Source organism: Loxodonta africana, chromosome 8 (genome assembly GCF_030014295.1).
Source record: "Loxodonta africana isolate mLoxAfr1 chromosome 8, mLoxAfr1.hap2, whole genome shotgun sequence".
NCBI lineage: Eukaryota > Metazoa > Chordata > Mammalia > Proboscidea > Elephantidae > Loxodonta > Loxodonta africana.
Window position 1 is genome coordinate 5,484,410 of NC_087349.1, and position 72,089 is coordinate 5,556,498.

The 72,089-nt window shown below is 40.7% G+C and overlaps 2 protein-coding genes and 1 pseudogene across 2 annotated transcripts; 1 reads left to right on the top strand and 2 right to left on the bottom strand.

Moving 5' to 3' along the window:
* Positions 1–7,473: 7,473 nt before the first annotated feature.
* LOC100661204 (olfactory receptor-like protein OLF3) lies at positions 7,474–9,173 on the bottom strand. Its single transcript, XM_010600137.3, has one exon. It carries the CDS (start codon positions 8,586–8,588, stop codon positions 7,647–7,649), a length of 942 nt encoding a protein of 313 aa, XP_010598439.3. The 5' UTR covers positions 8,589–9,173; the 3' UTR covers positions 7,474–7,646.
* A 19,936-nt stretch (positions 9,174–29,109) lies between these two features.
* On the bottom strand, positions 29,110–30,197 carry LOC100661487 (olfactory receptor-like protein OLF3). The gene has a single exon (XM_010600122.3). The coding sequence runs from the start codon at positions 30,146–30,148 to the stop codon at positions 29,168–29,170; it is 981 nt and encodes a 326-aa protein (XP_010598424.2). The 5' UTR covers positions 30,149–30,197; the 3' UTR covers positions 29,110–29,167.
* Positions 30,198–48,741: 18,544 nt separating this feature from the next.
* On the top strand, positions 48,742–50,596 carry LOC100661772 (olfactory receptor 2F1-like; annotated as a pseudogene).
* The last annotated feature ends 21,493 nt before the right edge of the window (positions 50,597–72,089 follow it).

Genomic DNA, 72,089 nt, shown 5'->3' on the forward strand with positions numbered 1-72,089 from the left:
AGCAACTGGGTGCTTAATCACTGTGCCACCAGGGCTCCTCGGTAAAATCTAATAAGTTTTGGTTTCTATATGTTTGCTTATTTTATGTACGTGAGATCATACAATATTTGTCCTGTGAATAATTTATTTCACTCAGCATAATATTTTCTTTTATGATTATGTTTCTTATGAATAGCAGTGGAACATTGTCTGATATAGTAATGGATGGAAGATGATCCCCCCAGGTTGGAAGGCACTCACAAGACCACTAGAGAAGAGCTGCCTCCTTGAAATAGAGTTGACCTTAATGACATGGATGGAGTCAAGCTTTCAGGACCTTCATTGGCTGATGTGGCATGACTCAAAATGAGAAGAAACAGCTGCAAACAGTCATTAATAATTGGAATGTGGAATGTATGAAATATGAATCTAGGAAAATTAAAAGTTGTCAAAAATGAAATGCATAAAGATCTATATCTTAGGCATTATGAGCAGAAATGGGCTGGTATGGGCCATTTTCAATTAGACAATCACATAGTCTACTATGCTGGGAATGACAAATTGAAGGGTAATGGTGTCAAGTTAATTGTCCAGAAGAACATTTCAATATCCATCCTGAAGTACAACACTGTCAGTGATAGGATTTTTACAAGGAAAACTAGTTAATATGACTTCTATTCAAATTTACATTCCAACCGCTAAGGCTAAATATTAAGAAATTGAAGATTTTTCCCAACTTCTGCAGTATAAAATTGATCAAACATGCAATCAAGATGCATTGTAATTACTGGTGATTGAATTGTGAAAGTTGGAAACAAAGAAGAAGGATCGGTAGTTGGAAAACATAACCTTGGTGACAGAAAAAACTCTGGAGATCTCATGACAGAAATTTTGCAAGACCAACAAATTCTTCATTGCAAATACTCTTTTTTTCAACAACATAAATGGCAACTATACACAAGGGCCTTGCCAGATGGAGTACATGAGAATCAAATCCACTACATCTGTGGAAAGAGATGATGGAAAAGCTCAATATCATCAGTCAGAACAAGGACAGGAGCCAGCTGGGGAACAGACCCATCAATTGCTCATGTGTAAGTTCAAGTCGAAGTTGAAGAAAATTAGAACTCGTCCATGAGAGCCAAAGTACAACCTTGGGTATATCCCACCTAAAATTAGAACCATCTTTAGAATAGACTTGATGCATTGAACACTAATGACCGAAGACCAGATGAGTTGTGGAATGATGTCAAGGACATCATACATGAAGAAGCAAGAGATCATTAAAAAGACAGGAAGAAAGAAAAGACCAAAATGGATGTCAGAAGAGACTCTGAAATTTGCTTTTGAACATCGAGTAGCTAAAGCAAATGGAACAAATGATGAAGCAAAAGAACTGAACAGAAAATTTCAAATGGTGGCCTAAGAAGACAAAGTAAAGTATTATAATGAAATGTGCAAAGACCTGGATATAGAAAACCAAAAAAGAACACGCTCAGCATTTCTCATTCTGAAAGAACTGAAGAAAAAATTCAAACTTTGAGTTGCAATATTGAACGATTCTACGGGGCCAATAGTAAATGATACAGGAAGCATCAAAAGAAGATGGAAGGAACACAGAGTCAGTGTAACAAAAAGAATTGGTCGATGTTCAACCATTTCATGAGATAGCATATAATCAATAAACCAATGGTACTGAAGGAAGAAATCCAAGTTGCACTGAAGGCACTGGTGAAAAACAAGGTTCCAGGAATTGATGGAATAAGAATTGAGATGTTTCAACAAACAGATGCAGTGCTGGAAGTGTTCACTCATCTACGCCAAGAAATTTTGAAGATAGTTACCCAGCCAACCAACTGGAAGAGATGCATATTTGTACCCGTTCCAAAAAAAGGTGATCCAACAGGATGCAGAAATTATTGAACAGTATCATTAATGTCATAGACAAGTAAAATTTTGCTGAAGAAAATTCAATAGCAGTTACAGCAGTACATCTACAGGGAACTTTCAGAAATTCAAGCCAGATTCAGAAGAGGACATGAATCAAGGGATGTCATTCCTGATGTCAGATGGATCCTGACTGAAAGCAGAGAATACCAGAAAGATGTTTACCTGTATTTTATTGACTATACCAAGACATTTGACTGTGTGGGTCATAACAAATTATGGACAATATTTGAAAGAACTGGAATTCCAGAATACTTATTTGTGATCATGAGGAAACTGTACATAGACCAAGAGGCAGTCCTTCAAACAGAACAACAGGATACTGCGTGGTTTATAGTCAAGAAAACCATGCATCAAGGTTGTATCCTTTTACCATACTTATTCAATTTGTATGCTGAGCAAATAATCCCAGAAGTTGGACTACATGAAGAAACACGTGGCATTGGGATTGAAGGAAGACTGATTAACAACCTGCAATATGCAGATGACACAACCTTGCTTGCTGAAAGTCAAGTAGACTTCTTCACTTACTGATGAGGATCAAAGACCACATCTTTCAGTATGGATTGTACCTCAACATAAAGAAAACAAAAATCCTCACAACTGGACCAATAAGCAACATCATGATAAATGGGGAAAAGATTGAAGTTGTCAAGGATTTCGTTTTACTTGGATCCACAATCAACAGCCATAGAAGCAGCAGTCAAGAAATGAAATGGCACATTCCACTGGGCAAATCTGATGCAAAAGACTTCTTTGAAGTGTTAAAAAACAAAGATGTCACTTTAAGTACTAAGATGAGCCTGACCCAATCCATGAAGTTTTCACTGGCCTCATACGTATGTGTAAGCTAGACAATGAATAAGAAAGACCAAAGAAGCATTGATGCCTTTGAATTATGGTGTTGATGAAGAATGTTGAATATATTATGGACGGCAAGAAGAACCAACAAATCTGTCTTGGATGAAGTATAACCAGAATGCTCGTTCGAAGCAAAGATGGCGAGACTTCATCTCACATACTTTGGACTTGTTTTCAGGAGGGATTAGTACCTGGAAAAGGACATCACTCTTGGTAGAGGGTCAGCACAAAAGAGGAAGACCCTGTACAAGATGATGGCTGCAACAACGGGCTCAAGTATAACAAAGATTGTGAAGATGTTGGGAACCTGGCAACGTTTCATTCTGTTGTATATAGAGTCACTGTGAGTTGGAACCGACTGGATGGCACCTAACAACAACAGACCTTCTCAGGGAACATTGGGTAGACTAGCTTCAGAGTGTCAGAGAATGTTGGAGGACCTCTTTACTGCTATGGAGTATTCAGTGACACAAAAACATGACTCTCCAGTCTTTGATTTGTCTACACACCATTTCTCTTGGTAAGCAATTTTTGTACAGTGGACTTACTGTATACTAGTCTCATATTCAAACTTTCTAGGCTATGTTTCTTCAGCCTTCTTCACCTTTGAATTGTGGTGTTGGTGAAGAATATTGAATATACCATGGACTGCCAAAAGAACCAACAGATCTGTCTTAGAAGAAGTAAAACCAGAATGCTCCTTAGAAGCAAGGATGGCGGGACTGTCTTACATACTTTGGACACGTTATCAGGAAGGATCAGTCCCTGGAGTAGGACATCATGCTTGGCAGAGTACAGGGTCAGCAGAAAAGAGGAAGGCTCTCAACGAGGTGGATTGACACAGTGGCTGCAACAATGAGCTCAAGCATAACAATGATTGTAGGGATGGCTCAGGACCGGGCAGTGTTTCGTTCTGTTGTGTATAGGGTTGCTATGAGTCGGAACTGACTCGACGGCACCTAACAACAACAACAGGCTATGTTTGACTATTTCCCAGCCTTTCCTTCCCTCTCCTCCCATTTCTCTTTACCCCACCCCCAACAAATCTATAAACAAACAAAAAATTGCTCTTAAATCACTTCCAACGGTTGGTAACTCCATTTGTGACAAAGTATTACTGCTCCAAATGGTTTTCCTGGCTATAACCTTACGGAAGCAGATCACTAATCAAAAACAAAAACAAACCCATTGCCATCAAGGCAATTCTGACTCATAGAGAACTTATAGTGCCACTGGGTGGGTTCAAACCTCCAACCTTTAAGTTAATAGACAAGAGCAAACTGTTGTGCCACCCAGAGAATGTCAACAAACCCACAGAGCTCCAATATAAAAGAGAGCACCAGGTAAAATGGGGATTTCACAAGTCTGCTTTGAAAAATTTGTTCTTGAGAGCTGAAGAAGTTTCGTTATGGAAAGATTAGTCTAAAGGAATTTTACAGGGACATAGGCATTGTTTTTTAAATGTGAGATCATTATTTTTTACTTCATCCCCACTCCATCTTTGCAGGAGTCATAGAGGAACTAGGACTCGTGCAACATCCCTGGGGAGTTTCAAGACTACCTGGGGAGCGCAAGGATAGACTAGACTTCCAGCTAATGATTCGATGGAGCTCAGAGCATGAAGAATTTTGTTATTATCTAAGTCTAACATGTTTATATGCAACAGCAGTCAAAGTCCAGGATATAATAATTAAAAAAGCATTCGACAAAGTCTGTTATAGCCTTTTAGATAAGGTGATTAACATGTTTGAATGATGTGTTTAAAAGTAGATTGAACAACTTATTGACAGCAATCACGATAATCAGCTGTGCAACCCTACCCTTAATCAATGCGATTTTTCCATCACCATTAACCCCCATTTTCTCCCTCCCTCTTGGCCCTGGTAAGCACTAATAAATTTTGGTCTCTGTACGTTTGTCTTTTCCTGCCTTTTTATATAAGCAAGGTCATGTAATATTTTTGTCCTTTTGTGATTGGTTTATTTTGATCAGCATGTCTTCAGGCTTCATGCATATTGCAGTATGTATCAGGACTTCATGTCTCCTACTGGCTGAGTAGTATTCCAGTGTGTGTACGCACCACATTTTGTTTATCCATTCATCTGTTGATGGGCTTTTAGGTTCTTTTCACCTATTGGCTATCGTGAATAGTGCTGCAATGAACATTGGTGTACAAGTCTCTTTTTGTGTCTCTGTTTTCAAGTCTTTTGGGGATATACCTAGGAGTGGAATTGCTGGATCATATGGTAGTTCTATTTTTAGTTTTTCGGGGAATAGCCACATTGTCTTCCACAATGGTTTACCATTTTGCATTCCCACCAGCAATGGATAAGTGTTCCAATTTTCTCACATCCTCATCAACATTTGTTATTTTCTTTTTTTATCTTAGCCGTATTGGTTGGAGTGAAATAGTATCTCATCATGGTTTTGATTTGCATCTCTCTGATGGCTAATGATGCTGAGCATCTTTTCAAGATTATTGTAATTGCTCTCAATAAGTTGTACACCTATAAAAAGTTGAACTGGCAATAGTTGTGTGATAGATAATATTTACAACAACAAAAAGAAATGGTAGCTGCTGAGGCTGTTTATGTACAACCAAACACCTCATGGAATTTGGTTCCTTGGTTTGAAGGTTGAGAGTCATGGTTTCATGGGACATCCAAGTTAATTGGCCTAATAATATGTTTAGTGCTTCTTTTCTATCTCGTAGCTTGTTGTGTGGTGCCTGGGGTCTTAAAAGCTTGCGAGCAGCCATCCAAGGCACAGCAGTTAGTCTCTATTCACCTGGAGCAACAAAGGAAGGAGAGTCAGAAATAGAAGGAGGAAATGGAATGTGTGGCTAATTGCCTCCATGAACTGCCTCCTTTGTCATGAGACAATAGACTAGAAGAATTGGTTAGTGCCTGGCTACCATTTGGACATTTTGATCTTAGATTCCATAGAAGAATGCTTATCAAAAGGGGAAAAATTCAGAACAGAATTTAAAATTCTCATGGACTTTAGACTTTCTGGGGCCACGGAGGGTGGATGAAATCCTGAAACTATCGGCCTGAGAAAATCTTTAAACCTCAAACCAAAAATATCCCCTAAAGTCATCTTAAAACCAAACAATAGTTTATCTAACCTAGTAAAAAATGTATGCCTTGAGCATTATGCTCTTTTAAGAATTATGTATATGGGATCAAAGTGAAATAGCAACTGAAAAGATTAGATAGGAACCTTAAGGGGCAGTGAGTTTATGTTAATGAGGGAGGAACAGCTCAGAAAATGGGGGTGAGAATGATCGCACAACTCAAAGAGTGTAATCAATGTCACTAAATTGCACATGTAGAAACTGTTGAATTGGTGTATATTTTGCTGTGTATATTCTCAACAACAGCAACGAAATAAATAAAACTTAGGAAGAAAAAAGATAGATTGAAAAGAATACACAAAATCTCCTCAATAAAGCTTTATCAGTGTGGAGGTAGATTCACAGTGAAAAATGTAACCATGCTCTATTCAGCATTTAAGTGCTTTCCAAAGTGGGAGCTAAAATTTCTTCTCATTGAAAATGTCATATATGGAAGACCAAAAACATTTATAATTTTAGGTAGGATAAGATTTATACAAAGATCATTCCAGATTTGTTACATTTATAGAGGATTGAACTGTTGAAGGACTGTAACCTTTTAAGAATAAATAAGAACATTTGAAAACTATTCCCTGAAGGGATTTGACATTAGAAGAGGTGTAGTTATGGTAATTAGCTCAGTGGGGTCAGAGTTTCTCCCCTAATTTTTCCTTTCTGGAAGATTTTTTCAAGTCATTTGAAATAATATTATAAATAAGTTAATGGCACAATTATTTTGTTTGTTTCAATCAAACCCCTACTCTGAGAAGCACACACACATGCATCAATTTAATGGAAAATTAAACAGGTGTAAATTCTTTGGACAAGGTAATTTTACCAGAAATTTGCCTAACTACATCACAGTTTTATAACGACTGTCTGAATTGCAAAGTTTGGAGGGTTTAGGTCATTTAAAAAATAAATTTAGGATTATAGTTAAGAAAATAAAACAAACATATCACATATTTTACATAATTCATTCATAATTAGTATAAAAATTTCCCCTGTATCAGAAAGGGCAATAGATCTCTCAGGACAATAGCCCAACCTGGCCCTAATAATTTCTATCTTTAATTTCCGACATAATCTGTAAGTCATTTCCAAGGGTAAGCAAACTTATTCTCTACATATTTTAGGAAGATTAGCACATATTTCAATCAGTTACAAGACGGAGGAGTGGCAAAGAAGTAAAATACCCTTTATATTCACAATGGAAGAGTAAGGGTGGTATAGCTAAAATAATGAATGACTTTGTTAGTGTCTACTACATGGCAGGCACTATATACAAATAGTATTTACACACTCTGAAAGGTTGGTATTATTTCCTTGTTTTACCAAAAATAAAAACTAAAACGATATGATTTTTAAATAATGTGCCAGCTAGCCACAGTTAATGAGAGGCAGAACAAGAATTGGCAATGAGGTCTGCTTGGCGAAGCCAGGGATCATTCCTTTACATATGGTACAGAGACAAAATCAAAAGTGGACAGATAAAGTCCAAAGACCCCCGGATACCTGAGAAACAAACATCTAAGAAGGGGCCATAGCATGGATCATTGATACTTAAATTATTAGACTTTGACCTACGTAAGCAAACCAATTAGCCATGTAGAGGAAGACATTTTATTCACACACAAGGATAGACCATTATAGTCTTCTTTACTGTGAATATGGAAGTCCTGTCTACACTCACTTGGTCTCCTTTGTGGTTTTCAGGGTAGATAACAAGAAATTCTTAGAGTCTTTACCCTTTATCTCTCAATTTCTCTAAAACTTTCCTGAGTGCGGCCATAACTTCCTTATTCCTCAAGCTGTAGATCAAGGGGTTCAACATAGGGGTCACCACTGCATAGAACAGGGCCACCATCTTCTCCCCTTCTACCGAGGAGGCAGACCGCGGCCCCAGGTAAGTGAAGATAGTAGCTCCAAAGCACATGGAGACCACAGTGAGGTGGGAGGTGCAGGTCCCGAAGACTTTGCTCCTTCCCGGTGCTGAGCGAATACGCACGATGGCAGCCACTATGCGAGCATAGGAGAACAGGACCAGGAAGCAGGGAAGCATGATCACCAGGAAGCCAGAGACGGCCACCATGACCTTGTTGAAGGAGATGTCCACACAGGATAGCCGAAGCACTGCCAGGGTCTCACAGGCAAAGTGATTAATAATATTATGACACAGTGGAAGCCGGAATGTGATGATGGCTTCCATCAGCGAGTTCATGAAGCCAGCTGCTAGGCAGCCGGTGGCCAGCCCCAGGCACAGCCATCCATGCATGATGACTGTGTAGTGCAGGGGGTGACACACAGCCATGTAGCGGTCGTAGGCCATGGCTCCCAGCAGGAAGAATTCGGACCCACCAAATGCCAGGGATGTGTAGAGCTGGAACACACAGCGGTGGAACGGGATGGACTTGTGGGCTGAGAGCAAGTGAGCCAGCAGCTGTGGGGCAATGCTGTTTGAGTAACAAAGATCCACAAAGGACAGAACACTGAGAAAGAAGTACATGGGGGTATGAAGCCTGCTGTCAAGTCTGATAAGGAGGAGAATGAGGACATTTCCCAAAATAGTCACCAAGTACATGGCCAGGAACAGGACAAAGAGGGAGACCTGGGTGCCCCAGTCACTGGACAGCCCCAGCAAGAAGAACTCACTCATCCATGTCTGATTTTTATTTTCTCTGCCCATGAGCTTCTGAGGACCAAACTAAAAAAGAAAAAGAAACACCAAAACTATTGCTGTCGAGTTGATTTTGACTCAAGCAACTCTCCAGGACAGAGTGGAACTGCCCCACAGAGTTTTCAAGGAGTGGTTGGTAGATTTGAACTGCCGATCTTTTGGTTAGCAGCTGAGCTCTTAACCACTGAGAGGACCAAACTAAAGATGTGGAAATAACAAATTATAGGAAATCAAGATATAGGCCATATGGAGTACTTTTTTTTTTTTCTTTTTACCCATTAAATACTTAAAATTCCTCTAGAACATCTCAGCCAAATCAGGATCCAAACTCTACTTGAACACATTTGTGGGATGAGGAACACCACGGCACCCAGTACTGCAGCTAGAAATCAGGAGAAAAGAAGTTACGTTCTTGAAATTCAGTTTACTGGAACACAATTTCTTCTCCTAAATATCTGCCCTTAAGTGGGGAAAGGAAACTGAATGAAGTGTAGAAGTTTAAAACTCATCTTGATTTAGTGGTTATTATAGGAGGTAATTCCTATCTTTCTGCTGAGCAAGTTGCTGGTCTTTTCTTAATTAAATAAAATAAAAATATCTGGACGATACCTTCCTGAATGATATTTGGTACCAATAATCTTCTTTTTGTTTACTGGGTGTTCCTCTCTAGATATCTCAGGTACCACCCTGCTACCCACCTCAGTGAAATGCATCCAATGAAACCCTGAGTGTTTTTAAATAGTCTTATACTTTCCATTACTAAATGATTTTTAGTAGTTTATTTGCTTTAACTTGCCCTTCTCCTTTGAGAGCATCAGGTAGGAAGCTTCCTCTCTACCTACCTCACACCAGTGGCCCAGCTGGGCAAGATCAGTCCAAGATGGCCAACCACAAGGATCAGCTGTATTGAGGGAAGATACACATAGCTGTTAAAATTCACCCCTTATTCCTGCCTTCAGGAGAATTTAATGAAGTGTTTAATGTCATCTGGTTGTTACTTAATAATAACAGTTTTCTTAGGGAAGGAGCAGCTCACGCACTTTCCAATATAATATGAAGCATTCCTCACCAGTGAGGATGGAAGGGCCTGGGGTCATACCTTAGTTACAGAACGTGGTGACATCCATAGTCATAGATTTTTGACCCAAGAAAAAAAAATTCTTTTATGTTTGTTCACTTAGGGAAGGGAAGTGACCCGTAATCAAAGGATGTAGATGAGGGTCTGAGATCTTGGAGGGAACACTCTGACAGTGCAGCCTTGACAGCATAATACACGTGTGCAAGTGTGTGTGTGTGATAATGCAAATGTTGCCAGAATCAATAGTTTATTCTGGTTAATGCTTTGTGACAAGACTTACACAACTCTATAAATCACGAATAAAACCTAGAAATATACAAAAGTGATATGAATAACCTTCAATAAGTGTTCTTCTGTAACCTGTCCTTGAAAGAAATCCTCGTGATTGGTCCTACATTGTCTGTAAAATTTATCCGAATAACCTCTCTTCAGTCCTGCCTGTCAAGAGCTTAAACACGACGGTGCTGCGGCACTCTGCCAGGTTTATCAGCAGCTAGGTGTGCACACCCGGGTGTATCAGCAGGTAGGCATGCAGACCCAGGTGGCATTAACACGGAGGTGGCTGCTAGCAGTGAATTCACTTATACCGTTTAGATGTCTAAAACCAGGCTCTAGAGAATAGTCAGTTTAAAAAAATCAAACAAGAAAACAGGGAGGTGCTTTCCTATCTATCCCCAAAAACACATCCAAAAGGAGGGTAGTTTTGCTTAAAACCATGTGGGTTTTGCTCAGAAATGTGGTCAAACAAGCAGATTTCCAAGTGATCCATTACTATGTAAGCAATTTTGTTTTTTTTCAAATAAAATAGATTCAACATATTTTTTAAGTGATACAAGTGTCAAAGTCAAAACAAAATGTAGTTTTTAGTAAAATTGTTCTGAATAACTTACCCAAGTCAATTGGCTAGTTGATAATTGAATGGTCAGATCCATATTTAGGAAAGCTTTTCACCTGTGCCTATCATTGTGGTGACAGAAGGCGGGGAGGAAACCAGCAAGCTCTTGAAGCACTTGTGGCTAGCCAAGGTGCAAAACTCCACCGAGTGGGAAGCATGTTAAGAATTAAAAACCGTAACTGTACCTACTTCCATATTCTGTTGATATAAGTTAATATCTATTAGTCACTGTGTACTTACTCTGTGCCAGGCATTATACTAAATACATATCTAGTATTATAATAGCACATAACACAATATAGCACAATACATTCACAACAACACTCTGAGCTTTGGCTTATTATCTGTATTATTAAGAAAGAAGAAAGAGATGAGGTGGGCAGAAAATGGAGGAGTCACAGGTTAGGTTTTTGGTATGAACAGCATAAGCTCTCTAGGTGGTGCAAAAGGTTTGCACTCCACTGCTGACCTAAAGGTTGGTGGTTCAAATCCAGTCAGTGGTGTCACAGCAGAAAACGCCTGAAGATTTACTTCCATTAAAATTACACCCAAGAAAACTCTATGGAGGACAGAGCTACTCTGTAACACATGGAGTTTCAGGAGTCAGAATTGACTCAACAGCAACCAGCAACGACTAACAAGATGCAGCGTAAGGAAGACAAAACAGCAATGAATATCTAAACTGTCCCATTGCTGAATAATATTCAACATACCATGGACTGCCAGAAGAATGAACAAATCAGTTTTAGAAGAAATACAGCCAGGATGCTCCTTAGAAGCAAGGATAGTGAGACTTGGAATAGCTTACTTTAGACACATCATCAGGAAAGACCAATTACTAGAAAAGAACATCATGTTTGGTAAAGTAGAGGGTCATTAAAAATGAGAGGAACTCTCCATAAGATGGAGTGACACAATAGCCGCACCGATGGGCTCAAATACAGCAGCGGCCGTGAAGATGACGCAGAACCAGGCAGCTTTTCGTTCTGTGATACACGAGGGCACCACAAGTCAGAGCCTACTTCACAGCGACTAACAACAACAGCATACACCGCATGACCCCGTGCACAGCACAATGGTCTTTGTTTAAAGGCTTAGGATCAACCTAACATAAAAATCGGGAGACATACGAGCAGGACTGACATCCTACTTTTGCTTCCATTCACTTGAGAGACTGAAAATTCCAGAGCTGTGGTGGCCTGAAGTCAGTTGGTCCCACTTACCTATGAAGCTGAAGTCTGGCCTTCAAGCTCAAGGGCATCAGACAGAAAAGGAGGAGAAACACCAGCACAGCCTCCATTTGGGGGCTGTCCTCTTGCTGCACATGATTAACCAGCTTCTCGCACAAACTTGAAAGGGCCGTCGCGTTACACGTCGTGCCCGACACAGTACCGACCACAGCTCATCACGAACACACGACAGGAAGACCTCCTTTCCCTCCAAGAGCAACAGAAGAACTGCAGTGATGGGTAGTCATGGAAACAAAGAGGATTCAATACAAAAATGGAGAACCAAAAGCGCTTATTTTTATAAAACAGCTCCGAAAAGAAGATTTGAACTTGAGCATGGTTTGTCTAGCCAAAAGAATACTCCCATCGAGGAACAGATGAAGACGACAAAGGATTCTACCCTGAGGGGAGGGGTCTCATCTGGCTGGGGTTTCCTCCTTTCTAGCTCTCTCTTGCGGAGAACTTGGACTTTGTTCTCTGTCGTAATGAGTGCTTATAAATGGTGCCAAGGCGTACCCCCCAGTTTGTGTAAATAGTGTCACAGTAAAAAAGGGTGAATGGATAAGTCATAAAGACTCCCCACAAGAAGAGGTGAGTTGTGTTGCCAGGGTCCTTAGTAATCACACCGAAAGCAAAGGTAAAATGTTGAGTAGGTTCGTAGTTAAGTCAAAATCTTTACACAAGTGGAGAAGAGAGCCAGGAGTTCTTTGCCTAGTGTCCCTTTTGGACTCCACATACAAACACACTCACAGCACACACAAGCTCTTAGCAAACTTCTTGTATACCTACTTAGCTGTACACTCAAATGTAAAACCTCAAAGACACCCAGATCTTCACGGATTTGTGATATATGTGTATTCATTAAACGTCCCTAAGGAAAAAAAAAAAAGAATCAGAACTAGCCCAAATTTGAATCTACAGGAAGATAAACAGATGGTAGATTCCTGAAAGAGAAAGTTATGCACCATGGGTGAGTGGGGGAAAGGAAGGGTATGTTGAGGTGTAGGTAAAAGTAAGTAAATGAATGAGGAAACATTGATGTTGATGGAAAAAATAAAAAGTTAAAGAAAGATAAGTAGGGTTTGAAAGGAAAAAGGAAACCAGAAAGGAAGTAAAATAAATAAGAGTATAATGAAGCATTCAGGGAAATAAAACTGAATCTAAATGAACAAGAAATGGAAATTATGAAAATGGGAGAAAGGACAATTGAAATAAATAGATGTCATTTCTATTATCATTTAATCAATTTACACATTTATAAAGGTGTCTACTGTTTTATCTACTGTGGCTACCAAAGTTTTAATAGTCTTATTATTCAGTTCCAGAGTGTTGTATTTAACACTTCTTTGCAGTAAATATTTTCTAGAATTTGGTTCTATCATGATGGAAACCCTGCTCAAAATAGTGTTACCAGGGGACCGACAGATTCTCAGAAACTTTGAATAGTGAGATCTTTCAGGACATCTCCATCAAAACAAAACAAAGTCTCCAGGGGAGATTTTTCTTCAGTTACATTATTAAAAACCCAAAACTCCTTCAAAGATCCAAATGCACTTAGCTCAGGTACATACCCTTGGCATCACTGTGTTCTTTCCACAGTAGCATCGTTTCTCTTCTACGGCCACTATTTTACTATCTATCTCATAAAGAGAGCAGGCACCTCTGCAGAAGTGTGCCTGTGTCACCACAGCTGAGGGAAGGTGATCGGAAGCCCACGTCCCTCTACACAGAGCCTCTGGAATGGTGTGGAGGGGAGCCAGAGGAAGAGGGAAGGGAAGACTGAGGGCAGGGAGACAGTAGCAAGAGGGCACCGACTTGAGCTGTGGGTGTAAGAGAATAACCTGGGGTTCCAGGTCCACGTGTAGGCAGGCCTCCTCTACCCTCTGCTCAGCTCCTGTCTACCCTCTGCCATGGTCAGAATGTCATCTCTCCTTTCCGTCTTTTACCTCAGACTACTTAGAGAGTGAGCACCAAGCAGTCCCAGCTTCAGTGGGAAGCCCAGCCCAATGTTTACTGCAAGTAGAAATGCCTGTATTTAACATTACACCACTAGATCCGTGTCTTTGGGCCATTTCCATGCAGCTCAAATATTTTATTTTTCATTTTAAAAGACCCTTTCCTTTAAGTGGACTGCTTTTTTAGAAAGTATTCCACCAAACTCTAGAACATCAGTTTTCACATCTGTAAAATGAAGAAAGTGGCATAAAGTATCCTCTCAGAGATGTAAACACCTCGTTATCCAGCAATAATGAAAATAACAAAGGTGATTTATTAAATTAATATGCAAGTGGAAGTGAAGTTGAAAATTTAAGAATACTGTAAGAACATGTACAAGCTAAGCAACCTCTTCAGCATGCAGGAGCAGACCCTGGACCTGGGCAGGCTACGCCGTATTTCTGACTGGTCCTGGTGGGCAGTTGTGGGAAGCAGGTCAGACGAGGCGTGCTACTTCACAAGGCTTGTCTACCAAACAGCAATGTGGCACAAGGTGAAAGAGCTGGTCTTAGAGGAGTCCTTTTTTGACTGGCGTCACAGAGAAAAGGCCCTTTCGCACTGACCCAGCCCCTGGCCTGATTCCCAGAAGTCAGCGAAGAGCAGGGACCGGGCATAACTCTAGCTCTGATTTTAAGGAAGTGCAGCCCCATCAAAGGTACCAAAACCAGTTGTTAAGTCAATTCCAGCTCATGGTGACCCCACGCGGATCAGAGTAGAACTGCTCCATGGGGTTCTCAATGGATGATTTTTCAGAAGCAGATCACCAGGCCTTTCTTCCAAGGCACCTCTGGGTGGACTCGAACCTCCAATCTTATGGTTAGCAGCCAAGCGTGTTAACTGCATTACGCAAGGACTCCCACCAGAGGTAGGGGTCCCTCAAAACACTTGGAAAATGCTAGCTCCCTGATTTGAATACCCAGAACATATTTTCATAGGGCAGATTTCCACTAGAGGACACTACAACAAGCTGCATACCTAAAGACACAAGGGAGACCCTGGACAGCAGGAGTCTGGTTTCAAAACCCTTGTAGCTACATGAGAGTTGAAAATCGACTGGAAACGCCGGGCTCACCTTTGGCTGGGAGGAGCGGGCCCCCTGTGTTCTGGAGGGATGGCAGGACTGGGAGAGTTGTGGAATTTGAAGCAGAGTATTTGGAACAGGTAACTTTCTCCAGCTTCAAGGATGAAATCTCCAAGGGCCAATTATGCTTTATTTGAGAGTTCTTTTACTTTTCCTCCCCCTCCTTCTGGTCACTTCTGCACCTAACACCCTAAGCTACGTTCCAACTTTGGTCAGGAAAGTTTTGTTTCCGCATCCCAGGAGCACAACAAGGAGCTCACTGAACTTTAATTTCTCAAGGGAGGAAGTCTGAATCTTCAGTGACACCCCCTTTGAGATGGTGGGTACTTTGATCCCTCTCTACGAGCTTGTGGATGTGACAGATACCTAATGCACATCCCAACTTCTTCCTTCCATCACCCATCCCCACATCCCCCTGTGCTGTGGCTCCTGGATCAGGCAACTCGGGGAGCATGGGGGAGCCATGTGGTGCAGCCCTGGGCAGATGTCCCTTTCCACTGGGCCACTTCCCACTTTGGAACCTCTTCCCCCGCATCCTGAAACATTCCCAGAACTTTCGCCTTTCACTTTACTGTAAGGAAGATGGATCTCTCCTGTTTTTTACTTCGAAATTTGCATGCTCAAAATCTTTAATGAAAGTACAACCATCCCATGTAAAAAAAAAAAAAAGGTTGTGAGTGTGTTAGGCGTGTGCAATGAGACCTGCAGAGGCATAATGCATCCACCTCCCCCGAGTGGGAGTACAGATTCCCCTGGCGTACATTGTTAATATGGAGACCTCCAAGTGCTCTGTCCCATGCTCAGCTGTCTGGCGTTGCCCCACGAAAACAGGCTTGTTATGATCTCTTCTCCCTGCTGATTCTGGGAGCTATGGCCATGGCATCGTCTCTTGGTTAATGGTCTGAGGACTGCTCCCTAAGCACAATAACAATCAGCCTGGGGGTGGGAGGGCTACTCTTGTGAGTGTTGGAGTTGGAGGGAGACGTGTGCTTAGAGCCCAAGTTAGCTCTGGACTCTAGAAAGGGAACAGCAGGGAAAGCAAGGGGAGGAGAGGAAGGGAGGGCAGGGGAGGAGGAGAGAAGGAAAAGAAAAAGCTGCTTTCTAGCCCCTCACCTTTAATATTTGGAATTTATTTTTTCGTGTGGCATATAGTAAGGAAAATGATGTTTCTTTTATATGCCAGGAAATGTCTTAAAAAAAAATAACAAAAACAAAACTTAAAAAACACAAATTATAGAATAAAAAAGTAACAAATATGATTAAATAAAAATGAAAGATCTCTGTTCAACAAAGGACACTGTGGACAAAGTTACAGTGAAATGACAAATTTAAGGAACATATTTGCAATGGTTATAACAGAAAGGGACAAATATCTGTAATATACCTACCATCAAGGAAAAGACAGAAAATCCAATGGACAAATGGGCAAAGAAAATGAACAGGCAGCATAACAGAAGTAGAAAGCCAAAGGTTAACTATTGGATTCACTCAGCAATGTTTATTGTGCTCCTGCTCTGAGACGGGCACTATTCTAGACACTTGGTCTACCTTTGTGAACAAGACAGAGCTTTGCCCTTGAGGATTTACATTCCAGAAGGAGAGACAGACAACAAACAATAAATATTTAAAATACAAGTAAGTCGCAAAGTATACTAGGAGGAATACATTCTTTGGAAAAAAATATAGGGGCAGGAGGAATGAGAGTGAGGAACAGTGAGGACATGTTCAGTAATAAATAGGACATGAAAGCCTCATGGACAAGGTGAGAGTTGAATGAAGAACTGAAGGAGATGAGGAAGAAGACAGCTGAGGAAAGAGTGCCTCAGACAGAGGAAACACAGAGAACAAAGGCTCTGTCTGCTGCAACGTCTTTGACTTGTACTGAGTGATAACGGAGAGCCATTCACTGAAGGTTTAAACAGAGAAAGGACATGCGTTGACTTACGTTGTGAAGGGCTCTCTCTGGCTGTTGCATTGACAGTAGACTAGGGAGACAGGGGTGGAAGCTCAGAGGCTTGTTGGAGGCTAGGGCAGTAATCCAGGGGCAGATGATGAGGCTCAAACTGAGTGCTCAGAGTGGAGGGGACAAGGAGTGATCATGCTCTGTAGAGTTTGGAAACTAGGGACAATAGGATTTTCTTGCAGATTTAATTCAGATATAAGAAAAAGGGACTCCCAGGGTGGTGCAAACCGTTAAGCATTCAACTGCTAGCCAACAGGTTGGAGGTTCAAGTCTACACAGAAGTACCTCAGAAGAAAGGCCTGGTGAGCTACTTTCAAAAAACCAGTCACTGAAAACCCTACGGAGCACAGCTGACACATATGGGTTTGCCGTGAGCTGGGAGTCAACTCAGCAGCAGCTGGTTTATGAGGAAAAGGGAGTGGTCAATGGCTAACCCCCAGCAATGATGGTGTTACCATGAGCCAAGCCAGGAAAACCAAACGACCAAACCCAGTGCCGTGGACTCGATTCCAACATAGCGAGCCAGGGAAGGCCTGAATATAAGCCGTCTGAGGTGCGAGCAGGTGGAGCCAGGCGGTCAGCCCACGAAGACTTGCTCATGCTGATTAGTTATCACAGTAATGCAAAATTAAACTTCACTGAGACTTTAGGGAGCCCTGGTGGCACGGTGGTTAAGAGCTCGGCTGGTAACCACGAGATTGGTAGTGTGAATCCACCAGCCGCTCCTTGGAAACCCTGTGGGGCAGTTCTGTGCTGTCCTATATGGTTGCTATGAGTCCCAATCCACTCAACAAGTATGACCTATAGACTGGAAAATTCTAAAGTGGAATTCTGCCAAGTGTTGAGGTCGCGGTATATGGGGACCCTCATGACTGAAGTGGGAGTTTAGGCTTGTGAAGCCATTTCTCAGACCGATATCTACGACCAATTCCTTGGCTCCTTTAATATGCCCCACGGAAATCCACACACAGGCCCTGAAGGGAGCATGTGTTATGACGCTCACCACACAGCTGGGTGTGGTGGTGAGAAGCCGAAGCCACGGGTAAAATGACCCGAAGGCAAGGGATTGCTGCGAAGAGCTGGAATTAAGGGACTAGGAGCATGAATGGATCTTAAAAATACAGTGTTGAATGAAAAAATGTGATACTGAATGAGATTGTTAACAATACACTTCATGTCTTAAAAATACAAGCAGTCCCAGGGTTACCAACACCTGACTAAAAGCAGCACGCATTTAAGAACCAACCCCTGTAAAAAACCAAACCAAACCCAGTGCTGTCGTGTCGATTCCGACTCATAGCGACCCTACAGGACAGAGTAGAACTGCCCCATAGGGTTTCCAAGGAGCGCCTGGCGGATTCGAACTGCTGACCCTTTGGTTAGCAGCTATAGCACTTAACCACTACGCCACCAGGGGGGCTATTATATTAAAAGTTCAGGGTACTTACAAGGGTGAGTAATAACGAACGGGCGCCACTTTGCAATGCACATCAGAACATTGTTATTATTACTGTATTATTATGCTGAAGACAGTGCAATGTATCTGGAAGTGTTTCTTTAATGTTTTTTATGCATAGAAGGGTACACTTTATACTAAGACATTTTTAGTTTTTTATTTTTTTCTTATTTTTATTGTGCTTTAAGTGAAAGTTTACAGTTTGAGTCAGTTGCTTACACAAAACCTTATACACACGTTGTTATGTGACCCTAGCTGTTCTCCCTACAATGAGACAGCACACTCTTCCTCTCCACCCTGTATTTCCTGTGTCCGTTCAGCCAGCTCCTGTCCCCCTCTGCCTGCTCATCTCACCTCCAGACAGGAGCTGCCCACATAGTCCCATGTGTCTACTCGAGCTAAGAAGCATGCTCTTCACAAGTATCATTTTTTGTCTTATACTCCAGTCTAATCCTAGCCTGAAGAGTTGGCTTTGAGAATGGTTTTAGTTTTGGGCTATCAGAAAGTCTGGGGGCCATGACTTCTGGGGTCCCTGCAGTCTCAGTCAGACCATTAAGTCTGGTCTTTTAACACGAATTTGAAGTCTTGCATTCCACTGTTCTCCTGCTCCGTAAGGGATTCTCTGTTGTGTTCCCTGTCAGGGCAGTCATTGGCAGTAGCCAAGCACCATCTAGTTCTTCCGGTCTCAGGCTGATGGAGTCTCTGGTTTTACACGGCCCTTCCTTTCTCTTGGGCTCATATTTTCCTTGTGTCTTTGGCGTTCTTCACTCTCCTTTGCTCCAGGTGGGTTGAGACTAATTGATGCATATTAGGTGGTCACTTGCTAGCTTTGAAGATCCCAGACGCCACTCAACAAAGTGGGATGCAGAAGGTTTTCTTCATATACTTTGTTCTGTCAATTGACCTAGATGTCCCTGAAATCATGGTCCTCAGGCCCCAACCCTGCTACTCTATCTCTCTGTTTGGTTGTATTCAGGAAACTTCTTAGCTTTTGGATTAGTCAAGTTGTGCTGACTTCACCTGTACTGTGTATTGTCCTTCCTTTCAACTAAAATAATTCTTGTCTACCATCTAGTTAGTTAACACTCCTGTCCCTCCCTCCTCACCTCCATAACCACCATAGAATGTTTTCTTCTGTTTTTAAACTATTTCTTGAGTTCTTATAGTAGTGCTCTCGTACAATAGTTGTCCTTTTGTGACTGACTTATCTCACTCAGCATAATGCCTTCCAGATTCATCCATGTTATGAGATGTTTCATGGATTCATCATTGTTCTTTACCGTTGTACAGTATTCCATTGTGTGAATATACCATAATTTGTTTATCCATTCAACCACTGATGGGCACCTAGGTTGTTTCCGTCTTTTTGGTATTATAAACAGTGCTGCAGTGAACACGGGTGTGTATATGTCTATTCATGTGAAGGCTCTTAATTCTCTAGGATTTATTCCAAGGAATGAGATTGCTTATCATCAGTAGTTCTGTTTCTAGCTTTTAAGGAAGTGCCAAATCAATTTCCAAAGTGGTTGTATCATTTTACATTCCCATCAACAGTGTATAAGTGTTCCAGTCTCTCCAGGACCTCTCTAACATTTATTATTTTGTGTTTTTTGGATTAACTCCGGCTCGTTGGAATGAGATGATATCTCACTGTAGTTTTAATTTGCATTTCTCTATTGACTAACGATCATGAGCATTTCCTCCTGTATTTGTTAGCAGCCTGAATGTCTTCTTTAGTGGAGTGTCTGCTCATATCCTTTGCCCATTTTTAAACTGGGTTATTTGTCTTTTTATTGTGGAAGTTTTGCAGTATCTTATAGATTTTAGAGATTAAACTGATCAGATTTGTCATAGCCAAAATTTTTTTCTGTAGGTTGTCTTTTTACTCTTATGGTGAAGTCTTTGGATGACCACAAGTGTTTGATTTTTAGGAGCTCCCAGTTATCTAGTTTCTCTTCTTGTGTTTGTGCATTGTTAGTAATGATTCGTATGCTGTTTATGCCATGTATTAAGGCTCCTACCGTTAACCCTATTTTTTCTTCCATGATCTTTATCCTTTTAGATTTTATATTTAGATCTTTCATCCATTTTGAGTTACTTTTTGCTCATGGTGTGAGGTATGGGTCTTGTTTCATTTTCTCATAGATGGATATCCAGTTATGTCAGCACCATTTGTTAAAGAGGCTGTCTTTTCCCCATTTAAGGGACTTTGAGCATTTGTCAAATACCAGCTTCTCATAAGCCGGTGAATTTATGTCTGGGTTCTCAATTCTGTTCCGTTGGTCTATGTATCTGTTGTTGTACCAGTACCAGGATGTTTTGACTACTGTGAGGGTATAATAGGCTCTAAAATCAGGTAGTGCGAGGCTTCCCACTTTGTTTTTCTTTTTCAGTAATGCTTTACTTATCCGGAGTCTCTTTCCTTTCCATATGAAGTCGGTGATTTGTTTCTCCATCTCGTTAAAAAATGCCATTGGAATTTGGATTGGGATTGCATTGTCTCTGGGTAGAATAGACTTTTTCACAATGTTGAGTCGTCCTATCCGTGAGCAAGGTATGTTTTTCCACTCATGTAGGTCTCTTTTGGTTTCTTACAGTAGTGTCTTGTAGTTTTCTTTGTATAGGTCTTTTAAGTCTCTGGTTAGATTTATTCCCGAAGTATTTTATCTTCTTGGGGGCTATTGTAAATGGTATTGATTTGGTGATTTCTTTTTCAACGTTCTCTTTGTTGGTATAGGAGAATCCAACTGATTTTTGTATGTTTATCTTGTATCCTGATACTTTGCTGAAATCTTCTATTAGTTCCAGTAGTTTCCTTGTGCATTCTTTAGGGTTTTCTGTGTATAAGATCATCTCATCTGCAAATAGAGATACTTTTACTTCTCCATTACCAATTTGGATGCCCTTTATTTCTTTTTCTAGCCTAATTGCTCTGGCTAGGACCTCCAACAAAATGTTGAATAAGAGCGGTGATAAAGGACATCCTTGTCTGGTTCCCATTCTCAAGTGGAACGCTTTCAGGCTCTCTCCATTTACAATGATGTTGGCTGTTGGCTTTGTATAAATGCCCTTTATTATGTTGAGAAATTTCCCTCCTATTTCTATTTTGCCAAGAGCTTTTATCATGAACGAGTGTTGGACTTTGTCAAATGCCTTTTCTGCATCAATTGATAGGATCATGTCATTCTTGTCTTTTGTTTTGTTTATGTGTTGGATTCCATTTACTGTTTTTCTAATACTGAACCATCCTTGCATACCTGGTTTTGAATCCTACTTGTTCACGGTGAATTATTTTTTTGGTACGTTGTTTAATTCTATTGGCTAGAATTTTGTTGAGGATTTTTGTGTCTATGTTCATGAGGGATATTGGCCTGTAATATTCTTTTTTTGTGGTGTTTTTACCTGGTTTTGGTATCTGGGTTATGCTGGCTTCATAGAATGGGTTTGGGAGTATTCCATCCTTTTCTATGCTCTGAAATACCGTCAGTAGTAGTGGTGTTAACTTGTCCCTGAAAGTTTGGTAGAATTCTCCAGCGAAGCTGTCAGGGCCAGAGTTTTCTTTTCTTGGAAGTTTTTAAAATTACCTTTTCAATCTCTTTTGTTATAGGTTTATTTAGTTGTTCTACCTCCATTTGTGTTAGTTTAGGTAGGTAGTGTGTTTCCAGAATTTTGTCCATTTCCTCAGGTTTTCAAATTTGTTAGAGTTCCTACCACTTTTTATAGTATTCTGTTATGATCTTTTAATTTCAGTTGTGTCTGTTGTGATATCACCCATCTCATTTCTTATCCAGGTTATTTGCTTCCTCTCCTGTTTTTCTCTTTGCAGTTTGGCCAATGGTTTATCAATTTTATTGATCTTTTCAAAGAACAAGCTTTTGGTCTTGTTAACACTTTCAGCTGTTTTTCTGTTCTCTATTTCATTTACTTCTGCTCTAATTTTTATTTTTTGCTTTCTTCTGGTGCCCAAGGTTTCTTTTGCTGTTCTCTTTCTGTTTGCTCAAGTTGTTGTGTTAATTCTTTGATTTTGGCCCTTTCTTCTTCTTGGATGTGTGCATTTATTGGTATAAATTGACCTCTGAGTGCTGCTTTTGCTGTGTCCCAAAGGTTCTGGTAGGATGTTTTTTCATTCTCATTTGATTCTGTGCATTTCTTTATTCCGTTCTTAAGCTCTTCTATAACCCAATAGTTTTTTAGCAAGGTGTTGTTCAGTTTCCGTGAGTCTGATTTTTTTTCTTTGCTTTTTCTATTACTGATTTCTACTTTTATGGCTTCACAGTCAGAAAAGGTGCTTTGTAATATTTTGATGTTTTGGATTCTGTTAAGGCTTGCTTTATGGCCTCATATGTGGTCTATTCTAGAGAATGTGTCGTGTGTGTTGGAGAAGAAAGTATACTTGCGTGCTGTTGGGTGGAGTGTTCTGTATATGTCTATGAGATCATGTTGTTTGATTGTGGCATTTAGATCTTTTGTGCCTTTACTGAGCTTCTTTCTGGATGTTCTGTCCTTCATCGAAAGTGGTGTGTTGAAGTCTCCTAGTATTATCGTGGAGCTGTCTATCTCCATTTTCAATGCTGTTAGAGTTCGTTCTATGTACTTTGGAGCCCTGCTGTAGGGTGCATAAATATTTATCACGGTTATGTCCTCCTGACGTATTGACCCTTTAATCATTATGTAGTGTCCTTCCTTATCCTTTGTGGTGGATTTAACTTTAAAGTCTATTTTGTCAGAAATTAATATTGCCATTCCTGCTCTTTTTTGATTGTTGCTTGCTTGATATATTTTTTCCATCCTTTGAGTTTTAGTTTGTTTGTGTCTTTAAGTCTAAGGTGTTTCTCTTATAGGCAGCATATAGATGGATCATTTTTTTTAATTTATTTTGCCACTCTGTTAACGCACTTAGTCCATTTACATTCAGTGCAATTACTTGTAGGTACAAGTTTAGTGCTGTCATTTTGATCTTTTGTGTGTCTGTGTGTGTTGTTGACAGTGTCTTTGTTCCACTTAATTTTCTGTGCTGAGTCATTTTTCTTTATTATTTTCTTTCCCTCTTTTTCATTGTTGTTGATTTTGTATTTGCTGAGATTTTATGTTTTTCTTGTTTTTTAAATTGATGTGTAGGATTGTTAGTTTCCTTTGTCGTTACCTTAAGATTTACTCTTATTTTCCTAAGTTTAAACTAATCTTTTCTTTCTTTATATGGCCTTGACTTCCTCTCCATATGAAAGATCCATGACTACATTTTTTAGTCCCTCTTTTTTTTAATTTAATGTTGTCATCTTTATAATGATATCTCTTTCTCTGTTTTGAGCATTTTAGCTTTGATTTATTTTTGTGATCTACCTATCTGGGTTGATATCTCGTTGCTCTGTCCTGTGTGCTAGTTTCAGGTTGTGATCTGATATTATTGACTTTCTAACCAGAGGACTCCCTTTAGCATTTTCTGTAATTTTGGCTTGGTTTTTGCAAATCCCCTAAGGTTCTATTTGTATGGAAATGTCCTAATTTTGTCATCATATTTGAGAGACAGTTTTGTTGGATATATATTTCTTGGCTGGAATTTTTTTTTCTTTCAATGTTTTATATATGCCATCCCATTGCCTTCTTGCCTGCATGGCTTCTGCTGAGTAGTCCGAGCTTATTCTTATTGACTTTCCTTTGTAGGTGACTTTTCTTTTATCCCTAGCTGCTCTTAAAATTCTCTATCTTTGATTTTGCCAAGTTTGATTATAATATGACTTGGTGACTTTCTTTTGGGGTCTACCTTGTCTGGGCTTTGATAAGCATATTGGATAGATATTTTCCCATCTTTCACAATATCAGGGAAGTTTTCTGCCAACAAATCTTCAACAATTCTCTCTGTATTTTCTGTTATTCCCCCTCCCACACCCATTCTGGCACTCCAATCACTAAGAAGTTATTCCTCTTGATAGAGTCCCACATAATTCTTAAGTTTCCTTCATTTTTTAAAATTCGTTTATCTGATTTTTCCTCAGATATGTTGGTGCCAAGTGCATTATTGTCAGTCTCACTAATTCTGACTTCCATTGCCTCAATTCTGCTCTTATGATTTTCTATTGAATTGTCTAATCCTGAAATTTTATTGTTACTCTTCTGAATTTCTGTTTGCTTTCTCTCTACAGATTCTAGCAGCCTATTAAATTTGTCATTATGTTCTTGCCTAGTCTGTGTAAGTTGCTTTGATATTTTGTCTGTATGCTGCTTGGCTTGTTCTGCTTTTTGCCTGATTTCCTTCCTGATGTCTTGAAGAGTTCTGTATATTAATCTTTTGTATTCTACCTCCAGTAATTCCAGAAAGTTATCTTCCTCTAGAAGATTTCTTTAATCTTTGTTTTGGGAGCTTGCTGAAGTCTCTTTATGTGGTTTTACATTGACTGTTGTCTCCAAGCCATCAATAAGTTACTTTATTTGTTTATTTTATGTTTTCTTACTATGTCCTAGCTTCTTGTTTTGTTTTGTTTTGATACACCCAAATAGGCTGCTCGAGTGAGCTAGTTTGATTATTGGTGCCTTTGAAGCTCTGACGTCCTGTTACCGGGTGGTTAGAGCCGTTACTAGGTATGTGAGCCCAGGGTTCCTTTAACGTTTCCTGTATGGATTCAGCTCAGGTGTCCAGATAGTCAGTCACCAAGTGTGTGGTGCCGGCCTTCACCTACAGTCCAAGATGAATGGGGGTGATTGTTGTAAGCACAGGTATCTGGGTACAGTAGTGGGTCATGTGCTGAGCAAGGCATGAGACTAACAACTTTCCCCTAGTGTCTGTGAGGAAAGCATATCCCTGTTCTCTAGAGCACATAGGTTGGTGGGTTTTGCATCTGGACTATAGGTACCCAATACTGTTGGCTTTAAGGACTGGGAGGCACCACTTATTCTTGGGCCCCTGTCACAGGTGGCTAGATGTTGTGCATAGAGCCAGCAGTCCTCAGGCCCCTGATGTGGATAGGTGAGGACCCTGCTTAGTGGGCAGAGCAGTGTCAAATGCCTTGAATCTGCCACTCCTGCTTATAGCTGATACAATTGAAAATCAGCTTCAAGTATATACCCTGTAGTAATGTGCTAAGGAAATTCTGGTGGTGTGGTGGTTAAGTGCTACAGCTGCTAACCAAAGGGTCAGTAGTTCAAATCCACCAGGTGCTCCTTGGAAACTCTATGGGGCAGTTCTACTCTGTCCTGTAGGGTTGCTATGAGTCGGAATCAACTCAACGGCACTGGGTTTGGTTTTTTGGTTTACTGTGCTAATGAGGCCCTACACTGATGAAATGAGCCCACACAGGTCTATGCGCAGATGAAAGGCATTCAAAGTTCTTGGACCTCTTATGCCTGTGCCTAGGCAAAGGAACTGTTTCCATCAAATTCCTGGCTTAGGAGAGCCAGTAGATTACTTTTCCCCTGTTTGTTAATTTGTTCCTTCTCCACAACTGGGAGAATGGTTCAGGGTGAATGCAGTGTCCTTCTTCTGGACCAGGGGATGCAGCCGGCTGGGACCCAGAGCAGAGCAGGAAGGGAGCAGATAAGTGAGTATTTTTGGATCCCAGTAGGTTAAATGCAGGTACTTGTTGTTTGCCAATTGAGGGCTGCTTCTTGTTTGTGCTGGAGGGTTGAGCAGACTCTTTGCCATTCAGCCTCTCCTGATGTCTAAAACACATCCAGAACACCTCTGCTTGCCTCACCACACTCACAGCAAAGGGATCAGCCTGTGGGGTGCAAGTTCCCGCCAGGTCAAGTCTGGCAACTCCTCATTGCTTCTGAACTTTTCTCCCTCTGCTACTCAGTCTGATTCCTCAACTTTGCCTTTGATGTTCAAGGTTTCCAGCTTGTTATATATAATCGATTTACTTGGTTTTGGGGGGAAGTCTTTGTTGTAGGAGGGTTCACAGGAAGCATCTGACTACTCTGCCATCTTGGCCCCACCTCCACTAAGACAAACATTTGACTAACTGACATTAGACATGAATCATACCTAACTGTTCTGACTTACATACAAATTCGACTTAAAGACAAATTTGGGAATGGAACTCATTCATAATCAAGGGACTGCCTGTACATAAATGTACTCTTGAACATAATTATAGACAATAAACTCACTAGAATAGTTGCCTATGGGGCAAGGAAGAAATTGGAGTAAAACTGGGATAAGAGAGAATTAATGAATCAATTTTTAAGCATCACTAAGCCTGGCTGCAGGCCATGGTGTTACATTAACTGAGGAGTATGACTAACCGATTAAGTCAACTCTGCATCTGAGGTTGAAAAAAAAAAAACAACCCTTATTTTCCAGAATTCTAAATTCCAATATACATGGTCTATATATACTCCATAATTGACAGCCCCTACAATAGTAAAATAAGTTTTGATCAACAAGTTATGCCATCACCAGGCATCTATTATCATTGATAAGGCACTGGGAATACACACGTGACAAAGTCCACAGTCCCTGCTTTCATGAAGTTCCATTCCAACCGGTGAGGAATATTTTGACCTTCCCAGGGTGGGAACCTGGGTTTTCCTCTTTTAAAAAATGGGAGATCAAGACACCTTTATTTATGAGAATTCTGTTAGTATTGAACTGTTTTACATAGAATTTTTACCAGAGTTATTCATATTGCTAATCTATAGGATTCAAATTTTCTGGTGAAAGGAAGTGTTTATTAATAAAGTAGATAAATCTCAGATTTTATAACAGAAAGCACACATAGGTCTTTTATCAATCAGTTTGTACCACTTGTAGAAAAATACATTTTGCTTTTGTAAGTGTTTAGCTGTTTTCTCCCAATCCTTGTTAGAAGAGCAATGTGCTTGGAATGTTGTGGGGTGGGGGTGGTGGGAGAGGATGAGATGCAGATGGAGAAGCAGGCAGCAGCTTACTGTAAGAAGGTAGAGATGCGACTTGATTTATTTTCTAAGATAAAAATGTCCTCTGTAGGTCAAATGACCCAGGTTCTTCAACAAATAAACTGTAAGGAAAAGAAATGGATGGAGGAGACTTACAAGTTTAAAGAAACTTAAAAGACATATGAAGTTGAAACAAAGGGGAAGACTTAACTACATTCCTAGGGATGCTCACTTGGTGATAAAGCCATAAAGAAAGGCAAGAAGGCAAGTAGAGCTTTAGAAATGTCGGGGAGGGGTGGTTGTTGTTGATTAGAACAGGGCACATGGGAGCACTTTTAGGGCTTCTGGAAGCTCTATTTTTTTCACCTGAGTGGTGGTGACAAGGGGGTTTGTCTTAGAATAATTCACTAAGCTACACATTTGTTTAGTGTGGTTTTCTGTCTTTTATGCTTTACTTTAGAACATAAAGCAAAATCAAGCAATAATGTTAAAAATTAAATTTGCTTTGTGAAGACCATAAAGTTGAAAACAGAAAGGCCAGTTGGGAATGTCCTATTGCAGCAGTCCATGACTTACAAGGAAAAAAAAAAAAGTGGTTGCTTTCAGTAGGCTTTTATTAGTGGATATGGATGATGTAAAGTGATGAGATTGAGCTGATATTTTGCTGATAAAGTTAATGGACTCGATGGATTGAGCATGAAAGAAAGGAGGCAAGAATGACTGAATGCTTGACATTTTGTAAGGAAAGGGTTTGGGGTAAAGGAAAGGGATAGCTTGGAGCACAAGAAACAAGCATACTAGCTCCATTTCAGTTATGTTAAGAATGAGGCTTCTATTATGTAAGTGAAGGTGTTGAACAAGAAATTGGATGCAAGTCTTTGGAGCCCTGTAAAAATTTTTGTCTGGATTGGAGCTTTAGGAAAAGAAGAAGGAGAGGAAGGGAGAAGGATAAGGGAGAGGTAGGGAAGGAAAAGAAAAAGAAGAAGAAAAGGAAGAAGAAGAACCATCTCAGCATACATGTATGTTTTCTTTTTAAGCCATAGAACTGAGTGAGATCATCTGAGAAGACACAGAACAAGATTCCGCTATAGCTACAGTAGTAGAAAAAAAAAAAGTTTTTTTTTTTTTTTTTTGATGTGGGAGTGATATTATACTTAGCTCTATAATCCTGTCCTAAAAAAAATTCTACAAAATATTTGAATATCTACTGTATGCCATTGTTCTGCTCAATATCTTCCATGTATTATCTGTAATCTTCAAAATGACCACACATCCTGAATGCCATGACATTTGTTCTGGCTGAAATGGCAGAGACATGAAGCAGATTTTTCAAAGCCATGTTGGTGGTGAAGGGTGGGGTCAAACATTGAAGCATGACTATCCTCACTCGAAGCTCTTCACTCTGCCCACATTACATTCTTGAAACAAAGAAGAATACCAACTCTAGGAGGACAGCCTACAAAGCAGACCTGAGTTTAACCATTTGAAGAACTTTTTTAACATATGAATAGTAGGACAACACCACCTATCTGTCAGTTTGTCTTACTATAGTGGCTTGAGTGTTGCTATGATACTAAAAGATATGCCACCAATATTTCAAATCCCGGAAGGGTCACTCCTGATGGACGGGTTTAAGTAGCACTTCCAGACTAAAACAGACGGGGAATAAAGTTCTGGTGATCTACTTCTGGAATTAGTGCATGAAAACCTTATGGATCACAGTAGAATATTGCTCGATGTAGCACTGGAAGATGAGCCCACCAAGCTGACAGACATTCAAAATAAACAGTGGCCACGACAATGAACTCTAGCATACATATGACCATGAAGATGGCACAGGACTGGGCAACGTTTCGTTCTGTTGTATGTGGGGTCACCAGGAGCTGGAGCCAACTCCACAGCAACTAACAACAACAAATAGTAGGGCAGGGATGCATGAGCAGACCTGTGATGAGGAAAGGCAGTGCACAAAAATGTGTTCATCTGGTCTACAGTGTCAACACTATGAGGAGAATGGTCATATCAATCGATTCTTCTTTGTTTAGAATGTCTTTCTTTGTCCAGCTGGAGAAAGGGAGAACTTTTTTGAGTTTTCTTCACCAAGTTTTCCCAACACTCTTCGTAGGGCACTCATCACCTCCTTGTTCCTCAAGCTGTAGATCAAGGGATTCAGCATGGGAGTCACCACGGCATAGAAGAGGGCTACCATCTTCTCCTGTTCTGCCGAGGAGCCAGCCTCAGGCCTCATGTAGGTAGAGATGGCCGTCCCAAAGCACATGGAGACCACAGTAAGATGGGAGGCACAGGTCCTGAAGGCTTTTCTCCGTCCCTGAGCTGAGCGAATGCGCAGGATTGCAGCCACTATTCCAGTGTAGGAGAACAGAACCAGGAAGCAGGGAAGCATGATCACCAGGAATCCAGAGATGGCCACCATGACCTTGTTGAAGGAGATGTCCACACAGGTCAGCCTTAGCATAGCCAGCATCTCACAGGCAAAGTGATTGATAACATTATGGCAAAAGGGCAACTTGAAGATAAGGATGGTCTGCAACAGTGAGTTGGCAAAGCCAGCCACCAGGCAGCCAGAGGCCAGCACCAAACACAGCCCATCATGCATGATAACCATGTAGTGCAGGGGGTGACACACAGCCACAAAGCGGTCATAGGCCATGGCTCCCAGCAGGAAGAACTCTGTGCTGCCCATTGCCAGAGAGGTGTACAGCTGGAGCATGCAGCTGTGGAATGGGATGGACTTGCAGTCTGACAGGAAGTGGACCAGCATCTGAGGGACAGTGCTGTTGGTGTAGCAAATGTCCACGAAGGACAGGACACTGAGGAAGAAGTACATCGGGATGTGGAGCCTGCTGTCCAGTCTGATGAGGAGGATGATGAGGGAGTTCCCCAACACAGTCACCAGGTACATGGCCAGAAACAGTACAAAGAGGAACACCTGTGTCCCCCAGTCACTGGACAGCCCCAGCAAAAAGAACTCACTCATCCATGTCTGGTTCTTCCTGCCCATGAGCCTCTGGGAACCAAAGCAATGTTACAATAAATCCCAGAAGCTCAGGGTGGCAGATGACCTCACAAGGTCATTTAAACCAAAGATCTGTTTAATCTTAAGTGCAAGTCATGATATTTGAGCCATGAGGTTTCGAGTTTACAGGTCATTTCTTCAGGGTTTTGAAACACAGTCGACCCCATTGATATGGTTCAGAACTTTCTTTTCTCCTTCCTTATGTGCAAAAGGTTTAACTGAAATGTCAGACATTTGAGTTAAAAAGACTAATGGTAAAAATTGATTTTCTTCTTTATACCAAATTTCTAACCCTGTGGTTTGTTCATTTCTTTGTTGAATTCCTTCCTTACTGTCTCAGAATCAGTATCAATGACAGCCTAATAACAATGAAAACGTTCTTTAAAAGTTACTTTTTATTCCTGGATCCTCTGACTATGAAAACGTGATACTCCATTTCAACCCTTTTTTAATTAGAAAATTTGGGTTTTGCCTTAGAAGGAAGCCAATATAAAATATATTTTAAGTGGCAACACACTGTCAAGAATTGCATTTCAGAGTCAGCAAATTAAAGAAGGAAGACCTGGGTGATCGGGCTCAGGCTTGAGAAGTCTTGTCACAAAGTGTCTCATCCAGGTGATCAGATGAAAGGATACACCTTGTGGTTCCCTCCCTCTCCTGAACCAGGGCAGAGACCATGAACAGTAGGATGTCACTGTCAAGGAGCAAATCAAAGTCAAAGATGCACACCAAGCAGTTCCCTCACAAGCGACAAGAGCTCAAATACTCACCATCATCATTGCCTTTAACTAAGAAGTAATGGAAACTAGTGAACACTCCCGCTGATTGTCTTTGCGTGTAACTGGATGGTGAGTTAAAGTTTGGAGGTTAGGCTGTGATGGAAAAATAACTAACTGGAATTAAATTGACCAACTGACTGCTGGTTATCTCTCTCCCTGAGAACCGCCCGCCTGCCTTGTTCTCCTCCCCATCTCAAGTGCCTGACATTTTCCCCCTTAGGAAACCTGATCTCCTCTCTTTGTGCCCCTTACCCAGACCCACATGACCAGCCCCAACTGTCACATCCTGCTGATATCCCAGTACCTCAGGAGGTGCCACGGTTCTACTATTCAGAGATTGATCTTTGGAACTCTTAGTAATCTTATGTTTCCACCTTATTCAAGTCACAAGTGACTTCCAAAACTATCATGGGCTGAAGCAAGCCTACTCTCTATTTCCTATGTACTCTCTCCCTCTGATTATTCTGCCCTTTGAGTGCAGGAAATGAAACCCATGTGATCTGCCTGCAGCCTGTGATGAGGCAGTGCCACCAAATACGTGATCGGAACCATTCTTGTACTTGGGGTGTCTGTGACAACAAGGGTAGCTAGCTGTAGATACTTAGGGTGCAAGGCCTCTCAGATTAGCCAGCAGCAGAAGAGCCTACAGCAATTTTCATGCCAAAATTCTTCCTTCTTTTATGAGTAAATGTCTTTAAAAACCATTCCTACACCAAGAGATAATTTATTTGAGTTACACAAAAGGCAGCAATAAAACGATGAACTTTTTTTAATTCTTTAGAACTTACTCCAGGTCTTCAGCAGGTGAGCAAATCCCTTTGCAATATTTGAGAGAAAGAGGGAAGCTTTCTTTTTAATCCCTGATAAAAAAAAAATAAAAGTTAGCAGATAAAAGCTTCACTGTCAAACCCCTCAGGTATAAAAGAAAGAGCCAAGTCACCTCAAGGGGGAAAGTCAGTGTCTAGGACCTACCGTGGAACCTGACCACAGATGACACTTTTATAAGCCATTGCAAGGGAAGTGACTGGGATCATCTCCAGTTCTGCTCTTACATATGAAACAATTCAGGGAAAGTAACCTCACCAGCTGAGGACTGAAAAAAACAGTGCAGGGGATGTCTGATGATGACTTACTGTATTCTTAATACCAAATAAAGAGACTTGTTGAAAAGTCTATCTGACTGATGCTCATCTCTTGGAGTTCTGGATCTCTCACTTATTAAAAAATAAAAAAACAATAAGATAAGGCCTTGTCATAGCCTTGGTCTTTGGAGCCCAGGAAGGCATTGATCACAAATAGAAATACACATGGGTAGCCTACCATGCTTCTATATCATCTTAGGTTTTGTTAAGGTGCCTCTCCCTGGGATGGAATGAGTGGTATTGCCAATAAGCTTGGATTTCCCAGTTTAACTCTCATCACTGAGTTCTACATCTGTCTACCAGATTGCACATTCACACCTGTCCTCACTCATTATAAGGAGAGGAAGGAGAAAATGGAATACGGATACAATGTCAATACTATAAAGGATGATATGCAAAACAAAAAAAAGATTAAAAGGTAAAATAACACAAAAAAGTCTTTAAAAAATTTTAATAAGTGATATGTAAATATAAGTTAAAAATGAATGGTCTCGTTGTCTCATAAAATAAAAATTTCACCCCTGAGAACTGTGCTCTTTTAAAAGTTATCCATAGGAGACCAAATGGCCAATAATTATTGCAAAGCGTGGATGAGAAGGTTAGAGGGCAGTGAGACTAGATTAATGGGAGTGGAACAACCGGAATGGAAATAATGAGAATGTTGACATAAACTGAAGAATGTAACCAATGTCACTCAACATTATGTGTAGAAATTGTTGAATGGGAACCTGTTTTGCTTTGTATACCTTCACCAAAAAAGTAATATTCTTTTTAATGAATGACAAAAAGGTGGTGGTGTAAAACTGAGAGTAATAGCAAATATAAACCTTATTCCTGCCCCAACTTTTCTTCCTGAAACTGTGATTCAAGGCTCCTATGTTCATACATGACAAGTGTACATCTCAAAATAAAACTAAATCAACACAGAAAAATTAAGTTTTCCCCAAAATTTTCATTGGTTATGTTGCTTTCTCCACCCCCACCCCTACTTCCTTACGTGCATACACACACACTCACGCACACACTGCTTGGGGACACAGAGAGCTTAAAGCTTGTTATTCAGGTGAATATACCTCCTGACCACCATCATATATGAATGAGCCTATCAACACAAACCTGTCCTCCTGCCCAGAATTCAGGTGCTAGTGAGTGCTACAGAAGTAGCGAGGTGCTGTGGGGAGAAGTGGAGTGCTGTGGAGAAGTGGGATACTGTGGGGAGAGGTGGGGGGCTCTGGAGACCAGTGGAATGCTGTGGGGAGCAGTGGAGTGCAGGCAACACGGCCTGGAGCAGCTGACCCTAGGATTCCAATCGCAGCAGCCAGAGCCAGGTGCAGCTCTTCTCAGAGGTATCTGAAAGAATGTTCTCGGCTTTGCTAACCAAAATATATTTTCCTATAACCAAATGGACATTTATCTCTCCAGTAACCAAACTCAGTACACTTGTCACCTGAGCCTATGAATGTAGGAAGAGAGTGGGACTAAGAAGCCCTGTCAGGCCCAGATTACCCAATAAGCAAGGTACGCACAGGCCCAGTTGTGCCTTCTGACCATCTGCAGTGCACAATTTCGCCTGTCCCCAACCATGACAATGATGTAGTGAAGACCATGTGAAATTGCTCACCACAGATTAGCAGTAAATATGATTAAGCCAGTGCATACCTTGCCCAATGCCAGCCGATGCATGTAGTCCTTACTAACTAATCCGCCACTGCCTGGTGTCATGGTTTATCACCCTAATAAGTTCTGAGGCACCTCTGAAGATGAAGGCTTACCTCCAGGGTGGTGGGCCAGACATGTCCCTGGAAGACAGGAGGGCTGGTTAGGATGTGGTGTTTGGAAGAGGTAACTTATTTTCCCTCAGAGATAAATTCTCTACAGGCCAATTAGGGAGTGCTTGTTAGGCTTCTGTAACACTTTCTCCTTTGCTGTATGGTCATTTTCTCACCTTAAACTCACATCTGCATTTAATAGAATTTACAAATGAGAATTTAGCTTCTCCTGACCCAGAAACATGAGAAGACAATCCAAAGTCCCCTTCCTGGCATCTTTTAGGTCTTCGTTGGAATTTCACTTTAGGAAGTTATAACTTTCCCACAACTTTCTGTCAATGTACTCATAATTGATAATATTTGTCCCCAAATATCCAATTAATCATGAACCATCTATGGGGACATTTGACGAGTATCTCAGGCAATGTGATTGTCAAGATAGAGGAGAGCTACAATCAAATATTCAACTCATAGAGGTATTTTGCAGGACTTCTCCCCATTCTGTCTCACTACTGGAAGACTGCTTCTGAGTATGTCAAATTATTTAGCTATTTTTTCTTTCTTCATGCCTGCCCTTACACTCTGCAAATACTGTGGAAATGCCCTGTTCACTTCAAACATCTCATTGAATTTTTCACCCATTTGTGATTCTTAAACCAAATCACAAAACTCAGCTTCTAACAACTCTGACTAGCTTTTCCTGTTTTCAAACTTTGTGTGAATGGAAGCATGCAATATGTGTCTTTCATGTCTGGCTCATTAATTTCATCCATGTGTGTCTGCTGCATAATATTCTACTGTATGCATGTTACACACATTATATATCCATTCTGTTGATAGACATTTGGATTGTTTCTAGTTTGGGGCTGTTAAGAACAACACTGCTGTGAACATCGACACATCCACACACACCCCCAAACACACATCTTTTGGTGCATGTATGTATCCATTTCCATTGCCTATTAGTGGAATAGCTGTATCACAAGTTCTGTGCATGTTCAGCTTCAGACAACATTGTCAAACAGTTTGCCAAAGAAGTTGTACCAATAATATTTCCACCAGCTGTCCGTGAGGATCTCTGTTGCTCCACCTTTTTCTACTCTTCATATGTCTGTTTTTTTTTAATTTTAGTCTTTCTGGTGATTGTATTGATACTTTGTTGTGATTTTACTTTGTATTTCCTTAATGATTAATGAGGTCGTGTATCTTCTCAAATAGCCATTGGTCATTTGGATATTCCATTTTCATTGAACAGACATCTGTTCAATCTTTTGACCATTTTTCTTGGGTTGTCCTTTTTCTTACTTATTTCAATTCTTTATATATTTTGAATATGAGTCATTTGTCATTTATGTTTCACAAATATTTTCACCTACTCTGTCAATTGCATTTCCACTCTCTTAATGACACTTTTGGTGAAAAGAATTTTTTTTTTAATTGTGGTAAATATATAGGTAAGAAAACATTCACTGTTTCAATATTCTTTACGTGGACAATTCGGGGATATTAATTATGTTTAATTATGCTGTTCAACCATCACCATTATCTATTTCCAAATTTTTCTGATACCCTTAACAGAAACTCAGCGTCCCTTAAGCAATGAATCCCCCTTTTCCCCTCCCTCCCGCCCACCCCTGATAACCACTAGTAAACTGTGGCCTCTGTACACTTGTCTATTCTAGATATTTCATATAAGTTGGATCATACAGTATCTCTCCCTTTTTGACTGACTTTTTTTTTGCTCAGCATATTTTTAAGTTTCATCCATGTATCAGGACTTCATTTCTCTTTACGGCTGAGTAATACTCCATTGTACGTATGTGCTTAATTTTAATGGTGTTCCATGTATCAATCATTTTCTATATACTGACAGTTTTCTGTGTCCTGAGTGAGAGATCTTTACCAACCTCAAATCATAAATATATTCTTCAATGTTATCTTCTAGGAAATTTATTGTTTCATCTTTTACATTTAGATCAATGATCTATCTGGAATTTATTTTTGTGTATGATGTGACAGGGGTCCAGATTATTATTTTTTTTTCTATATAGATATCCAAGTGACTGAGCACACTTGACTGAGAGACCATCCTTCCCTCACCACTCTCCTGTGTTACCTTTGCCATAACTCAAATGTCAATTTATATGTGTAGCTTTTTTTCTAGATTATTTACTTATTTATCTATCATTACACCTATACTTACTTACTGCCTTAATTACTGTAGCTTCATAATAAATCCTGTTTTACTGTGGTATAAATCCTCCAAACTGATTCTACGGTTTCAAAATCATTTTGGCTGTTCATGGCTATTTGAACTTTTAACCTGACTTTGAATTAGCTTGAAATTTTTCAGGGGAGAAAATTGGCTGAGATTTTACTTGGGTTTCATTGAGTCTAAAAATTTATCTGGGGTAAAAGTTACATTTCTATACTATTGAGTCAATACATAAGAAAAATATATTCTTTCATTTATCTAAACCTTCTTTAATATCTATCAACATTTTTTTTTCAGTCTTTTATGTTGAGATATTGCATATTTGTCATTGTTTCCAGGTTTGATGCTTTGAAATGCTAGTGTAAATGGCATCTTTTATACATACATACATACACACACACACATGATGATGAAAAATTAATAAAAAAAAAAACTCAATTAAAAAATGGGCAAAAGACTTGAACTGTTCACCAAAGAAAAGACACACATGGCAAAAACGCAAACAAAAGATGCTCAGCATCAGTAAAACCACGATGAAATAGCGCCACACACAGATTAGAATGGTTACAATGAAAGGGGCTGCCAATACCAAGCTGATGAGGGTGTGAAGTACTGAAACCTTCCTTAGCTGCTGGTGGAATTGCAAAACTATCATCTTTCCACACACTGGATCCTTTTCCTGATTTTCTAATGCATGTATCATAGGATCGTGTCTATTCATTTCAAAAATCAAGAAAAGTTAAGAAAGAGCAAAAAAAGAAAAAAACGATTTCTGTCGAGTCAATTCTGACTTAGAGACCCTATAGGACAGAGCAGCAGTAAGGCACAGGGTTTCCAAGGAGCAGCTGGTGGACTCGAACTGCCAACCTTTTTGTTAGCAGCTGAGCTCTTCACTACTGCGCCACCAAGGCAAGGGATTGTTCAAAACTACACTCTCTCCTTTCACTGTGGTGTCTTCTTATGGGTCTGTAAATGTCCACAGGTTTTCATAAATTTGACCTCTAGCGATAATCTGCATAGTACTTAAAGTACTTAGATAAACCAAAAAACCTTCTGTCAAGTTGGTTCCAACTCACAGTGACCTTATAGGACAGAGTAGAACTGCCCCATAGGGTTTCTAAGGAGCTGGTAGATTCAAACTGCCGAACTTTCAGTTAGCAGGCAAGCTCTTAACCACTGAACCACCAAGGCTCCCATAGTATTTAGATAGTACTTTTTTTTTGAATAATAGATAGCACTTGGCACTTGATGATAGTGCTTAGCAGAATTGTATCTCTGTAAAGTTTTCTGTAATGAAAATTTATTTTAAAGATCTTTTCTTGTCTTATAATGCTCAGTAATTTTAAATAAAATAAAATACTAAGCAAAATAAGCTGTTGGTAATCTTACAAAATTCTCTTCTGATATTGGCTTCTTCATCCATAGAAAGGGAAATAATGCTAGCTTTACTTACCTTCAAAAACCCATTGCCCTCAAGTCGATTCTGGCTCATAGAGACCCTATAGGATAGAGTAGAACTGCCGCTAGGGTTTCCAAGGAGCAGATGGTGAATTTGACCTGCCGACCTTTTGGTTAGCAGCTGTAGCTCTTAATCACTGCAGCATCAGGGCTCCAGGAAAAAGGAACAGGGCTATAACAAACAAAGCAATAACATTTATTGAATATGTGAGGTAATAAAATAATAGACATGACATGGCACATGTTAAAACACTTTAAAATCTGAAAGCTGTTATTGGAATGTAAAGTTAAAATCAAACCAAAACCCACTGCCATCTAAAAGAGGTTACAGGAGCCTAACAAGAACTCCCTAATTAGCCTGTAGAGAATTTATCTCTGAGGGAAAAAAAAAAGTTACTTTTCAAATGCCACATCATCCCCAGCCTTCCTCTCTGCTTGGGGCAACACTGCCTGCCACCCTGGAGGTAAGTCTTCATCTTCAGAGTTGACTCGGAGCTCACTCAGGGCCGTGAGCCATGACGCCAGGGTTTCTGTAGTTCCAGCCTCTTCCTACATTCACAGGCTCAGGTGACAAATGTACTGAGTTTGGTTACGGGAGAGATAAATGTCCATTTGGTTATAGGAAAATGCAATTTGGATAGCAAAACCGAGAAAGTTCTTTCAGACACCTCTGAGAAGAGCTGCACCTGGTGTGGGGCTCTGGATGCTGCCATTGGAATCCCAGGCTCGGCTGCTCCAGGCTGAGTTCCCTGTACCTCACCTCTCCTCACAGCACCTCACTTCTCACAGAACTCCACTTTTCCCCACAGCACTCCATTGCTCCCCACAGCACCCCACTGCTCCCCATAGCACCTCACTTCTCCCCACAGCACCCCATTGCTCCCCATAACACTCCACTGCTCCTCATAGCAGCCCACTTCTACCCATAGCACCCCACTTCTCCCCACAGCACCCACCTCTACCTACAGCACCCCCCACTTCTCCCCATAGCATCCCACTTCTCCCATAGCACCCACTAGCTTCTTGAATACTGGGCAGGAGGACAGGTTTGTGCTGACAGGTTCATTCATAAATGATGGTGGTCAGGAGACAAGTTCACCTGAATAACCAGCTTTAAGCTCTCTGTGACTGCAAGCAGTGTGTGTGTGTGTGTGTGTGTGTGTAAGGAAGTGGGGTGGAGAGAGCAACATAGCCAAGGGGCATTTTTGGGAAACCTCGAATTTTCCATGTTGGCTTAGTTTTATTTCGAGAAGTACACTTGCCATGTGTGACCATAGGAAGCTGAAATCACAGTATCAGGCCAAAAATTGGGGCAAGAATACCATTTATCTTTGCTAATATTCTCAGTTTTTATACCACCATGTTACTTTTGACCACTCATTTAAAAAATATTTTATTATATTTTTGGTGAAAGTACACACAGCAAAACAGGTCCCCATTCAACAATTTCTCCATAGAATGTTGAGTGACTTCAGTTACATTCTTCGGTTTGTGTCAACATTCTCACTATTTCTATTCTGGTTATTCCACTCCCGTTAATTTAGTCTCACCTAATCTTCCCATCCATGCTTTACAATAACTGTTGTCTGTTTAGTCTTATGTGGATAATTTTTGAAAGAGCACAGCTCTCAGGTGAAATCCTTTACTTTATGAGATAACCGTACTATACATTTTAAACTTATATTTACATATTGTCATGGACTGAATTGTGTTCCCCAAAAATATGTGTATCGATTTGACTAGGCCATGATTTCCAGTGTGTGATTGTCCACCATTTTTCATGTGATGCGATTTTCCTGTGTGTTATAAATTCTCTCTCTAAGATGTTAATGAGATGGGATTAGTGGCAGCTATGCTAATGAGGCAGGACCAATATACGAGATTAAATTGCATTTTAAGCGAACCTGTTTTGAGATAAAAAAGAGAAAAGCTACCAGAGAGACATGGGGACCTCATACCACCAAGAAAGCAGCGCCAGAAGCAAAGCTCATCCTTTGGACCTGAGGTCTCTTTTTGGAGAAGCTCCTAGACCAAGGAAGATTGATGACAAGCATCTCCCTCCAAAACCTATATAGAGAGAAGGTTTCCCGTAGAGCTGGCACTCTGAAATTTGGACTTCTAATCTACTAGATTATGAGTGAATAAACTTTTGTTCATTGAAACCATCCAAGATAATCAAGACATATCATTAAATAAATAAATAACTTTTTAAGAAGTTTTTTGTTATTTTCCTTTTTAACTTTTTTTTTTTTTTGCATATCATCATTTTTACTGTTCATACTGCATCCCTATTCTATTTCCTTGTTCCTCTCCCTGTAATGAATGAGTACAGGCATGAATGTGTGACCCTGTAGACAGATGTAGAACTTGGTAATGAGAGTTAAACTGGGAAATCCAAATTTATTGGTAACTCTGCTCATTCCCTCCCGGGGAGAGGGATCTTGAAAAACCTAAGATGACACGGAAGCATGTTGGCTAGCCATGGGTATTTCTACCTGTGATTAATGTCTTCCTGTGCCTCTAAAGGAAATTACAGGCCAAAGACAAAGGCTATTACATACTTTTGGCAAGGCCTTAGCTTATTATTTTTATTTTTTGATAAGTGAGATTCAAAACTGTAAAGAGATTGGCATCAGTCAGACAGACATTTCAACAAGTCTCTTTGTGTGTTATTGGGGATACAGTAAGTCGTCATCAGACATCCCTGCACTCTTTTCTTCAGCCCTCTGCTGGTGAGGTCCCTTTGTCTGAATTGTTTCATATGTAAGGGCAGAACTGGAGATGATCACAGTCACCTTCCCTGCACTGGCTTATAAACGTGTCTGTCTGTGGTCAGGTTCCATGGAAGGTCCCAGTCACTGACTTTCCCGTTTGGGGTGACTTGGCTTTCTCTTTACGTCTGAGGGGTTTGACAGTGATGCTTTTGTATTTCAGCTTTTTGTTTTTCATCCGGGATAAAAAACAAGGATTTCCTCTTTCTTTGCTAGAAATATTGCAAAAGAATTTGTTAACCTTTGAAGACCTAGAGTAGGTTCTAAGGAACTAAAAACCTTTCATCTTTTTATTGCCTCCCTTTGCGTAATTATGAGTTGGAATCGACTCAACGGCACTGGGTTTGGTTTTTTTGCGCAATTAAACACAAATATCTCTTGGGGTAGGAATGGTTTTTTAAGCTTAGTTTATTCATGGATGAAGGAAGGATTATGACACAAAAATAGCCATTGGCTCTTTGGCTGCTGGCTGATCCAAGTGTCCCTGCACCCTATGTACCTACAGTTAGCTACCCTCGTTGTCATGGACACCCTAAGTACAGGAATGGTTCTGATCACATATTTGGCGGCACATCTCATCACAGGCTGCAACTAGGTCACATCTGGTTGGGCCAGCTGTACATGGGTTTTATTTCCTGTACTCAAAGGGCAGAGTAATCAGAGGGAGAGAATACATGGGAAATTGAGAGCAGGCTTCCTTCAGGCCATGATATTTTTGGACTTGGCCTGTGATTTGAATAAGGTGGAAACATAAGATTACTAAGAGTTCCAAAGACCAATCTTTGAGTACTAGAGCTCTGGCGCCTCCTAAAGTACTGACACAAATACTGGCATATGAAAGTCTGGGCAGCCTTGATCAGACTACGCTATTTTCTTCTGGTCATATGGGTCTGGGTAGAGGGGGCACAGCACAAAGAGAGGAGATCAGGTTTCCTAAGGGGGAAAATGTCAGGAACGTGAGATGGGGATGAGAACAGAAACAGAGGGGTGGGGGTGGGGGGTGAGTAAGAGAGACACCCAGCAGTTAGTTGGATGAGACACATTGTGACAAGACTTCTCAAGCTGGAGCATGATCACCCAGGACTTCTTTCTTTAATTTACTGACTGTGAAAGCAATCCTTGACAATGAGTTGCCACTAAAATATATCTTATGTTTGCTTACTTTTTGGTTTGCTTACTTCTAAGTCAAAACCCAGAATTTCTATTTAAAAAAAGGTGGAAATGGAGCATCACATTTCATAGTCAGAGAACCCAGTGTTAAAAAGTAACACTTAAAAAGGTGGTTCAAGGAGGGGCCAAGATGGCGGACTAGGTGGACACTACCGTGGATCCCTCTTGCAACAAAGACTCGGAAAAACAAGTGAATCGATCACATACATAACAATCTACGAACCCTGAAAAACAAACACAGATTTAGAGACGGAGAACGAACAAATAGGGGGAGGCAGCAATTGTTTTCAGAGCCTGGAGCCAGCGTACCAGTCAGGTGACCTTTGGCGCCCGATTTGGGACAGAGCCCAGGGGGGCAGACGGCACAAACAAGGGCCCAGCCCTGACCCCCGAACTCATTCGGGAGGGGGCCCAGCCGGTTCGCACTGGCAGCGTGGCTGCGCAGCTGGTGGGAGAAGTCCCCGGGAGGCAGTGACTGGTCTTGGAGCGGGGAGAGCAGCGTCCCAGCCAGGGAGCCGTCCCGCCGGAATTTTGACTGAGCGCAGTCATGGCATAGGAGCGGAGAGCTGCTCCATCCCCCTGAACTAGCCCCGGGGGGGGCCAACCAGTTCTCGCGGGCAGCGTGGCGACGCGGCCAGTGGGGGAGGTCCCCGGGGGCCAGCGACTGGTCTTGGAGCGGGGAGAGTGGTCTCCCAGCCGGGATGGGCAGTCGAGGCGCAGGCACGGGGAGCTGCTCCGCTCGCCTGAGCTGACCTGGGGGGGGCCCGGCCGGTTAGCGGGGGCGGCGTGGCGATGCGGCTGGCGGGACAGGGAGTCCCCGGGAGGCAGCGACGGATTTTGGAGTCGGGAGTGCACCGTCCCAGTAGGGAAACCTTGACGTTGGGCATGGGGCTGGCAGCGGAGGATCTGACCGTGACTCCAGTGGGCCAGACCCCCCGGGGGCAATCTCCACACAGCCAGCACACATAGGCGATGCACCCCGTGGAAATCTCAGATATTATAGTCATTCCAAGCCAGACAAGCAACTCTGGCTATATTCTGAGGTGCTACTCTCCTATCTCTCTGATCCCTCCCCCACCCTCCCCAGGCAGCTTCATTAACATCCGAATAGCCTGAGCCAGAGGCAGAACTCTGATAGGGATCTGACTGCATTTTTTTTTAGCGGATTTTCTGGAAAAACTAGTTTCCAAGTGATGGCTCGGAGACAGCAGTCCATATCAAACCGCATAAAGAAGCAGACCATGACAGCTTCTCCAACCCCCCAAACAAAAGAATCAAAATCTTTCCCAAATGAAGATACAATCCTGGAATTATCAGATACAGAATATAAAAAACTAATTTACAGAATGCTTCAAGACATCACAAACGAAATAAGGCAAACTGCAGAAAAAGCCAAGGAACACACTGATAAAACTGTTGAAGAACTCAAAAAGATTATTCAAGAACATAGTGGAAAAATTCATAAGTTGCAAGAATCCATAGAGAGACAGCATGTAGAAATCCAAAAGATTAACAATAAAATTACAGAATTAGACAACGCAATAGGAACTCAGAGGAGCAGACCCGAGCAATTAGAATGCAGACTGGGACATCTGGAGGACCAGGGAATCAACACCAACATAGCTGAAAAAAATCAGATAAAAGAATTTAAAAAAATGAAGAAACCCTAAGACTCTTGTAGGACTCTATCAAGAAGGATAACTTGCGGGTGATTGGAGTCCCAGAACAGGGAGGGGGGACAGAAAACACAGGGAAAATAGTTGAAGAACTCCTGATGGAAAACTTCCCTGACATCATGAAAGACGAAAGGATATCTACCCAAGATGCTCATCGAACCCCATTTAAGATTGATCCAAAAAGAAAAACACCAAGACATATTATCATCAAACTCGCCAAAACCAAAGATAAAAAGAAAATTTTGAAAGCAGCCAGGGAGAAAAGAAAGGTTTCCTTCAAGGGAGAATCAATAAGAATAAGTTCAGACTACTCAGCAGAAACCATGCAGGCAAGAAGGGAATGGGACGACATATACAGAGCACTGAAGGAGAAAAACTGCCAGCCAAGGATCATATATCCAGCAAAACTCTCTCTGAAATATGAAGGCGAAATTAAGATATTTACAGATAAACACAAGTTTAGAGAATTTGCAAAAACCAAACCAAAGCTACAAGAAATACTAAAGGATATTGTTTGGTCAGAAAACCAATAATATCAGATACCAGCACAACACAAGGTCACAAAACAGAACGTCCTGATATCAACTTAAATAGGGAAATCACAAAAACAAACAAATTAAGATTAATTAAAATAATAATAATAATACACATAACAGGGAATCATGGAAGTCAATAGGTAAAAGATCACAATAATCAAAAAGAGGGACTAAATACAGGAGGCACTGAACCGCCAGATGGAGAGTGATACAAGGCGATATAGAACGATACAAGTTAGGTTTTTACTTAGAAAAATAGGGGTAAATAATAAGGTAACCACAAAAAGGTATAACAACTCCATAACTCAAGATAAAAGCCAAGAAACACGTAATGGCTCAACTAACATAAAGTCAAACACTATGAAAATGAGGATCTCACAATTTACTAAGAAAAACGCCTCAGCACAAAAAAGTATGTGGAAAAATGAAATTGCCAACAACACGCATGAAAAAGCATCAAAATGACAGCACTAAAAACTTATTTATCTATAATTACCCTGAATGTAAATGGACTAAATGCACCAATAAAGAGACAGAGAGTCATGGACTGGATAAAGAAACACGATCCATCTATATGCTGCCTACAAGAGACACACCTTAGACTTAGAGACACAAACAAACTAAAACTCAAAGGATGGAAAAAAATATATCAAGCAAACAATAAGCAAAAAAGAAGAGGAGTAGCAATATTAATTTCTGACAAAATAGACTTTAGACTTAAATCCACCACAAAGGATAAAGAAGGACACTATATAATGATAAAAGGGACAATTGATCAGGAAGACATAACCATATTAAATATCTATGCACCCAGTGACAGGGCTGCAAGATACATAAATCAAATTTTAACAGAATTGAAAAGTGAGATAGACACCTCCACAATTATAGTAGGAGACTTCAACACACCACTTTCGGAGAAGGACAGGACATCCAGCAAGAAGCTCAATAGAGACACGGAAGACCTAGTTACAACAATCAACCAACTTGACCTCATTGACTTATACAGAACTCTCCACCCAACTGCTGCAAAATATACTTTTTTTTCTAGCGCACATGGAACATTCTCTAGAATAGACCACATATTAGGTCATAAAACAAACCTTTGCACAGTCCAAAACATCGAAATATTACAAAGCATCTTCTCAGACCACAAGGCAATAAAACTAGAAGTCAATAACAGAAAAACTAGGGAAAAGAAATCAAATACTTGGAAAATGAACAATACCCTCCTGAAAAAAAGACTGGGTTATAGAAGAAGACATCAAGGAGGGAATAAGGAAATTCATAGAATGCAACGAGAATGAAAATACTTCCTATCAAAACCTCTGGGACACAGCAAAAGCAGTGCTCAGGGGCCAATTTATATCGATAAATGCACACATACAAAAAGAAGAAAGAGCCAAAATCAGAGAACTGTCCCTACAACTTGAACAAAGAGAAAGTGAGCAACAAAAGAACCCATCAGGCACCAGAAGAAAACAAATAATAAAAATTAGAGCTGAACTAAATGAATTAGAGAACAGAAAAACAATTGAAAGAATTAACAAAGCCAAAAGCTGGTTCTTGGAAAAAATTAACAAAATTGATAAACCATTGGCTAGACTGACTAAAGAAATACAGGAAAGGAAACAAATAACCCGAATAAGAAACGAGAAGGAACACATCACAACAGGACCAAATGAAATTAAAAGAATCATTTCAGATTACTACGAAAAATTGTACTCTAACAAATTTGCAAACCTAGAAGAAATGGATGAATTCCTGGAAAAATACTACCTACCTAAACTAACACATTCAGAAGTAGAACAACTAAATAGACCCATAACAAAAAGAGAGATTGAAACGGTAATCAAAAAACTTCCAACAAAAAAAAGCCCTGGCCCGGACGGCTTCACTGCAGAGTTCTACCAAACCTTCAGAGAAGAGTTAACACCACTACTACTGAAGGTATTTCAAAGCATAGAAAATGACGGAATACTACCCAACTCATTCTATGAAGCCACCATCTCCCTGATACCAAAACCAGGTAAAGACATTACAAAAAAAGAAAATTATAGACCTATATCCCTCATGAACATAGATGCAAAAATCCTCAACAAAATTCTAGCCAATAGAATCCAACAACACATCAAAAAAATAATTCACCATGATCAAGTGGGATTTATACCAAGTATGCAAGGCTGGTTTAATATCAGAAAAACCATTAATGTAATCCATCACATAAATAAAACAAAAGACAAAAACCACATGATCTTATCAATTGATGCAGAAAAGGCATTTGACAAAGTCCAACACCCATTTATGATAAAAACTCTTACCAAAATAGGAACTGAAGGAAAATTCCTCAACATAATAAAGGGCATCTATGCAAAGCCAACAGCCAACATCACTCTAAATGGAGAGAACCTGAAAGCATTTCCCTTGAGAACGGGAACCAGACAAGGATGCCCTTTATCACTGCTCTTATTCAACATCGTACTTGAAGTCCTAGCCAGGGCAATTAGGCTAGACAAAGAAATAAAGGGTATCCGGATTGGCAAGGAGGAAGTAAAGATATCACTATTTGCAGATGAGATGATCTTATACACAGAAAACCCTAAGGAATCCTCCAGAAAACTACTGAAACTAATACAAGAGTTTGGCAGAGTCTCAGGTTATAAAATAAACATACAAAAATCACTGGGATTCCTCTACATCAACAAAAAGAACACCGAAGAGGAAATCACCAAATCAATATCATTCACAGTAGCCCCCAAGAAGATAAAATACTTAGGAATAAATCTTACCAAGGTTGTAAAAGACCTATACAAAGAAAACTACAAAGCTCTACTACAAGAAATTCAAAAGGACATACTTAAGTGGAAAAACATACCTTGCTCATGGATAGGAAGACTTAACATAGTAAAAATGTCTATTCTACCAAAAGCCATCTATACATTTAACGCACTTCCGATCCAAATTCCAATGTCATATTTTAAGGGGATAGAGAAAAAAATCACCAATTTCATATGGAAGGGAAAGAAGCCCCGGATAAGCAAAGCATTACTGAAAAAGAAGAAGAAAGTGGGAGGCCTCACTCTACCTGATTTCAGAACCTATTATACAGCCACAGTAGTCAAAACAGCCTGGTACTGGTACAACAACAGGCACATAGACCAATGGAACAGAATTGAGAACCCAGATATAAATCCATCCACGTATGAGCAGCTGATATTTGACAAAGGCCCAGTGTCAGTTAATTGGGGAAAAGATAGTCTTTTTAACAAGTGGTGCTGGCATAACTGGATATCCATTTGCAAAAGAATGAAACAGGACCCATACCTCACACCATGCACAAAAACTAACTCCAAGTGGATCAAAGACCTAAACATAAAGACTAAAATGATAAAGATCATGGAAGAAAAAATAGGGACAACCCTAGGAGCCCTAATACAAGGCATAAACAGAATACAAAACATTACCAAAAATGATGAAGAGAAACCCAATAACTGGGAGCTCCTAAAAATCAAACACCTATGCTCATCTAAAGACTTCACCAAAAGAGTAAAAAGACCACCTACAGACTGGGAAAGAATTTTCAGCTATGACATCTCCGACCAGCGCCTGATCTCTAAAATCTACATGATTCTGTCAAAACTCAACCACAAAAACACAAACCACCCAATCAAGAAGTGGGCAAAGGATATGAACACACACTTCACTAAAGAAGATATTCAGGCAGCCAACAGATACATGAGAAAATGCTCTCGATCATTAGCCATTAGAGAAATGCAAATTAAAACTACGTTGAGATTTCATCTCACACCAACAAGGCTGGCATTAATCCAAAAAACACAAAATAATAAATGTTGGAGAGGCTGCGGAGAGATTGGAACTCTTATACACTGCTGGTGGGAATGTAAAATGGTACAACCACTTTGGAAATCTATCTGGCGTTATCTTAAACAGTTAGAAATAGAACTACCATAAACCCAGAAATCCCACTCCTCGGAATATACCCTAGAGATACAAGAGCCTTCACACAAACAGATATATGCACACCCATGTTTATTGCAACTCTGTTTACAATAGCAAAAAGCTGGAAGCAACCAAGGTGTCCGTCAACGGATGAATGGGTAAATAAATTGTGGTATATTCACACAATGGAATACTACGCATCAATAAAGAACAGTGACGAATCTGGGAAACATTTCATAACATGGAGGAACCTGGATGGCATTATGCTGAATGAAATGAGTCAGAGGCAAAAGGACAAATATTGTATAAGACCACTATTATAAGATCTTGAGAAATAGTAAAAACTGAGAAGAACACATACTTTTGTGGTTACGAAGGGGGGAGGGAGGGAGAGGGTTTTTTATTGATTAATCAGTAGATAAGAACTGCTTTGGGTGAAGGGAAAGACAACACTCAATACATGGAAGGTCAGCTCAGTTGGACTGGACCAAAAGCAAAGAAGTTTCCGGGATAAAATGAATGCTTCAAAGGTCAGCAGAGCAGGGGCGGGGGTCTGGGGAACATGGTTTGTGGGGACTTCTAAGTCAATTGGCAAAATAATTCTAGTATGAAAACATTCTGCATCCCACTTTGAAATGTGGCGTCTGGGGTCTTAAATGCTAACAAGCGGCAATCTAAGATGCATCAATTGGTCTCAACCCACCTGGAGCAAAGGAAAATGAAGAACACCAAGGTCACACGACAACTAAGAGCCCAAGAAACAGAAAAGGCCACATGAACCAGAGACCTACATCATCCTGAGACCAGAAGAACTAGTTGGTGCCCGGCCACAATCGATGACTGCCCTGTCAGGGAGCACAACAGAGAACTCCTGAGGGAGCAGGAGATCAGTGGGATGCAGACCCCAAATTCTCATAAAAAGACCATACTTAATGGTCTGACTGAGACTAGAGGAATCCCGGCGGCCATGGTCCCCAGACCTTCTGTTGGCACAGGACAGGAACCATCCCCGAAGACAACTCATCAGACATGAAAGGGACTGGTCAGCAGGTGGGAGAGAGATGCTGATGAAGAGTGAGCTAATTATATCAGGTGGTCACTTGAGAGTGTGTTGGCAACTCTTGTCTGGAGGGGGGATGGGAGGATAGAGAGAGAGGGAAGCTGGCAAAATTGTCACGAAAGGAGAGACTGAAAGGGCTGACTCAATAGGGGGAGAGCAAGTGGGAGTACGGAGTAAGATGTATGTAAACTTGTATGTGACAGACTGATTGGATTTGTAAATGTTCACTTGAAGCTTAATAAAAGTTAATAAAAAAAAAAAGTGGTTCATCGCTGTTAGGCTGCATTGATAAGCATTTGAAATAGTAAGGAGAGAATTCAAGAAAGAAGTAAATGAACCCCAGGGTTAGAAATTGTGTCTAAAGAAGAAAATCAATTTTTAACACTAATCTTTTTAACTCAAATGTCTGACATTTCAGTAAAACCTTCCCACTTAAGGAAAAGGAAAAGAAAGCTCTTCTCTAGTCTGGACCACATCAGTGGGGTCTACTGTATTCCAAAACCATGAAGGAAAGACCTATAACCTGGAAACCTCATGGCACAAATGTCATGACTTGCATTTAAGATTGGATACCTTTTTGGTTTAAATGACCTTATGAGGTCATCTGCCACCCTGAGCTTCTGGGATTTATTATAACATTGCTTTGGTTCCCAGAGGCTCATGGGCAGGAAGAACCAGACATGGACGAATGAGTTCTTTTTGCTGGGGCTGTCCAGTGACTGGGGGACACAGGTGTCCCTCTTTGTACTGTTCCTGGCCATGTACCTGGTGACTGTGTTGGGGAACTCCCTCATCATCCTCCTCATCAGACTGGACAGCAGGCTCCACACCCCCATGTACTTCTTCCTCAGTGTCCTGTCCTTCGTGGACATTTGCTACACCAACAGCACTGTCCCTCAGATGCCGGTCCACTTCCTGTCAAACCGCAAGTCCATCCCATTCCACAGCTGCATGCTCCAGCTGTACATCTCTCTGGCAATGGGCAGCACAGAGTTCTTCCTGCTGGGAGCCATGGCCTATGACCGCTATGTGGCTGTGTGTCACCCCCTGTCCTACATGGTCATCATGCACAGAGGGCCGTGCCTGGGACTGACCTCCAGCTGCCTGGTGGCTGGCTTTGCGAACTCATCGATGCAGACCATCCTTATCTTCAAGTTGCCCTTTTGCCATAATGTCGTCAATCACTTTGCCTGTGAGATGCTGGTTGTGCTGAGGCTGATCTGTGTGGACATCTCCTTCAATAAGGTCATGGTGGCCATCTCCGGCTTCCTTGTGATTATGCTTCCCTTCTTCCTGGTCCTGTTCTCCTATGCTCGCACAGTGGTCACCATCCTGCACATCCACTCTATGCATGGATGCCACAAAGCCTTCAGTACCCCTCCCGCCTCACTGTGGTATCAGCGTGCTTTGGGACAGCCATCTTCACCTACATGAGACCTGAGGCTGACTCCTTAGCAGAACAGGAGAAGATGGTGGCCCTCTTATATGCTGTGATGACCCCCATGCTGAATCCTTTGATCTACAGCTTGAGGAACAAGGAGGTGATGAGTGCCCTACGAAGAGTGTTGGGAAAACTTGGTGAAGAAAGATAAAGACTCAAAAAAGTTCCCCTTTCTCCAGCTGGACAAAGAAAGACATTCCAAACAAAGAGGAAAAGACTGTTATGCCCGTTCTCCTCAGACTGCTGACAAAGTAGACAAGATGAACCCATTTTTGTAGGCTTGCTTTCCACATTACAGGTCTGTTTATGTGTCATTGCCCTGTTAATTGTTATTATTGTTAGTTGCTGTGGAGTTGGCTCCAACTCATGGTGACTCCATGTACAACAGAGCAAAATACTGCCCCGTCCTATACCATCTTCACAATCATAAATATGCTCCAGTCCATTGTTGTGGCCCATGTGTATTTCAAATGCCTTCTACTCTAACGGGTTCATCTTCCAGCACTATGCTGGGCAATATTCTGTTGTTATCCATAAGATTTTAACTGGCTAATTTTCAGAAGCCCCCACATGTTGCTGTGATGCTGGAAGCTCTGCCACAAGTATTCAAAGAGCAGCTGGATCACCCGTGGCAGATAAGTTTCAGCTGAGCTTCCGGACTAAGACAGACTAGGAAGAAGGATGTGGTGGTCTCCTTCTGAAAAGACTTAGCCAGTGAAAACCTTATGAATCGCAGTGGAACATTGTCTGAGATTGTGCTGGAAGATGAGCCCGTCAGGTTGGATTGCACGCAAAATATGACTGGAGAAGATCTACCTCCTCAAAGTAGGGTCAACATTAATGACATGGATGGAGTCAATCTTTCTGGGCCTTCATTTACTGATATGGCACGATTCAAATAGAGACGAAGGACCTGCAAACATCCATTAATAATAAGAATATGGAATGTATAAAGTATGAATGTAGGAGAATTGGAAATCACCAAAAATGAAATGGAACACATAAACATCTATTGTAGGAATTAGTGAGCTGAAATGGACATGTATTGGCCATTTTGACTCTGACAATCCTATTGTCTACTATGCCAGGAACAGCAAATTGAAGAGGAAGGGCATTGCATTTATTGCCAAAGAGAATACTTAAGATCTATCCTGAAGTACAATGCTGTCTGTGAGTGATAGGATAATATCCATATGCCAGCAAGAAAGATCAGTTAATATGACTATTATTGAAATTTACACACCAACCAGTAAGGCCAAAGGCCCATTCAACCAGTTCCTGTCCCCCTCTGCCTTCTCATCTCCCCTCCAGACAGGAGTTGCCCACATAGTCTCAAGTGTCTACTTGAGCCAAGAAGCTCACTCCTCACCGTATCATTTTCTGTCTCATAGCCCAATCCAATCCCTGTCTGAAGAGTTGTCTTCGGGAATGGTTCCAGTCTTGAGCTAACAAAGGCTCTGGGGACCATGACCTCTGGGGTCCTTCTAGTCACAGTGAAACCATGTAGTCTGGCCTTTTTACAAGAATTTGAGGCCTGCATCCCACTGTTCTCCTGCTCCATCAGGGATTCTCTGTTGTGTTCCCTGTCAGGGCAGTCATTGGTGGTAGCCGGGCACCACCTAGTTCTTTTGGTCTCAGGCTGATGTAGTCTCTGGTTTCTGTGGCCCTTTCTGTCTCTTGGGCTCATATTTACCTCATGTTTTTGGTGTTCTTCATTCTCCTTTGCTCCAGGTAGGTTGAGACCAATTGGTGCATCTTAGATGGCCATTTGTTAGCATTTAAGACCCTAGAAAACACTCACCAAAGCGGGATGCAGAACGTTCTCTTAATACATTTTGTTATGCCATTTGACCTAGATGTCCCCTAAAACCATGGTCTCTAAAGACCCATCCCTGCTGATCTGGCCTTCGAAGCCTCAGTTATAGTCAGGAAACTTCTTTGCTTTCAGTTTAGTCCAGTTGTGCTGACCTCTGATGTACTGTGTGTTGTCTTTCCCTTCACCTAAAATAGTTCTTGTCTACTATCTAATTAGTGAATATTCCTCTCCTTCCCTCCCCACCCTTGTAACCATCAAAGAATATTTTCTTCTCTGTTTAAACTTTTTACTGAGTTCTTATAGTAGTGGTCTCATACATTTGTCCTTTTGCAACCAACTAATTTCACTCAGCATAATGCCTTGCAGATTCATCCGTGTTATGAGGTGTTTCATGGATACATCATTATTCTTAATTGTTGCATAGTATTCCATTATGTGAATATACCATAACTTATTTACCCATTCATCCATCGATGTGCACCTTGGTTGCTTCCAAATGTTTGCTATTGTAAACAGTGCTGAAATGAACATGGGTGTGAGTATATCCATTTGTGTAGAGGCTCTTATTTCTCTAGGATATATTCCAAGGACTGGGATTGCTGGATCATATTTCTAGCTTTTTAAGGAAGCGCCAGATCAATTTCCAAAGTGATTGTACCATTTTACATTCCCACCAGCAGTGTAATAAGAGTTCCAGTCTCTCCATAACCTCTCCAACATTTATTCTTTTGTGTTTTTTGGATTAATGGCAGCCTCATTGGGGTAAGATGGCATCTCATTGTACTTTTGATTTGCATTTCTCTTTGGCTAAAAATCCTGAGCATTTCCTCATGTGTCTGTTAGCCACCTGAATGTCTTTTTTGGTGAAGTGCCTGCTAATATGCTTCGCCTATTTTTAATTGGGTTGTCTTTTTGTTGTTGAGTTTTTGCAGTATCATGCAGATTTTAGAGATCAGATGCTGATCAGAATTGTCATAGCCAAAAAATTCTTCCCAGTCTGTAGGTAATCTTTTTTACTTTTCTCTGCCAGTTTGGATGCCTTTTATTTCTTTATATAGCCTAAATGCTCTGGCTAGGACCTCCAGCACAATGTTGAATAAGGGTGGTGATAAAGGGCATCCTTGTCTAGTTCTCATTCTCAAGGGGAACTCTTTCAGACTCTCTCCATTAATGACGATGTTGGCTGTTGGCTTTGTATAAATGCCCTTTATTATGCTGAGGAATTTTTCTTCTATTCCTATTTCACTGAGAGTTTTCAATCTACATCAATTGATAAGATTATATGGTTCTCATCTTTTGCTTTATTTATATGGTGGATTACACTGACTGTTCTAATGTTGAACCATCCTTACATACCTGATATGATTCCCACTTGGTCATGGTGAATTATTTTTTTGATACATTATTGAATTCTATTGGATAGAATTTTGTTGAGGATTTTTGTGTCTAAGTTCATGAAGAATATAGATCTGTAATTTTCTTTTTTTGTGGTGTCTGTACTTGGTTTTGGTATCAGGGATATGCTGGCTTCATAAAATGAGGTTGGGAGTATTCCGTCCTTTTCTATGCTCTGAAATAACCTTTAGTATAAGTGGTGTTAACTGTTCTCTGAAAGTTTGGTAGGATACTCCAGTGAAGTCGTCAGGGCCAGGGCTTTTTGTTGTTGGGAGTTTTTAAATTACCTTTTCAATCTTTTCTTTTGTTATGGGTTTATTTATTTCTACTTCTGTTTGTGTAAGTTTAGGTAGGTAGTGTGTCTCAAGAAACTAGTCCATTTCTTCTAGGTTTTCAAATTTGTTAGAGTACAATTTTTCACAGCAATCTGATATGATTCCTTATTAATTTCAATTGGTTCTGTTGTGATATTGTCGAATCTCATTTTTTATTTGGGTTATTTGCATCTTTTGTTTTTCTTTTTTCAGTCCAGCCAGTGGTTTATTGATTTTGTTAAATTTTTCAAAGAATCGGCTTTTGGTCCTGGTAATGCTTTCAGTTGTTTTTCTGTTCTCTATTTCATTTAGTCCTGCTCTAATTTTTATTATTTTCTCTCTTCTGGTGCCTGAGGGTTTCTTTTGTTGCTCTTTTTTGTTGTTGTTCAAGTTGTAGGGATAATTCTTCGATTTTGGTCCTTTCTTCTTTTTGGATGTGTGCATTTATTACTATAAATTGGTCTCTGAGCACTGCTTTAGCTGTGTCTGAAAGATTCTGATAGGAAGTGTTTTCATTCTCTTTGGATTCTATGAATTTCTTTATTCCATCCTTAATTTCTTCTGTAACCCAGCTGTTTTTGAGCAAGGTGTTGTTCAGTTTCCAAGAGTTTGATTTCTTTTTCCTGCTTTTCTCTTATTGATTTTTGCTTTTATGGCTTTATGGTCAGAGAAGATGCTTTGTAACATTTTGATGTTTTGTATTCTGCTAAGGATTGCTTTATGACCTAGTATGTGGTCTATTCTACAGAATGTTCCATGTTCAATGGAAAAGAAAGTACACTTGGTTGCTGTTGTTTGGTGTGTTCTGTATATGTCTATGAGGTCAAGTTGGTTGACTGTGTCGTTTAGATCTTCTGTGTTTTTATTGAGCTTCTTTCTGGATGTTCTGTCTTTCACCAAAAGTGGTGTGTTGAAGTCTTGTACTATTATTGTGGAGCTGTCAATCTCACTTTTCAGTGCTGTTAGGGTTTGTTTTCTGTATCTTGAAGCCTTGTCATTGGGTAGGTAAATATTTAATATGGTATTATCCTCCTCGTATATTGTCCCTATAATCATTATATAGTGTCCTTCCTTACCTTTGTTGTGGATTAAACTTTAAAGTCTATTCTGTCAGAAATTAGCATTACCACTTCTGCTTTTGTTGTTGTTGTTGTTTGCTTGATATGTTTTTTTCCATCCTTTGAGTTTTAGTTTTTTTGTGTCTTTAAGTCTAAGGTGTGTCTCTTTCAGGCAGCATACAGATGGATTGTGTGTTTTTTTTTTTAATCCATTTTGCCACTCTCTGTCTCTTTATTGGTGCATTTAGTCCATTTACATTCAGCGTAATTACGGATAGTTATGAATTTAGTGCTTTCATGTTCATATCTTTTTTTGCTTCTTGTTGATAGTTTCTTTTTTCCATTTAATATTTTGTGCTTAATTTTATGAATTGTCTTTTCTTCTTTTTCATTGTTGTTGATTTTGTTTTTGCTGAGTCTTCATGTTTTTCTTGTATTTTATTTTGAGGAGTAGGATTGTTAGTCTTCTTTGTGGTTACCTTATTATTTACCCCTATTTTTCTAAGCTTAAACCAAACTTTTATCTCTTTATATTGCCTTGACTTCCTCTCCACATGAAAGATCTATTACTACATTTTTTAGTCCCTTTTTATTGATTTAATGCTGTCATTTATATAATGACATCTCTGTTTCCCTGTTTTGAGCTTTTTTTTTTTTAACTTGATTTTTTGTGTGTGTGATTTCCCTATCTGGTTTGATATCTGGTTTCTCTGTCCTGTTTTCTAGTCCGGGGTTGTTATCTGATGTTATTGATTTTCTAACCAGAGAACTCCCTTTAGCATTTCTTTTACTTTTGCTTTGGTTTTTATAAATTCCCTAATCTTCTGTTTATCTCTAAATGTCCTAATTTCTCCTTAATATTTGAGATACAGTTTTGCTGGGCATATGATTCTTGGCTGGCAATTTCATCCCATTGCCTTCTTGCCTGCATGGTTTCTGTTGAGTAGTCTGAGCTTATCCTTATTTACTCTCCTTTGTAGGTGACTTTTCGTTTATCCCTAACTACTCTTAAAATTCTTTCTTTATCTTTTGGCAAGTTTGATTATAATATATCTTGGTGAGTTTCTTTTGAGATCTACCTTGCATGGGGTTCAATGAGCATCTTGGGTAGATATCTTCTCATCTTTCAAAGTATCAGGGAACTTTTCTGCCAGTAAATCTTCCACAATTCTCTCCCTATTTTCTGTTATCCCTCCCTGTTCTGCTACTCCAATCATTTGTATGTGATTTATCTTGATAGAGTCCAACATGATTCTTAGGGTTTCTTCATTTTTTTAAGTCTTTTATCTGATTTTTCTTCGAATATATTGGTGCCAAGTGTTTTACCTTCAATCTCACTAGTCCTGACTTCCAGTTCCTCAATTCTGCTCCTCTGTATTGAGTTGTCTAATTCTGAATTTTTTTTTAATCTTCTGAATTTCTAATTGCTGTCTCTCCATGGATTCTTTCAGCCTATTACATTTTTCATTAAGCTCTTGAATAACTTTCTTAATTTATTCGACTGCTTTATCTGTGTGTTCCTTGGCTTGTTCTGCATTCTGCCTGATCTCCCTCCAGATCTCTTGAAGAGTTCTGTATATTAATCTTTTGTATTCTACCTTGGTAATTCCAGGAAGATATCTTCATCCAGAAGATTCCTTGATTCTTTGTTTTGGGAGCTTGTTGAAGCAATCACGATCTGCTTCTTTACATGATTTGATATTGACTGTTGTCTCCAAACCATCTACAAGTTGTTGTATTAGTTTATTTTGTTTGCTTACTGTCTTCTAGCTTCTTGCTTTGTTTTGTTTTGATATACCAAATAGGATGCTTGACTGAGCTAGCTTGGTTATTAGAGCTTTTGAAGCTATTCACAAGAAAAGTCCATTCACTTTTCTTGTATGGATTCAGCACAGGAGTCCAGGGAGCCAGTCACCAATTGTGTGGTGTAGGCTCTCACCTATGGTGTTAGAGGTGCAGTGGTGATTGGTGTATGCACAGGTTTCTAGTTTCAGCAGGAGGTCACACTCTGAGTAAGGCAGAGGTCTGACAACCATCTCCTGAGTGTTTGTGAGGAAAGCATGTCCCTGTTCTCTAGAGTGCACAGGTGGGTGGGCTCTGCAGCCATACCATGGGCACCCAGTGCTTTTAACTGCAAGAATGGGAGGCACCACTTATCCTTGGACACCTGTCACGGTGGCTAGGTGGCCTGAGTGGAACCACCAGTCCTCAGGACCCTGATGTGGGCAAGTAGGGACCCTGCTTAATAGGCAGAGTGGTGTCAAATGTCAAAAGCCGACCTCTCCACTGCACAGCTGGAACAGTTACAGTCAGACCTTAGGCACATATACCCTTGCACTGTGACAGCAAGGGCCTAGCTGCTGAAATGGGACCACGTGAGTCCATGCAGGGGTGAAAGGCATTCAAAGTCCGTGGACCTCTTTTGCCTGGAGAGTAGCCACTTCTGCCCTAAGTTCCCAGCTTGGGGGAGCTGGCAGATTATTTTTTCCCTGTTTGTTAATTTCTTCCTTCTCCAAGACTGGGAGAATGGCTCAGAGTGTGCAGAAGGACCTATCTCAGGCCCAGAGAAATAGACAGTCACTGAAGCCAGCTTGGAGCCTGGAGCAGAGGGAGGAGAGATCAGATAAATGGGGTAGAGTTCTTTTGAAAGGGGAGCTATTTGATCATTACAGTAAATTAGATGCAAACACTTAGGATGAAAGAGTTGTTCTTTGCTGATTCCAGAGGCATGAATAGACTTTGTGCTGCTGGCTCTCTGTGGCTAAGGAAACCGCCTCCTCAGTGCTACTGCCAGCCTTGCCACGGTCACACCAGTAGAACAGATCTGTGCCACTCACTTGCTCTTTTTTGCTAAGGTAACCGTGTTCTGAAGGCTACTGCTATCCCCACCGAGGTTGTGCCAGGGGACAGGGCCTCTGCCACTCACTCTTTTTCACTGACATAACCTTCCCAAAGACTACTGCCAGCCCCTCTGGTGTTGCACCAGGGGATCGGGGCTGAGGGGTGCCAGTTCACGCCAAGTCAGGTCTGGCAACTCCTCGCTGCTTCTGAACTGTCTCTCCTCCCCATACCTTTCAGTCCAATTACTTAAGTTTGCCTTTGATGTTCAGGGCTCCTAGCTTGTCATATGTATAACCAATTCACTTGGTTTTTTGGCGCCTTTGTTGTAAGAGGGATCACCAGAAGGGTCTGACTAATCTGTCTTCTTGGCCCCACTCCTCTATTTTTTTTTTTTTTTAATTTGTGCCAGTAATGCTGGGGCGAGATGATATTTATAATTTTGATTTGTATTTCTCTAATAGCTAGTGATCAGGAGCATTTCCTCATATGTCTGTGAGCCCTCCAGATGTCTTCTATGGCAAAATGTCTGTTCATGTCCTTTACCCACTTTTAATTGATTATTAGTCTTTTTATTGTAGGGGTATTGAATTGTCCTATAGATTTTAGAGATTAGACCTTTGTTGATATGTCACAGCCAAAAATTTTTTCCCAGTATGTAGTTTACTTTTTACTCTTTTGATGAGCATAGCTGTTTAATTTTTTAGGAGATCCCATTTATCTATCTCATTTTCTGGTGTTTGTATATTGTTAATTATAGTTTGTATGCTGTTTATGTCATATATTAGGGTCCCTAGTGTTGGTATATTTTTTCTTCCATGATCTTTATAGTTTTATTTTTATATTTAGGTGTTCAATTCATTTTGAATTATTTTTTGTGTGTGATGTGAGGTTTGGGTCTTTTTTCATTTTTTTACAGATGAACACCCAGTTTTGCCAGCACCATTTGTTAAAAAGACCATCTTGCGTCCATTTAATGGACTTTGGGACTTTGTCAAACATCTGGTGGCTGTAGGTAGACAAATTTACATCTGAGTTGTTGATTCTGTTCCATTGGTCAATGTGCCTATCACTGTACCAGTACCAGGCTCTTCTGACTACTGTAACTGTATAGGAGGTTCTGAGGTCAGGTAGTGCAAGGCCTCCTACTTTGTTCTTTTTTTCTGATAATGCTTTACTTACCCTGCACTTCTTTCCTTTCTATATAAAGTTAATGATTAGTTTTTCCATTTCATTAAAGAAGGCTGCTGGTACTCAGTTTGGGATTGCATTATGTTTGTAGATTGCTTTGGGTGGTATTGACATTTTTACAATGTTGAGTCTATCTATCCGTAAACATGATTTTTTTTTCACTATTGTTTGTCTCTTGTGTTTTTCTTTGTATATGTCTTTTATTTCGCTGGTTAGATTTATTCCTAAGTATTTTGTATTTTTAGGGGCAAACATTTAGACTATTAATCTTTCTCCTAGTCTTCCACAAAGAGACTTACTGCCTTTTACAAGAGTGAGTGTTCATAAGGAAAAAGAAATAATCAGACCTTTTGGGATTACTGGATACTGGCTCTGAACTAAAACTAATACCAGGAGACCCAAATCTTCACTGTGGCCCACCAGTCACAGTGGGAGAATATTGAGCTCAGGTTCATCTCACAGTGGGTCCGGTGTGTCTCTGAGCCCACCCTGTAGTGATTTCCCCAGTTCCAGAATGCATAATTGAATTAAGTGTAATGAGTAACTGGCAGAACCCTGGCATTGGATCTCTGACAAGTGGAGTAATGGATATTATGGTAGGAAAAGCAATGTGGGAGCCATAACACTTCCCCTACCTAGGAAAATTGTAAACCAAAAGCAAAGCACATTCCCAGAGAGTTTGCAGAGATTAATGCCAACATAAAGAGCTTGAAGGATGCAAGAGTGGTAATCCAGCACATTCCCATTCAACTTGCCAATTTTGTCTGTGGGAAAAACAGAAGGATCTCGGAGAAGAACGGTAGATTATCACAAACATAACCAGGTGGTGGTTACGATTGTGGCTGCTGTTTCAGAAGTGGCTTCATTGCTTGAGCAAATTAACACGTCTCCTGGTACCTGATGTGCAGTTATTGATCTAGCTGATGCCTTTTTCTCCATATCGGTTTTGAAGAACCAGCAGAAGCAGTTTGCTGGCCCCCTGTCCTACCTCAGTGGTATATCAACCCTCCAGCCCTATATCATAATTTAATCTGCAGGGACCTTGATTCTCTTTCCGTTCCACAAGATGTCACACTGGTTCATTAAATTGATGTCATTATGCTTATTGAACCTAGTAAAGAAGAGTCAACGATCCTGGACTTACTATTAAACATTTGTGTGTTAGACAGTGGAAAATTAATCTAACAAAAAATCAGGCACCTTCCACCTCAGTGAAATTTCTTGGGATCCAGTGGTGTGGGACATGTTGAGATATTCCTTCTAAAGTGAAGAATCAGTTATTGCATTATTCCCTCCCACACCTTAAGAGGATGCACAAAGCCTGGTAAGCCTCTTTGGATTTTGGAGGCAACATATCCCTCATCTGGGTGTGCTACTCCAGCATATTTATCAAGGGACTCAAAAAGTTGCTTGTCTTGAGTGTGGCCTGGAACAATAGAATGCTCTGAAACAGGTTCAGGCTGTCGTGCAAGCCCCTCTGCTAGATGGGTCATATAAACGGGCTGATTCAACGGTGCTTGTAGTGTCAGTGGCAGATAGAGATGCTGTATGGAGCCTTTGGAGGGCCCCTGTTTATGAATCACAGCAAAGGCCCGCCATCCTCTACAGATAACTGCTCTCCTTTGGAGAAACAGATTTTGTTGCTCTACTGGGCCTTAGTAGAAACCAAATGCTTAACCTTGGGCCATCAAGTCACCATGCAGCCTCAGCTGTCCATCATGAACCGGGTATCATCTGACCCACAGAGCCATAAGTCAGATGTGCACAGCAGCACTCCATCATTAAATGAAAGTGGAATATATGAGATCAGGCCCAAGCAGAAGCTGAAGGCAGGAGAAAGTTGCATAGGAAGTGACCCAAATGCAGTAGTCTACGCACTTTTTTAAAAAAAATTTCATTGTGCTTTAAGTGAAAGTTTACAAATCAAGTCAGTCTCTCATACAAAAATTTATATATACCTTGCTATATAAATCTAATTGCTCTCCCCCTGAAACAGCATACTCCTTCCCTCCACTCTCTCTTTTCATGTCCATTCTGCCAGCTTCTGACCCCCTCTTGCCCTCTCGTCTCCCTTCCAGATAGGAGATGCCAACACAGTCTCATGTGTCTACTTGAGCCAAGAAGCTCATTCTTCACCAGCATCATTTTCTATCCCATTGTCCAGTCCAATCCCTGTCTGAAGAGTTGGCTATGGGAATGGTTCCTGTCTTGGGCTAAGAGAAGGTCTGGGGACCATGACCACCGGGGTCATTCTAGTCTTAGTCAGACCATTTTGTGAGAATTAGGGGTCTGCATCCCACTGCTCTCCTGCTCCTTCAGGTGTTCTCTGTTGTGTTCCTTGTCAGGGCAGTCATCGGTTGTAGCCAGGCACTATCTAGTTCTTCTGGTCTCAGACTGATGTAGTCTCTGGTTTATGTGGCCCTTTCTGTCTCTTGGGCTCATAATTACCTCGTGTCTTGGGTGTTCTTCATTCTCCTTTGCTCCAGGTGGGTTGAGACCCATTGATGCATCTTAGATGGCCACTCGCTATCGTTTAAGACCCCAGACGCCACTCTCCAAAGTGGGATGCAGAAAATTTTCTTAATAGATTTTATTATACCAATTGACTTAGAAGTCCCCTGAAACCATGATCCCCAAACCCCTGCCTCTGCTACTCTGGCCTTTGAAGCACTCAGTTTATTGTGAAAACTTCTTTGCTTTTGGTTTAGTCCAGTTGCGCTGACCTCTCCTGTACCTAAAGTAGTTCTTATCTACTATCTAATTGGTGAATACCCCTCTCCCTCTTTCCCTCCCTCCCCCATCTTGTAACCATCAAAGAATATGTTCTTCTCTGTTTAAACTATTTCTCGAGTTCTTATAGTAGTGGTCTTATACAATATTTGTCCTTTTGCAACTGACTAATTTCACACAGCATAATGCCTTCCAGATTCCTCCATGCTATGAAATGTTTCACAGATTCATCATTGTTCTTTATCGACACATAGTATTCCGTTCTGTGAATATACCATAATTTGTTCATCCATTCATTCATTGATGGGCACCTTAGTTGCGTCCATCTTTTTTACTATTGTAAACAGTGCTGCAATGAACATAGGTGTGCATATATCTGTTTGTGTAAAGGCTTTTATTTCTGTAGGATATATTGCAAGGAGTGGGTTTGCTGGATCGTATGGTAGTTCTATTTCTAGCTTTTTAAGGAAGACCCAAATCAATTTCCAAAGTGGCTATATCATTTTACCTTCCCACCAGCACTGAATGAGAATTCCAGTCTCTCCACAATCGCTCCAGGATTTATTATTTTGTGTTTTTTGGATTAATGCCAGCCTTGTTGGAGTGAGATGGAATCTCATTGCAGTTTTGATTTGCACTTCTCTAGGGCTGATAATCTTGAGCATTTCCTCATGTATATGTTAGCTAACTGAATGTCTTCTCTAGTGAAGTGTCTGTTCATATCTTTTGCCCATTTTTTAATTTGGTTATTTGCCTTTTTGTAGTTGAGCTTTTGCAGTATCATGTAGATTTTAGAGATCAGGTGCTGATCAGAAATGTCACAGCTAAAAACTTTTTCCCAGTCTGTAGGTAATCTTTTTTACTCTTTTGGAGAAGTCTTTGGATGAGCACAGGTGTTTGATTTTTAGGAGCTCCCAGTTATCTAGTTTCTCTTCTGCATTTTTAATAATGCTCTGTATTCTGTTTATGCCATGTATTAGGGCTCTTAACATTGTCCCTATTTTTTCTTCCATGATCTTTATTGTTCTAGATTTTATATTTAGGTCTTTGATCCATTTTGAGTACTTTTTTTGCATGGTGAGAGATATGGGTCTTGTTCCATTTTTTTTTTTTTTTTTTTTTTTGCAGACGGTTATCCAGTATGCCAGCACCATTTGTTAAAAAAACTGTCTTTTTCCCCATGTGACAGACTTTGGACATTTGTCAAATATCAACTGCTCATATGTGGGTGGATTTATGTCTGGATTCTTAATTCTGTTCCATTGGTCTATGTATCTGTTGTTGTACCAGTACCAGACTATTTTGATTACTGTGGTGGTATAATAGATTCTAAAGTCAGGTAGAATGAGGCACACTAAAATGCATACTTAGCTTTTGCTAAGAGCACCATTCTTCTCTGGTTCCAGAGGTGTGTGTAAGCTGTGTGGTTGGCTGCTTCTCCCTGAAGAAACTGCTGCTGGACCCTACCACCAGCCCACCTCAACCACTCCCAGGAATAGTGCTTGAGGGAACCTGGTGATTCAGGTCTGTTAACTCCTCTCCGCTTCTGAACCATCTCTCCCCCTGCTGCTCAGTCTATTTTCTCACTTTGCCTTTGATGTTCAGGGCTCCTGGGTTGTTATAAATATAATTGTTTCACTTGTTTTTTTGGGTCTTTGTTGTAAGAGGCTTCTCAGGAAGCATATGGCTATTCCACCATCTTGGCCCCACCACTAGTAGTCTCCATTCTTGTTACATTACCTGCTCTCTCCCAATCTGCGCCTATGGCCTCATGGATAGCTTCTTATTATCAATTGACAGAAGAAGAGAAAACTCCTGCCTGATTACATGTGGTTCTGTGTGATATGCAGCCACCACTCAAAAGTAGACAGTGGCAGCACTACAGGGGCCACCTTGAAGGAAAGTGGTGAAGGGAAATCCTTCCAATGGGCAGAACTCAAGCAGCGTTCCTGGTTGTTCACTTTACTTAGAAGAAGTGTCCAGATGTGTGATTGTATAATGGTTCATGGGCTGTGGCCAATGGTTTGGGTGAAGGGTCATGGACTTAGAAGGAACATGATTGGAAAATTGGAGACAAGGAAGTTGCAGAAGAAGTACATGGATAGGCCTCTCTAAAGGGGTCAAAGAAGTACAGATATTTGTGTCTCATGTGAATGCTGATCCAAGGGTGACCATGGCAGAGGAGGATTTTAAAAATCAAGTGGATAGGATGATGCATTCTGTGAAAACTAGTCATCCTCTTTCCCCAGCCAATCCTATCATTGCCCAATGGACTCATGAATGAAGTGGCTGTGGTGGCAGGAATAGAGTTATTATGGGCTCAGTAACATGGACTTCCACTCGCCAAGGCCAACTTAGCTCTATCCACTGCTGAGTGTTCAATCTGCCAATAGCAATGACCAGCACTGAGTCCCCGTATGACACCATTCCTCAGAGTGATCAGCCAGCAACCTGTTGGCAGGCTGATTATGTTAGACAACTTCCATCATGAAAAGGGCAGCATTTTGTTCTTACTGGGATTTTTGAGATAGGCACTTACTCTGGATATCCTTCCCTGTATGCAATGCTTCTGCCAAAACTACCATTGTGGATAGACAGAATGCCTTATCTACCATCATGGTATCCCAAACAGCATTGCCTTGGATCAAAGAATTCACTTCACAGCAAATCAAGTGTGGCAATGGGCCCATGATCATGGAATTCACTGGTCCTACCATGTTACCCATTATCCTGAAGCAGATGGCGTGATATAAAAAAAAAAAAAAAAATTTTTTTTTAAAAAAGTAATTGCCTTTTAAAGACACAGTCACAGTACCAGCTAGGTGGCAATACCTTGCAGGGTTGAGACAATGTTCTCTGTGAGGTTGTATATGCTCTCAGCAATCATGCAGTGCTGTTTTTCCCATAACCAGAATTCATGGGTCCAAGAATCAAGGGTTGGAAATGGGAGTGGACCATTCACTATTACCCCCAGTGACCCACTCATGAAATTTTTTTTCTTATTCCCACTACTACATATATATATAATATGGCCTTGGTGATAGAAAAGATGCTAGAGATTACATGATAGAATTTTGCAAGACCAAGTACTTCTTCATTGCAAGTCTCATTTTTAAACAATCTAAGCAGTAACTATACACATGGACCTCACCAGATGGAATACGGGAATCAATTTCACTACATCTGTGGAAACAGATGATGGAAAAGGTCAATATCATCAGCTAGAACAAGGCCAGGGGCCGACTGCAGAAGAGAACATCAATTGCTCATTTTTAAGTTAAAGTTGAAAATGAAAAAAAAAGAAAAAACCTAGAGAAAGTCCACGAGAGCCAAAGTATAACTTTGAGTATATCTCTCCTGAATTTAGAGACCATCTCAAGAATAGATTTCGCATGTTGAACACTAATGACTGAGGACCAGTCGAGTTGCTCAAGGACACCATACATGAAGAAAGCAGGAAGTCATTAAAAAGACAGGAAAGAAAGAAAAGACAAAAATGGATGTCAGCAAAGAATCTGAAACTTGCTGTTCAAAGTTGAGTGGCTAAAGCAAAAAACGATGAAGTAAAAGAGCTAAAAAGAAGATTTCAAAGGGCAGCTTGGGAAGACAAAGTAAAGTATTATGAGGACATGGGTATAGACCTAGAGATAGAAAACCAAGGGGGAAGAACACATGGCATTTCTCAAAGTGAAAGAACTGAAGAAAAAAATCAAGGCTTGAGTCGCAGTAGTGAAGGATTCTACTTAAACATCATACCCATTGCCGTCGAGTTGATTCTGACTCATAGCGACCCTATAGGACAGAGTAGAACTGCTGCCCCAGAGAGTTTCCATGGAGTGCCTGGTGAATTCAAACTGCCAACATTTTAGTTAGCAGCCGTAGCTCTTAAGCACTATGCCACCAGGGTTTCCCTTAAACATCATAGGAAGCATCAAAAGGAGATAAAAGGAACACACAAAGCCACTATACCAAAAAGAATTGGTCAACATTTAACCATTTCAGGAGGTAATGTACAATAAGGAACTGATGGTACTGAAAGAAGAAGTCTATGCTGTACTAAGACATTGGCAAAAAAAACAAGGCTCCAGGAATTGATGGAATACCAACGGATATGTCTCAACAAATGGATGCAGCACTAGAAGTGCTCATTTGTCTATGCCAGAAAATTTGGAAGACAGCTACCTGGCCAACTGGCTGGAAGAGATCTATATTTATGGCTATTCACAAGAAAGGTGATCTAACCGAATGCAGAAATTATCAAACAATATCATTAATACTGTATGCAAGTAAAATTTTGCTGAAGATTATTCAAAAGTAGCTGCTGCAGTATATTGACAGGGAACTGCCAGAAATTCAAGCCAGATTCAGAAGAGGACATGGCACCAGGGATATCATCATGATGTATGAGGAAACCTGGCTGAAGGAAGAGAATACTAGAAAGTGTTTATCTGTGTTTCATTGACGAGCAAAGTCATTCAACTGTGTGGATCATAACAAATTATGGATAACATTGTGAAGAAAGAGAATTCCAGACCTCTTTACTGTTCTCATGGGGAGCCTGTGCATAGATCAAGAGGCAGTTGTTCAAACAGAATAAGGGGACACTGCTTGGTTTAAGGCTAGGAAAGATGTGTGTCAGGGTTGTATCCTTCCACCATACTTATTCAATTGGTATGCTGAACAAATAATCTGAGAAGCTGGACTACAGGAAGGAGAACATGGCATCAGGATTGGAGGAACACTTGTTAACAACCTGCGTTACGCAGATGACACAACTTTGCCTGCTGGTAGTGAAGAGGACTTGAAGCACTTACTGGTGAAGGTCAAAGACCACAGCCTTCAGTACGGATACACCCCAACATAATAAAACAAAAATCCTCACAACTGGACCAATGAGCAAAACCATGATAAACGGAGAAAAGATTGAAGTTGTCAAGGATTTCATTTGACTTGGATCTGCAATCAACACCCATGGAAGCAGCAGTCAAGAAATCAAAAGATTAATTGCATTGGGCAAATCTTCTGCAGAAGACCTCTCTAAGTGTTGAAAAGCAAAGATGCCACCTTGAAGACTAAGGTGCGCCTGACCCAAGCCATGGTGTTTTCAGTCACCTCATATGGATGCAAAAGCTGGATGATGAGTAAGGAAGACCAAAAAAGAATTGACACCTTTGAATTGTGGTGTTGGTGCATAATATTGAATATACCATGGACTGCCAAAAGAACGAAAAAGTTTGTCTTGGAAGAAGTTCAACCAGAATGGTCCTTAGAAGCAAGGAGAGTGAGACTAATTCTCACATACTTTGGACATGTTATCAGGAGGGATCAGTCCCTGGAGAAGAACATCATGCTTGGTAAAATGGGAGCCCAGCAAAAAAGAGGAAGAGCCTCAATGAGATGTATTGACCTAGTGGCTACAACGACGGGCTCAAGCATAACAAGGATTGTGAAGATGGTGCAGGACCGGGCAGAGTTTCATTCTGTTGTACATGTGGTCGCTATGAGTCGAAACCAACTCGATGGCACCTAACAGCAACAACATACATATGGCAAATATCTTTGCATTCTTTCCCCCCTTATTCCTTTACTTATGATAATATATAAGATATATATGGGACTGGTGCATTTTTGGTTGTCAACGTGTTAGTTTTATCATGTTAGAAGCAAGTATGACCTTATGATTGTCTTTGTTTAGAGATCATTTCTGGTTTTAGGTGATGCATACAGGTGCCAAGTTGACAAGAGGTGGATTGTGATGGTTAAGGTTATGGGTCAACTTGGCTAGACCATGATTCTCCGTGGTTTGGTGATAATATGTAGTTATCCTCCATTTTGTGAGCTGATGTGAGCAGCCAATTTGTTGAAAGCCGATCAGTTGAAAGCCAATCACTTTCCTTGGGTGTGTGGCCTGTGGCATATCTTTCTCTGGATTCTTTTATCAGACTCATCTTCCTGTGACCTCCAGTTATTGCCACTTGAGCCAGCAGCTTGCTGTATGGATGAAGATCTTAGTACTCATCAGCGGCCACATCCCCATGAGTCAGCAGCATTCCTCCTGTCCTGCCAATTTTGGATTAGTCAGCTGTCTGAGTTGGAAGGAGCATCCGACCTAAACCTCAGATTTGAGACTTGCCAGCCTCCACAACTGCATAAGCCATTTCCTTAAGATAAACCCTATCTGTATCTATCTGTCTGTCTGTCTGTCTGTCTGTCTGTCTGTCTGTCTATCTATCATCTATCATCTGTCTGTCTGCCTGTCTATCATCTATCTATCTATCTGTCTGTCTGTCTGTCTGTCTGTCTGTCTGTCTGTCTGTCTATCTATCATCTATCATCTGTCTGTCTGCCTGTCTATCATCTATCTATCTATCTGTCTGTCTGTCTGTCTGTCTGTCTGTCTATCTGTCTGTCTATCTGTCTGTCTGTCTGTCTGTCTGTCTGTCTGTCTGTCTATCTGTCTGTCTATCTATCTATCTGTCTGTCTGTCTGTCTGTCTATCTGTCTGTCTATCTATCTATCTATCTGTCTGTCTGTCTGTCTGTCTGTCTGTCTGTCTATCTGTCTGTCTGTCTGTCTGTCTGTCTGTCTGTCTGTCTATCTGTCTGTCTATCTATCTATCTGTCTGTCTGTCTGTCTGTCTGTCTGTCTGTCTGTCTGTCTGTCTATCTATCTGTCTGTCTGTCTGTCTGTCTGTCTGTCTGTCTGTCTGTCTGTCTGTCTGTCTATCTATCTATCTGTCTGTCTGTCTGTCTGTCTGTCTGTCTGTCTGTCTGTCTGTCTATCTATCTATCTATCTGTCTGTCTGTCTGTCTGTCTGTCTGTCTATCTGTCTGTCTGTCTGTCTGTCTGTCTGTCTGTCTATCTGTCTGTCTATCTATCTATCTATCTATCTGTCTGTCTGTCTGTCTGTCTGTCTGTCTGTCTGTCTGTCTATCTGTCTGTCTGTCTGTCTGTCTGTCTGTCTGTCTGTCTGTCTGTCTGTCTATCTATCTGTCTGTCTGTCTGTCTGTCTGTCTGTCTGTCTGTCTGTCTATCTGTCTGTCTATCTATCTATCTATCTATCTATCTATCTGTCTGTCTGTCTGTCTGTCTGTCTATCTATCTGTCTGTCTGTCTGTCTGTCTGTCTGTCTGTCTGTCTGTCTATCTATCTATCTATCTATCTGTCTGTCTGTCTGTCTGTCTGTCTGTCTGTCTGTCTATCTATCTGTCTATCTATCTATCTATCTATCTATCTATCTATCTGTCTGTCTGTCTGTCTGTCTGTCTATCTATCTGTCTATCTATCTATCTATCTATCTGTCTGTCTGTCTGTCTGTCTGTCTGTCTGTCTGTCTATCTATCTGTCTATCTATCTATCTATCTATCTATCTGTCTGTCTGTCTGTCTGTCTGTCTGTCTATCTATCTGTCTATCTATCTATCTATCTATCTATCTGTCTGTCTGTCTGTCTGTCTGTCTGTCTGTCTGTCTGTCTATCTATCTGTCTATCTATCTATCTATCTGTCTGTCTGTCTGTCTGTCTGTCTGTCTATCTGTCTGTCTATCTATCTATCTATCTATCTATCTGTCTGTCTGTCTGTCTGTCTGTCTATCTATCTGTCTATCTATCTATCTATCTATCTGTCTGTCTGTCTGTCTGTCTGTCTGTCTGTCTATCTATCTGTCTATCTATCTATCTATCTGTCTGTCTGTCTGTCTGTCTGTCTGTCTGTCTATCTATCTGTCTATCTATCTGTCTGTCTGTCTGTCTGTCTGTCTGTCTGTCTGTCTATCTATCTGTCTATCTATCTATCTATCTATCTATCTGTCTGTCTGTCTGTCTGTCTGTCTATCTATCTGTCTATCTATCTATCTATCTATCTGTCTGTCTGTCTGTCTGTCTGTCTGTCTGTCTATCTATCTGTCTATCTATCTATCTATCTGTCTGTCTGTCTGTCTGTCTGTCTGTCTGTCTATCTATCTGTCTATCTATCTATCTATCTATCTATCTGTCTGTCTGTCTGTCTGTCTGTCTGCCTGTCTGTCTATCTATCTGTCTATCTATCTATCTATCTATCTGTCTGTCTGTCTGTCTGTCTGTCTGTCTGTCTGTCTATCTGTCTGTCTATCTATCTATCTGTCTGTCTGTCTGTCTGTCTGTCTGTCTGTCTGTCTGTCTATCTATCTATCTATCTATCTATCTATCTGTCTGTCTGTCTGTCTGTCTGTCTGTCTATCTATCTGTCTATCTATCTATCTATCTATCTATCTGTCTGTCTGTCTGTCTGTCTGTCTATCTATCTATCTATCTATCTGTCTGTCTGTCTGTCTGTCTGTCTGTCTGTCTGTCTGTCTATCTATCTGTCTATCTATCTATCTATCTATCTATCTATCTGTCTGTCTGTCTGTCTGTCTGTCTGTCTGTCTATCTATCTATCTGTCTGTCTGTCTGTCTGTCTGTCTGTCTGTCTGTCTGTCTATCTATCTATCTGTCTGTCTGTCTGTCTGTCTGTCTGTCTGTCTGTCTGTCTATCTATCTATCTATCTGTCTGTCTGTCTGTCTGTCTGTCTGTCTGTCTATCTGTCTGTCTATCTATCTATCTATCTATCTGTCTGTCTGTCTGTCTGTCTGTCTGTCTGTCTGTCTGTCTATCTATCTATCTGTCTGTCTGTCTGTCTGTCTGTCTGTCTGTCTATCTATCTATCTATCTGTCTGTCTGTCTGTCTGTCTGTCTGTCTGTCTGTCTATCTATCTATCTATCTATCTGTCTGTCTGTCTGTCTGTCTGTCTGTCTGTCTATCTATCTATCTATCTATCTGTCTGTCTGTCTGTCTGTCTGTCTGTCTGTCTGTCTATCTATCTATCTGTCTGTCTGTCTGTCTGTCTATCTATCTATCTATCTATCTGTCTGTCTGTCTGTCTGTCTGTCTGTCTGTCTATCTATCTATCTATCTGTCTATCTGTCTGTCTGTCTGTCTGTCTGTCTGTCTGTCTGTCTATCTGTCTGTCTATCTATCTATCTATCTGTCTGTCTGTCTGTCTGTCTGTCTGTCTGTCTGTCTGTCTATCTATCTATCTGTCTGTCTGTCTGTCTGTCTGTCTGTCTGTCTGTCTGTCTATCTATCTATCTGTCTGTCTGTCTGTCTGTCTGTCTGTCTGTCTGTCTATCTATCTGTCTGTCTGTCTGTCTGTCTGTCTGTCTGTCTGTCTATCTGTCTGTCTGTCTGTCTGTCTGTCTGTCTGTCTGTCTATCTATCTATCTGTCTGTCTGTCTGTCTGTCTGTCTGTCTGTCTGTCTATCTATCTGTCTGTCTGTCTGTCTGTCTGTCTGTCTGTCTGTCTGTCTGTCTATCTATCTGTCTGTCTGTCTGTCTGTCTGTCTGTCTGTCTGTCTGTCTATCTATCTGTCTATCTATCTATCTATCTATCTGTCTGTCTGTCTGTCTGTCTGTCTGTCTATCTGTCTGTCTATCTATCTATCTATCTGTCTGTCTGTCTGTCTGTCTGTCTGTCTATCTATCTGTCTGTCTGTCTGTCTGTCTATCTATCTATCTATCTATCTATCTATCATCTATCATCTGTCTGTCTGCCTGTCTATCTATCATCTATCTATCTATCCATCTAATCTATCTATCTAATCTATCTATCATCTATCTATCTATACACTTTGCTCAATTTGCTCCTCTAGAGAACACAGCCTAAGACACCCACCATGTAGACCTTCATTTATTTTGAATGACATGTATGCACTAACTGTACTAATACATCACATACATTATAAAATATACACAAAAACAGAAATCAAGAGGACAAGATAAAAATAAACGTAAGCTGATGTATTCACATCTTCTTCCCACTTCCCAAGGATTAGCTTGTGCACACACTCTGGGTGTGAACACCCTGATCTGGAAACTACCACCCTGGACAATGGCCTATGAGCTCCTCCTCCTATGTGGTCACACGAAGAGTAGGATTGGAAAAATTAGGAAACCTAGAGGATTTCCTTTGTTTTCCTTCTCTATCCCCTGTTGACCAATACCAAAAAGCATTTTCACATCAGCCATGTCAATTTAATTCACCACATCATGAACACAGGAAGTCATGGACAATTCTACAGTGGCCCAGGATTCTCCTGAGCCCTCAACCTTCCATATGATCAAATGGAAATATCCCATGGGTGGCATTGGTCTTAAACAGGACACAGAAGGAGGGGTGAGTGCTGGTTCAGCAGTAGAATACTTACCTTTCATGCAGGGAAGCTGGGTTTGATTCCCAGCCAATGCACCTCATACACAGCCAGCCCCCATCCGTCCATGGAGGTTTATGTGTTTCTATGATGCCGAACAAATTTCAGTGGAGATTCAAGAGTAAGTTGAACTAGGAAGAAAGGCCTGGAGTTGTACTTCTGAAAATCAGCCAGTGAAAACCCTAAGGATCACAATGCTCTGATTCAAGAGAATCATGAAGATGGTGTAGGTCCGGGCAGCATTTTGTTCTGTTGTACATGGGGTCGCTGTGAATCAGGGATGGCTTGACAGCAGCTAGCAACAACAACAGGGCTCAGCAGAAGGGAATGACTGGCAGAGGGGTGGAAGAAAGAAATTCCAGGTGAGCTAAAGACCTGGAGT

Bases quoted from the DNA above. Each gene is read 5' to 3' on its own strand.
- LOC100661204 (XM_010600137.3), bottom strand. From the start codon at position 8,588: ATGGGCAGAGAAAATAAAAATCAGACATGGATGAGTGAGTTCTTCTTG.
- LOC100661487 (XM_010600122.3), bottom strand. From the start codon at position 30,148: ATGGGCAGGAAGAACCAGACATGGATGAGTGAGTTCTTTTTGCTGGGG.